Source organism: Lactuca virosa, chromosome 7 (genome assembly GCF_052849685.1).
Source record: "Lactuca virosa cultivar CGN04683 chromosome 7, Lactuca_virosa_CGN04683_v6, whole genome shotgun sequence".
Classification (NCBI taxonomy): domain Eukaryota; kingdom Viridiplantae; phylum Streptophyta; class Magnoliopsida; order Asterales; family Asteraceae; genus Lactuca; species Lactuca virosa.
Genome location: NC_136432.1, coordinates 185936126 through 186008214, shown reverse-complemented (window position 1 = coordinate 186008214; position 72089 = coordinate 185936126). Strand labels below are relative to the sequence as shown.

Sequence of the window (72089 nt, the reverse complement as noted above, 5' to 3'; positions counted from 1 at the left end):
TTAAGTTGCCATTTTATAGGCAACAACCTTATACCCCCCTTATAGACCGACTTCGTGAATGAGGCGTACTAGCGGTAAGACGACTTGATCTTATACATATATAAATATTATTAAACTTATAATATTATAAAGTATAAGGGTTGAATTTTAACTTTTAAAATTCTAGGGGTTGGAACTAAAGTTTTTAATATGACTTTACATGTTCCAAAACTTGAGGGCAAGTTTTGTAAACTTTCAAGACTTTTCATTTCTCATAACTTATGAGTTAATGGTTATTAAAAATGAAGACTCTTCATTTTTTGTAACCTATGTGTTCTTTTAATGGTTATTTATAAATGTGACTTTTGGTTATCCATAACTTAAGAACTAGTTATGGACTCCATTAAAACACATAAAGATCAAGAATTAATCTAATCAATTATTAGCACATAATTTCTATGATCTTCTAAACTCATATGTTTATGAATGTTCATATCAAAAAATTTCAAGAATCGTAAGTACATATACAAAACTTGAAATTTTGATACGAGCTTTTGAACAAAACTTCGATTTTCAAGTTTTTTTTTTTTTTTTTTTTTTTTTGCATCAAGTATCAAATAAACAAACCTGGCTCTGATACCACTGATGGGTTTTCAGCATTCTAACACTCCTATGGTGTACATGCAACCCTAGAAACCTTGGATCTATGTTTGACTAAGATACATGCAAATAATTATTTTTCCAAGGTTCTTATCCTAACTAGCATGGCATGGGGAACTTGAATCAAATAAAGCTAGTAGAATTACTTACCTTGTAGTTGTAGTTGATTGCTTGGAGTTTTAGAGCCTAGCACCAATAGTGTGGATGCCTCAAATGGAAATCACAAATCACCACAAACTTGGAACTTTGAGAGAATAGTAATCACCTTCTTGAAATCGGCCCTCTTACTTTACTCACCACAACTCATGTGATTTCAAGAACCAAAGCCTCCTTTATATAGTGTGGTGGATTAGGGTTACATTCATGTAAACCCTAATACCTATGTCTTTTCATTTCCATGAGATCCATGGGTTAAAGCTCCATGGAGTATCCATGGACTTTCCATGCAAGCCTAGCCCATTCCAAATAAGCATTAGCCCACACTATATAAATACAAGAGCCCATATTTAATTAGTCATACTTTTGATCTCTAAATTAATTCTAGATTAATTATAGATCAATACTAATTAAATAATATGATTTTATATTAATATATTAGGACTTATAATATATTAATAAATCATAACTTATACTATTCTCAAACGATTATCCATAAATTGTTCGGGTGAAGTGCAACCCAAATGGACCATGGCGGGTCGGGTCAAGTACATACCAAATATAGTTATGGACTTAGACAATATATCCAACAGCATATCCTCTAATGTCTGGATGGTCCGCTCGATCTGACCATCCGTCTGCGGGTGAAAGGCGGTGCTAAAATGCAGACGAGTACCCAGCTCGTCATGAAACTTCTTCCAAAACCTGGAAGTGAACCGCACATCCCTGTCTGAAATCACCAAAACTGGCACCCCGTGCCGCGCCACTACTTCCCTGATATAGATATCGGCCAACCTTTCGGCCGAAATACTTTCCTGAATCGGGATAAAATGGGCGCTCTTGGTCAATCGATCGACGATGAACCAAATCGAATCCACTCCTCGCGCGGTCCTGGGAAGCTTTGTGAAATCCATCGTAATGTCCTCCCATTTCCACAGCGGAATATCCAACGACTGCATCTTGCCGTGTGGCCTCTGGTGCTCGGCCTTGACCTTCCTGCAGGTCAAGCACTGCTCCACGTACCATGCTACATCCCGCTTCATGCAGGGCCACCAATAGTTAGGACGAAGATCTCTATACATCTTCGTTGCTCCGGGATGGATAGAAAATCTGGATTTGTGTGCCTCCTCCATCAGGATCTGGCGCATGCCTCCATGATAAGGGACCCACACCCTACGGTGAAGAGTCAATAACCCTCGGCTATCATAGTCGAAGGAGGAAACTTGCCCCACAATCCGCTCGCTCTTCCGATGTTCCTCCTTCATGGCCTCCTGCTGGGCCTCCCGAATCTGCTCCAACAGCGGAGTCACCACTGTCATCCTCAGACAGATATCCCTGATCGGCGCTGCCTTGGGGCTAAACGCGTCGGCCACCACATTGGCCTTCCCCGGGTGGTAGAGGATCTCACAGTCATAATCCTTTACCACATCAAGCCACCGACGCTGCCTCATATTCAGATTTGGCTGGTCCATGAGATACTTCAGGCTCTTGTGGTTCGTGTAAATCGTACAACGAAGCCCTTAAAAGGTAATGACGCCAAATCTTGAGGGCGAACACAACAGCCCCCAGCTCCAAATCATGCGTCGGGTAGTTCGCCTCGTGAGGATTCAGTTGCCTCGAAGCGTAAGCAATGACATGCCCCCTCTGCATCAATACTACGCCCAAACCCGAGATGGACGTATCACAGTACACGACGAAATCCTCCATGCCCTCTGGCAGGGCTAAGATTGGCGCCTCACACAATCTCTGTCTCAGTGTCTCGAATGCGGCCTGCTGCTCAGGCCCCCAGCGAAAGACCACGGCTTTCCTCGTCAGCCTGGTCAGGGGCACGGCTATCTTGGAGAAGTCCTGAATGAATCTCCGATAGTAGCCTGCCAATCCCAGAAAGCTCCGAATCTCAGATGGAGACCTCGGAACCTCCCATCTCATCACGACCTCCACATTGGTCGGATCTACCGAAATCCCGTTCTGGTTGACAAGGTGCCCAAGAAACTGCACCTCGCGCAACCAGAACTCACACTTGGAGAACTTAGCGTACAAGCTCTCCCTCCTCAAAGTCTCCAAAACCTCTCGTAGATGCTCCTCATGCTGCTCTCGCGTCTTGGAGTAAACCAAGATGTCATCAATAAACACTATCACAGACCGGTCTAACATCGGTCTACACACGCGGTTCATGAGGTCCATGAACGCGGCAGGAGCATTGGTGAGCCCGAAAGGCATCACCACAAACTCATAGTGGCCATAGCGCGTCCGGAACGCAGTCTTCTGTACATCCTCCTCTCTGACCCTCATCTGATGATACCCTGATCGCAAATCAATCTTGGAGAACCAAGATGCTCCCTGTAGCTGGTCAAAGAGGTCATCAATCATCGGGAGTGGGTAACGGTTCTTCACCGTTACCTTATTCAGCTCCCGATAATCTATACACATCCGATGCGACCCATCCTTCTTCTTCACAAACAGAATCGGGGCTCCCCAGGGAGAACTACTCGGTCTAATGAATCCCTTGTCTAACAGCTCCTGCAGCTGTGTAGACAACTCCTGCATCTCAGGAGGAGCCAACCGACACGGTGCCTTGGCTACCGGAGCCGCACCAGGGACTAGGTCGATCCTGAACTCCACCTGTCGCTCCGGAGGTATTCGAGGCAACTCCTCGGGGAATATGTCCGCAAACTCTCGTACTACGGGCACATCGCCCACCGTCGCCCTACCCGCCTCCCGGGTATCCATAACATAGGCGACATAACCTGCGCAACCCTGCTGGAGGTATCGCCTAGCCCTCGCTGCTGAACATAAAGCTGGTCCTTGCTGTGGCCCTTCGCCCTAAACCACCAGCTCTCCCCCACTAGGGGTCCTAATCCGTACTGACTGCTACGCGCAGTCAATCACTGCCCCATTGGGGCTCAGCCAATCCATACAAATAATAACCTTGTTACCCCGCAAAGGTATGGGAACCAAGTCCACCAGGTAACGTTCCTCGAACAGCCTCAAAACACAATCCCGGTAGACCTCTGACGCTCGTACCGACCGGTCGTCCGCAATCTCGACCTCTAGAGGGCAATCCAACATGCCCGAAGACTCCAGAAACTTCTTGCTAAGCGCAAGAGAGACAAACGATCGGGTAGCACCTGAATCAAACAATACCTAAACTGGAATACCGTTCACATGGAACGATCCTAACCAGAGCGCATACATAACATATCAACATCACAGCGGCATATCATAAAAGCATAAACAAGAAGTCATACCCGTCACCACATCGGGTGCAGCGCGTGCCTCCTCGGCTGTCAGCTGAAACGCTCGGCTCCGAACCACTGGAGCCTCCAACTTGGCCTTCCGGCCATCCACAACCCGTGTTGTCGCTGGAGTCGGCGCCACTGCCGGCGCCGCTGCTGCTGTCAATCTAGGGCAATTGGCCTTTTTATGGCCCTTCTGATTGCAATGAAAGCAAATCAGGTCTGATATCTGAATCGCAGGAGTAGGGGCAGTGCAATCTCTGCCAAAATGCCTAACCTTGCCACACTTATAGCAGCCTGAACCCGGCCCAGTGCGACAAGCTCCCTCGTGTGACCGACCGCATTTCCCACAACGGTCCCGCCCTGACTGGCCTTTCGGCCTACCATCGGATCCCTTGGGCTTCTTCCCCGAAGCCCCCATCGCCAGCCCCTCCGCTGCCTTCCTCTTCCGGATGTGCTCCAGATCAATCTCCCTCTCCCTAGCCCTGACAATCATGGAATCCAGGGTAGGGCAAGCTGAGAAACTGACATGCTCCCGGATGTCATCTCGTAACATATCATGGTAGCGGGTCCTCCTCATGTCCTCATCACCCGCATACTGGGGCACCAGCAATGCCCTCTCCCGGAACTTGGCGGTGATCTCCGCCACAGTCTCCGTAGTCTGTCTCATGTCCAAGAACTCCCTGGCCAGCTGCTGAAGCTCCACAGCTAGCGCAAACTCCGCCCTGAACCGGGTCACAAAATCCGGCCATGTCATAGCCTCAACAGCCGAGGCTCCCAGAGAGTCACCAACCGACTCCCACCAATCTCTGGCCCTGTCTCTCAAGCATCCTGCTGCATACCTCACCTTCGACCCCTCGGGGCAGAAGCTAGTCAACTGTGCAGACTCAATGTCTGCAATCCATCGTCTGACAACAATGGGGTCCTTCGCCCCATGGAAATCCGGCGCACCGCTCCTTCGGAAGTCCTTGAAGGACAGTGTGCGCGATCCTGACTGGCTGGCCGCCATGTCACTCCTGAATGCCCTGAGGCGATCCTCCATCAACTCAATGATCCCTTCCTTGATCGACCCGAAGATAACCGGCGTCGCATCAAGGATACCCCTCGTGATCTCGGACGCGATGAACTTGCGTAACCCATCATCCACATGCTCGGATCCTGCACCCGAGCCCGATCCTGACCCAGATCCTGAACCTCCTGCTCCATGTCGCGTGACCACCATTCTGAAAATAAACGTACGAATGTCAGGGTCATATATACTCTCGGAGGTCTCGCACACTTTCCAAGTTTCCAGGTTCCATCTAGGCCCTCCTTGATTCGAGTACGGGTCCTCTGCTTTCAGTAGTACGGGCCCATACTACCTTCTATCTACCCGTACTTTCATCAATGATTGCTTCGACTTCACCAAGTCTCTTTTGCCGATACCCTTTCCACTGACCTCATCCTAGGCTTTCCTAGGGCACTCTCCGACCTACCCTCCGCCATCAGCTGCACTAGGAGTCCCCACCACTTCCCCCTAACTAACTTGCGGATACTGTTACATATCTGTTCCTTAGCTAGTTGGAGGTGGCCAGAACCCCCATAGCACAAAGCATGCAGCATTCGTGCATTGGGTAACCAAATCAGGCATAACCTACACAGGCCATCCTACTGCTGACTAAACAGTCCTAGCATACAACTCATACAACAAGCATATAAGGCATCCTCCTAGATCCTTAGCCCTAACTAGCATGCAATTCTCAGAATCATATATCAGGCACACAAGGCATCCTCCTAGATCCTTAGTCCTATTCTAGCATGCAGTTTTCTGAATCAAAACCATATAGCATAACATATCAAGTATGGGTATCTTGGGGAAAACTTACTTGAGCCCGGCCGGTCGCATGCATCACACACTTCGTCTTTCTTAAAATCCTTCCATTTAGATTTTAGAAAACCATTTTTCCTTGTAAAAACCTTTTAGCCCCTCAGTTTGAGTCCAGACACCCCCGAGGGTGTGTCCGAATCCCTCAAACCAGGGCTCTGATACCAACTTGTAACATCCCAATTTTCAGGTCCAAAAATTTCTTTTTAATTAGCCGACTCATAAAAACATTCATAAGAAAATACTGTGAAAACACATCATCTCATAAAACTATGTATCATATCTGAAAACCCAAGCCATAAAATAATAACATATCAGAGTACAATCCCAGAAAGCTCCATGCGAAAATCATGTGTGTGTGTATGTGTGATGCGATGCTACGCCGCCGGCTCCTTCCCCTTAGACGAAGAGGTACCTGAAACCAAAACCGAAACTGTACGCACAAAGCTTAGTGAGTTCCCCCATCATACCACATACCATACAATATCCTCGGTATCTTTCAACCGGTAATCATCGTCAGTATCTTTCAACCGGTAATCACCATCGGTATCTTTCAACCGGTAATCATCATCGGTATCTTTCAACCGGTAACCATCATCGGTATCTTTCAACCGGTAACCATCATCGATATCTTTCAACCGGTAACTGTCATCGGTATCTTTCAACCGGTAACTGGGGACTATTCCACCCCCTACCACTAGCATACAACAACAAGATATAAGCATACAGTCAGGCATATCCGGGTACTGACCTACCCTTCGGTCCTAAGGACCGCTATCAGGGAAACCAATCCCTATCATACACGTAACATATCATACAAATAAAACTCATGACCCAAGCATGTAACCAGACCAAGATAATTATCACAAAGACAATCATCTTCTAAATACTCCTCTTTGGTGGGCCGGCATTGTGGCCTTAGACCCACCCCTACTGGAAGGTAACTCACCTCGTACGGGAAGCTGCTGATAACCTGTGCGGGAAACCTCCGTCCACTGCTGCTCCGGAAATCCTCCGGCTACAACCCCCACAAAACACTCAGTTAGAAACGGATATCTACTCTTAGGGTAAAATGACCATTTTACCCCCAACCAAGTCCAAGTCAAATTCAACTTCCAGTTGACCCGACTCGCCGAGTTGGGCCGTCAACTTGTCGAGTCCCTTCCCTTTACTCGTCCTTATCCACGACTCGACTCGTCGAGTTTGGCAACGACTCGACGAGTTCCCCTTCCTTACGAACATCAATGAACCTTCATCCGACTCATCGAGTCGTATGAACACTCGTCGAGTTCACCTTCAACTGATGAACAAGTCCTGACTTCGACTCGCCGAGTTGTATGAACAACTCGTCGAGTTCATCTTCAAACATAAGGAGATTGCCTTGGACTCGCCGAGTCTGTTCTAGCACTCGTCGAGTCCCATGAACTCCAGGTCTACAATTAAGTCCAATGCGTTGGGTCACTCTTTCTGTCCTGCTACAACCCTTCTAACACCCAATTGAGTCCTTTTGACCCTCAACATATATGGGACTCAAAGCCTTGGACTCGTCGAGTCCCAACAACGGACTCGCCGAGTCGATAACATCCACACCCTAAATCCTCGATTTCAGATGTACAACACTTGACCAAATGATAGATCCAAGCCCCTAAGCTCGATCTAGCACGTAAAGTTACGAACTTTACGTGCATGCATGGAACTTTTGAGCCAAAAAGGCTCTAAAATGGCTCTAGAGTTGCATGGGGCCTTCCTTGGGTACAAAAGCCTCATATTAGGGTTTTGTCCAGTCAGAGCCTACTCGTCGTGTCCGGGACCCGACTCGACGAGTCCATCACTTAAATCCCGCGCCTCATCCCGCTTCTACTCGGCGAGTTGGTCCTTCAACTCGCCGAGTCCAAGGCCAAAAATGCAAAATACTTAAATAAAAATACATACCAAGAACCAGGTGCTACAAAGGACAACTGACTATGTCTTAATCCATACTCTCGGATTAATGACAGTTGACTATGTCCAATCCATACTCCCGGACTAAGGACAATGACTATGTCTAATCCATGCTCTCGGATCAATGACATATACTAAAGTTCTATTCTCTGTGTATAACTCACTCGTACTCGTAAGAAAAATACTACCCAATATTGCTCATAATTAATTTAGGTTTACTCTTTATCCTAAATCATCATATATAATCAGGTATGTTCTTTAACACGTATTTCAGGCAACATCAATTAACTCGCACATAAACATATAATTAATGCTTCAATCAATACTTGTATTAAAATCATGTTCATGAAAGGGACTATGCACTCACTTGATAAGGTGGTGACTCGGTACTCGGACAGTGCTTCGTTTACTTTAAAATAATTTCCTTCGACGAAACCTAGTATTATTACCACTACATTTTAGTCTAATATTTACCGTGACTAATTATTATTAGTCTTATTATTATTATTATATAAGCGTTTAAACAATACTTTCCAACCACTATGTACAGACAGAGCCAGACATAAAACACCGGGGGGCAGGACCATTTTGGCATATAGCACTTCTGAAATCCAACAACCCTATGCGGCCCTTTAAACCAGATTCCCCGTACCACGAGTAGTTAAAAAGATATTATAACGACACTTATATAAGTCATAATAATAGCTCAAATATTTATTATAAGTTCATAATAACAATACTAATTTTAAATATAAGTTATATTAAAATAGGTAAGCATAACTTACTTACAAGGGGGTTTTAGCTAGGAGTCGGGCTCTGCAGGGGCAGAACTTCGTCGCTGAATCTTTCTAAGAAAGATTCGTGCAGCGCTTCAGCGCTCACCTTACTATGCTAAAACTACAGAAAGAGAAGTCGAATCACGAGGGACCGAAATGCTCGGGGGATAAGAAGAGAAAGACTCTTGAATCAAGAGAATGGTGCAAGAAATATGAGAGCCCAAGCCTCTTATTTATAGTAATTGAATTTACAAAAACTACCCTCCATAATTACTTAATGACCTTATAGTTATATAAACGACTAAACACCCCTTCATAATACTATTTTAAATAGATTTAACGATATTTGTACTAAACTAATGTCGAAAGTACTCAACACTAGTCTTATAATAACCGCATCGTCGATACCTTTCTAATGATATATACATTTGGATATATATATGTGTACGTATATATGATTAATACGTAAATATGCTATTATAATTTGTAACTCATTCATACGAACTCCATTTTTGACGTTCTTTATATCCACGCGTTGGTATTTACGAGTACTACAACTTTCATTTAGACGCCGTCAGCTAATTCTCATTCTATCTCAGATTTACAAAACTGTATCAAATTTATCGCGTTTGAAGAGTAGGGACCAAGTTTCGTCCATATCTTTAACATACGAGCTGTACTCTCGACATTCTTTATATCCACGCGTAGGTAAAAACAAGATCTAAAACTTTCATTTAGACTCCATCGGCTAATTCTCGACCGATCTTAAATTTAACAGTAGGAATAGATTATACTGTTAAATGTCCGCATAAAATTCATAACTTCTACATAAGGACTCCGTTTTCGTCTGTCTTTTTACCGTTGAGTTCCTATTAATGAGATCTTCAACTCTCATTTAGGTCGTGTAAGCCAAAAACCGCTCGAACTAAAATTCGAGTTTCGGGTCGTGCACTGTTATGCCAAATCTTAGAAAATTCATAACTTCCTCATACGAAGTCAGATTTGGGCGTTCTTTTTTTGTATGTTCTCGTTTTAATGTATAATACAGATTTTGTTTAGATCAATAAGGCTAAAAAGTCTTCTACCGTAAATTCACTATTTATGTCTCCCGGTGCCGTGCCGGTTTTGCCGTAAAACTTCGACGGGCCATAACTTATTCGTTATAACTCGGATTTCGGCGTTCTTTATATGTACGGAACCCTTGTAAAATATACTACAACTTGGTTAAGATTAATCCTTATAAATAATCCTCCATCAAAAACTCATTTTTTATGCTTATCATTTCTAAATTGACTAGCCTGGATCTGCGGGCGTTACAATTATCTCCCCCTTAGGATGATTACGTCCCGGAATCATCAACGAAACAGGACTCACATGATGACTCCATATGTTATCTCTTCATCCTAAGTAATAACCGTAACTTTGATGTTTCTTCGAACGAGTATCTAACTCTAAGACTTCCTGACTGCAGGCGGTGCCCGATCTTGGACCCGCTCCCTATCTCACGTTGGACTCCAATTTATGATCTTCAAGTCACAATCTCGATCCTTACTGGAGACTCCTTCTTCTTCTTGACAAACTTAAGAATAAATTCTTTGATTTCTATAATAGATTGATGTGCCTCGTTCTAATGACCTCTCGTCGTATGTTGCAACACTTAGACTCAGGTCTCTTAGAGTCAAATTCCAGAACAGACTATACCTTCCTTCATGTTCTAATGTGATTTAATCACATCGTAGCACGTAGCACTTCTAACTAGAAGTTTCTTACTTTAACAACGATCACAATCGCTTTGACTATCTTTTACTTCAATCTTCTGGCTTAAGTCGGATGCTACATCAAACTTGGCTCTCTGAACCACGTAACATACTCATCTTAGTCGGACTCGATATGATATGACCTCTCGGGTCAGAATAATAATCATCTTCTCAATCATTACCGAAACAATGGTAACGACATACTCGAATAAAACGAAGTCAATTACTAGCTCCTTAGTAACCTTGTGACTTTCCCTAATCCAAGTGTGAGTCCTGTGCTTCCGGTAGTATAGGCCTCTACTGCCATTCACACCTACTCATACTCGTCCCAAGTATTGTCTCGCAGCTTTCCAAGTTACTATCACAAAAACAATTTTAACACATAAAAATGTGTCTAATCAATCATAAAATTTTCCCTAGACTCTACTATGACTTCTTCCATGCGTATCTTCAATCATCAATTCTACTTCAATTCGGTTGGTGATGGAAATGTCAGACGATGGAATAACTTCATGGATTATACCAAAAATCTTTCTTTATGCAAATCGAAAGTTTACTTCTCCCGTACTAGATGTATTATTTATTAGATGCATTCTAAAGGCAAGATACCACTCTTATGATATCTTCCGATAAGTACCATTCAGTATCGTAAGCCTTCTCATTTCCTCCATTTACTCAATTCGCTACAAGTCTTCACCATGATGTTCTGTACACCAAAACAATCGTTTGGTGTATTGAGACAAGAATAAAGATAGAGGAAGGTTTAGACGCGTATTCCTCCTTATTACCTCGAAAAATTATATGTAAGTTCTAATATCGTAATTAAACGTTTAGAAATCTGAACACATAAAATTTGCAGATCCGGTCGGCAACAGACCATAGATCCGATCAAACGATAGCATAAAACATCACAAATTATTAAGCACATAAAAGCATCTTAGGCATCTTCCTTAATTAAGCTAGTGCTTATGTCTATTCAGGCGTACTTCCTAAAATATATTAGACACACTCCTCACGATCATCGTTTAGCATTCTAAGTTTAAGTCTAGATATTTACCAAAATTGTATGGTTTTAAAAATATTTACCAATTTTATACAAAATCAAAATTAAAAGGTAAAATAAAAAAGAAGGAAAATTGAATTATTAGGGTAATTACATATTTCGTTTTGTTCACATTTGGATAAAAAAAATTTATTACATATCTAGGTAACAAATTTGTTAGAAATGTTCACATATGACCATTATGACCGATTATAACTTGCTACAGTCGGTCATAATGGTCATATGTAAACACTTGATAAGAGAAATTACTCAGATGTGAACAAAACGAAAAGATAATTACCTTGATAAGTCATATTTCCTTTAATTATTTATCGTGTTCTCAATTATACCAAATTTTAGTCTTTAACCTTATAGTTATCATTGACTTAGAAATATGATATTAAAAAGTCAAAATTCAAATTTCACTCTAAAATTTGTTTTAACTAAAATCATGTCAATAGAAAATATGAGTCCAGAAACCTTACTCAAGTCTCCATCATTTCTCTTATCTTCGTTATATTTTGATAGAAAGATAAGTTTTTAATGTAGTTCCCATGGTCAACTTAGAATGCCGCAGAATATATCCAATTATATGAATTATTTGCAGAAGAAAAAGAATATACTCAATAATATGAATGATTTATAGAAGAAATAGAAAAATAAAAGTAAAAAATAAAATATAAAAGATCTTTTCTTTATGGATTGCACCAAAAATCCACCACCCAACCAGCTAAGAATTTCGCCAAATCTCCAAAAAAGGAAAAAGAAAATAATGTTAAACTAAGAAGGTCGGTCTTAAATTCACATGTAGCTGATCCCGAACGCTGCAAATTGTGGTGGGGCAGTAATCAGTTCATGGTCCCATCACTCTTTCTATAATGAATAGGGCCCTAATCAATATCATAAAAGTTAGGAATTTCATTTTCATGAGTCTTTTATCTTCTAATTTGGCTTTTTCCTGCTGATACTTAAGTATTGTGTCTCTGAAGATTATGGGTTTGAAGAGGTGTTTATGGAGGAGATAAAGAAATAATCAACCAGAATTTTTCTTTTGTTTTGGCAAGAGGGAATATAGTTCTTTATTGACCCTTATCTTGTTTTCTGCTTAAAGATGCTGCCTTTCTCTAGAAGAGAATCGAAACCTGCGGTGAGCTGTTCTTTTTCTTGATTTTTTCTGGGTATCCCACCTTTTTTCCTTATGAATTTGATATATACTGTTTGATACCAAATGGGATTTTAATCTTTTTGACTCTTTTTGGGGTTTATGTTCTTGAATTATTAGGTTGAAAGGTTGAAACTTTGTTGTAATTCCCATGGGTTGATTGATTCAAGGATCTTGATTCTTTAGAGTTCGCATAAAGAGGGAAATTGAAAGAAAAGAATTGTGAAAAATGTCATCTAGATCGACAAGCAGAACCCATTGTTCGAGGAGCAGTTCTTCACGATTGAAACGCGATGCTCGTGTGGTTTCACAAACCCCAATTGACGCAAAGCTTCATGGCGACTTCGAAGAATCCGAAAGACAGTTTGACTACTCTACTTCCATTGACGTCAACGCATCAACTTCAACCAGCAATGTCCCTTCATCGACTGTATCAGCTTACCTTCAGAAAATGCAAAGAGGAAGTCAAATTCAGCCTTTCGGATGCATGATTGCAGTCGATGAACAAACCTTAAGCGTGTTAGCCTACAGTGAAAACGCCCTCGAGATGTTGGATTTAGCTCCACATGCAGTTCCAAACATCGAACAACAAGAAGCTTTAACTTTTGGAACAGATGTCCGTACCCTCTTTAGATCTTCAAGCGCATCCGCTCTTCAAAAAGCAGCGAACTTTCCAGAAATTAATCTTCTCAATCCTATATTAGTTCATTGCAGGAGTTCAGGTAAGCCGTTTTATGCAATTTTACATAGAAACGATGTGGGATTGATCATAGATTTGGAGCCTGTGAATCCCGCTGATGTCCCTGTAACAGCTGCTGGAGCTTTAAAGTCTTATAAGCTTGCAGCTAAAGCGATTTCAAGATTACAATCTTTACAAAGTGGGAATATATCCCGAATGTGTGATGTTTTGGTTCGTGAAGTGAGTGAGTTGACTGGGTATGACCGGGTTATGGTTTACAAATTTCATGAAGATGAACATGGTGAAGTTATTGCAGAGTGTCGAAAGCCTGATCTTGAACCTTATCTTGGGTTACATTATCCTGCAACTGATATCCCTCAAGCTTCAAGATTTCTTTTTATGAAAAACAAAGTTAGAATGATTTGTGATTGTTTAGCTCAATCTGTGAAAGTGGTTCAAACCAAGAATTTACCTCAGCCTTTGAGTCTTTCAGGGTCTGCTTTGAGAGCTCCTCATGGATGCCATTCACAATACATGGCAAACATGGGGTCCATTGCATCTCTTGTGATGTCTGTCACCATTAGTGATGGTGATTATGATGATGAAGAAGATGATGAGAACGAATCCGAAAGTGGGATAAATCAGCAAAAAGAAGAAAAGGGAAAAAGATTATGGGGTTTAGTTGTTTGTCATCATTCAACTGCTCGATTCGTCCCATTCCCTTTGAGGTACGCGTGTGAGTTTTTGATTCAAGTTTTCGGTGTTCAAATAAACAAAGAAGTCGAATTAGCTGCTCAATTACAAGAAAAACACATCTTGAAGACACAAACTGTACTTTGTGACATGCTTCTAAGAGAAGCACCAATTGGAATCATGACACAATCGCCTAATGTCATGGATCTTGTTACATGTGATGGTGCTGCTCTTTACTACAAAAACAAGTTTTGGCTTCTTGGAATCACCCCTAAAGAATCACAAATTAAAGATATAGCACATTGGCTTCTTCAAGAACATGAAGGGGGGACAGGGTTAAGTACAGATAGTCTCATGGATGCTGGATACCCGAATGCTTTAGTCTTAGGAAAAGCGGTTTGTGGAATGGCTGCTATCAAGATTACTTCAAAAGATTTTCTTTTTTGGTTTCGATCACATACTGCAAAAGAAGTGAAATGGGGTGGAGCAAAACACTATCCGGATGATAAAGATGATGGAAGAAAAATGCATCCGAGGTCATCATTCAAGGCATTTTTGGAAGTTGTCAAGAATAGGAGTTCACCATGGGAAGATGTGGAAATGGATGCCATTCATTCTTTACAATTGATTTTGAGAGGATCTTTACAAGATGATGAGGACAAGGGTGGTGATGATAATGATGATGATGATGATAATGATAAGAAGATTGTGAGTGTTCCAACCGTTGGATCGAGCATACAAAGGGTTGATGAACTGCGTGTTGTGACTAATGAAATGGTTAGGTTGATTGAAACCGCTTCGGTTCCTATATTTTCGGTTGATGGGTATGGAAATATTAGCGGGTGGAATGATAAAATAGGCGAAATTACCGGATTGCCATTGGACCAAGTAGTTGGTGTCCCATTGGTCAACTTGGTTGTCAATGATTCGATTGATAAAGTCAAAGTCATGCTTTCATCCGCCTTACATGGTAACCTTCTTTGTTCCTACTTTTAGTAATTTGTTTCTTTAATTAAGATTAGTACTTACATAACTATTCTAAATAATTCAATTGTTAAAGTAATGTTTGTCATTACCCAAATCTAAGTATTCATTTCTCAACAATTTAATGGAACATTTATGGTATTTGATTGTAGGCATCGAGGAGAAAAATCTTGAAATCAAACTAAAATGTTTCGGTAGCCAAGAAAAAAATGACCATATTACCCTCGTTACAAACGCGTGTTGTAGCCGCGATTTGAATGAAGTGATAGTTGCGGTATGCTTTGTGGGACAAGATTTAACGGCTCAAAAGTTAATCACGGACAAATACACAAAAATGAAAGGCGATTATTCTAGTATTATCCGTAGCCCGTGTCCACTTATTCCACCAATTTTCATGATGGATGAATATGGTAAATGTTCCGAATGGAATGAAGCAATGCAAAAAATTACGGGGTTACGGAGGGAAGAAGCATACAATCGTATGCTTATTGGTGAAGTTTTCACCGTTGGTAGTTTCGGATGTCGGGTCAAAGGCGAAGATTCTTTGACCCGACTCAGAATACTGCTAAACGAGGTGATTTCGGGGTTGGATGCGGATAAATTGATGTTCGGTTTTTTTGATCAAAATGGTAAGTATGTTGAAGCGTTACTTTCGGCTAACAAAAGGGTTGATAAAGATGGAAAAATTACGGGGGTTTTGGGGTTTTTACATGTAACAAGCCCCGAGCTTCAACATGCCATGATGGTGCAACGAAGGTCCACACAAGCTGCTTTGAATAGTCTTACAAAGGTGACCTACTTGCGCCATGAACTCAAGAGTAGTTTAAATGGGATCAAATGTATTGAGGATTTGATGGAATCATCGGAGTTGGGTAGAGAGCAAAGACATATTTTGCGTAAGAGCCATTTGTGTAGAGAACAATTAGCACAAATTGTCGATGATGCGGATATCGAAAGCATTGAAGAATGGTATGCTTTTTAAAATTTTATTTTACGGTTATGTTTTTTATGTTCGCAGACAATTTTCTGCAAAAAGGTTATTCTTCCAGCAAAGCAAATCCTGAGCTGGCCCACACCATCATGTCCCTAGAACATTAGGTGACAACAGCCTGGTAGGTGGATGGTACAAGAACCACCTAACAGACAGTTGTCACCTTGTCCTTTGGACATTAGGTGACAACTGTCTGTTAGGTGGTTGGTACAAGAGCCACCTAACAGACAGTAGTCACCTCAATGGGGACCGGTTGGTGGGGTGGTATATACTATAATAATATATACCTTTTTTTGGTACCTTTTTGTCTTTTATGGGTCAATTTGTGTGAATGATCTTTAATGTGTTGTTGTGATGTGTTTTCAGTTATACGGAGATGAAATGTGCGGAGTTTAAACTTGGTGAGTCTTTAGAGGTGGTTTTAAATCAAATCACAAGTTTGAGCCGAGAGAGGAAAGTGGAGGTGGTTTATGATGCACCCGATCAAGTGTTGTCTTTGTGTGTATTTGGTGATAATTTGAGGCTTCAACAAGTTCTTGCGGATTTCTTGTCAAATGCTGTCAACTTCACTCCTGCATTTGAAGGATCTTCGGTTGTGTTTCATGTAACTCACAAGATGGAACACATAGGAGCCAAGATTCAAGTCGCCCATCTTGAATTCAGGTGATTAATCTGTTAAATTATCTTAAATTATTATTCACAATCTGTTAACACAAAGAGTGTTTGTGAAATGACAGAATTACCCATCCGGCACCGGGGATCCCAGAGAAGTTGGTTCAGGATATGTTTCTCCATAACCGAAGTGTCTCAAGAGAAGGGCTTGGACTTTACATTAGCCAAAAGCTTGTTAAGATCATGAATGGAACTGTGCAGTATCTTAGGGAGGCTGAGAAAGCTTCTTTCATAGTTATGATTGAGCTTCCAATAGCACCCTCATTGACATCTGACAACAAACGATCAAAAAGAGTCGTATAACCAAAATGGGAAAGTTTGATTGGTGGAGTTTGTGTAATCTGCTTCGTTTTTGTACAGAAAAAAAGGGATGGTGATGAAGAGTTACATACAAAACCTTGAGGAGCTTCAAATTTGTCGAATTTGTTGTATCAAGAGATTTTGAATGATGTTTATGATGATGTACTATAGTCTTGTAATCCATTCTTTATAATTTTGTTTTTGTACATGATGATTACCTGGATCATCGCTTCAATCTCAGTCTCATTAATACCTGAAATGAATCGGTTAGCTGTAGTACATGTGGAATTTTTAATTTTTATAATTTTCTAAATCTATTTTTCTTTGTCAATACTTAGTTATTTATTTATTTAGTGATTAGTGAGTGATGGATTGTTAAATCGGAGTAGTTAAGAATAAGATGGTTGATGAAAATGAAAATTTAATTGGTAGGATTGGGTAAGTGAGAGAATGTTGATTGTTACTTGTAATTAACTAAGAGCATCACAATGCATGGTGAATGGACGAGAGAAAAAGATGAGTTGACTTTGAACGTTGGTTTAAAGAATTGTGGGGATTGTGACATGGATTTGGATTGAATGAACATTGAAGTAAATGCCGGTGGGGATCGTGACATGGATTTGGATTGAATGATACCATTGAACCGGGATGAATGGAAATGACAAAAATGGCCCCATGATTTTTATGAATTATAAAAAATAATCAATATTTTGTTGTTTAAAATTTTGATCATTTGGTACGAAATGGGTAATTATCATTATTGAACCACTATATCTCGGAACATGGTTTCAGATTATCTCAAAGATTTCAACGAGACAAAGTATGGATTCACAATGAGAGGAGATGGTGAACCATCTGAGTTTAAACTTTAAGGTCTATGTTCTATATATCAGAATAACCAATAGAATGAAACTAATGAAAGATACACACAAAAATCAGGTTCATGGAAGAAAAAAAAAACACATGTTACAATTGTTTGCTTTACTTCGTTTGTGCAATACAACTTCACTGGGACGCTGCTCAATCATCTTACTGAACTGATTTTACATTTCAAAATTTTCTCATGTACTAACTGTTAGGTGGCCATTCATAATACCTCTCAAATTAACCATAATTTTCTTCCTTATTTGGAAAATATGGGAATCCAAAAAAATGTCTGCATGAGGTTTTATCAGTCCAAGAAACTAAAACCTAACTTGAATACAACATGTGCATCTACAAAAGGGTTAATAATGTGTCGCATACGTAATTTGGGGAGCTTGTCTACAATCCGGACCGTTCCGGATTCCACGGACAAGAAAAAAAAAGTTATTTTAGAATTTCAAAAACAAATCTAAAATCCGATGTATAATTCTGGAATTTTGAGTAAGTGTTTCGTTTGTTACTCAAACGTGACAAAACTTTAAAGAGAGAGATACAATAAAAGGACTTGAAATTTTATGACATTTGATTAAAAAACGGTAATAGTAGACTTCGAAATAACCATTTTAGACATGAGTCAAGAGAATTATTTGAAATATTTTTGGTTCAGATGAAAAAAATACACATCAATTGTTTTTAAATGAGACTACACATTAGAGTTGATGGGTACCATTCGCCTCTCCTGTGTGTTGTATGTTGCCACGTATTGTTAATAACTTTTTCTTGAACTTATGATGGAATCTTGACTTTCCTATTGATTGTTTTTACCATGGTTTTAAATAGCGTTAAGCGTGAATTTGCGATAATGTCAAGCCAAGTTTTTACGAGTCGTAGCAAACCACGTCGTTTGTAAGGCGTAACTTAAGACAACAAATTTGTATATATATATATATATATATATATATATATATATATATATATATATATATATATATATATATATATATGATTGAGATCGGTTGAGAACTCAAAGTTTCCCGCAAACTAAAAGTAGAGCGTTGGATCAAAAGTAATTCGTTAACGACATGATCGTCATCTTACCAATCTCATTTAATGTTTAATTTTTTCTGTTATTTAATATATTAATATAAATGTCTAAAAATTTATATCATAAATCAAATTTTCAGATTTTTCTAAAAATAGTATTTTTCGTTTTTTTTAAATGCAGATTTTTTAATTTTTTTATAGAAAACATGTATTTTCGAAAAAAAAATTGAAAAAAATAATTTTTTTTTTTAAAAACCGCATTTTTTTAAAGAGAACTGCATTTTTTTCAAAAAAAACTGCAAGTTTTTTAAAGAAAATTACATTTTTTTTCAAAAAAAACTGCATTTAAAAAAAAAAAACTTTAGATGCATATATGCATATTTTTTCAAATGCATATATTCATATTTTTTATACTATAATATTCGTAAGTAGATCATAAAAAAAAACTCATTTTATTAACAATCTATAAACACAATATAATAAGTATTTTATTCGATACAAAAAAATATTAAAAACAAAAAAATGTACAAAATTTCAAAGCGTTTTATGTCTGCGTGTCAATATTTCCATATTTTTCTTCAATTTATCATCTTCACCTCTTCAATATTCACCACAATTTCTTCCAAATCTACAAATAAATTTTAAAAAAAATTGATTGATACAAAAACACTCACAAAAATACATATGTGATTAACATATGAATCACAGACGATTCACGTATGAATTACATATGATGTATATGTGAATTACATGTGAATCTCATGTAATTCATATGTGAATTACATGTGATTTACGTGTGAATCACATGTAATTCATATGTGAATTACATGTGAATCACATGTAATTCATATGTCATTCATATGTGAATTACATATGAATCACATTTAATTCATATATGAATTACATGTTGTCACACCCCCAAACCAGACGGCGGAAACGTCCGAGGGCTCGCGTGACTTAAATTGAAATATCATCACAATGAATATATATGAAACATAACACAAGCATCACCAACCATTACATAGTACAACTGACATTGTTTACATCAAGTACAAGGTTTACATTACATGATTCCAAAATATAAAGTGTTTGGTGATTAGCAACTACGAAAGAAACTTTCAACACACTGGATGCTTCCTTGTCTAACAATTACCTGAGAATACAAGTTATTTTGAAAACGGTCAACATATATAATGTTGGTGAGTTCATAAGTGTGTTTGATGTAAAGCAGTTTATGTCATTTGTAAAACCCAGAAAATCCGATATTTTCTGTATTAAAACTTTTCTTGAAAATGTGGTGATGATCCTGTAAGTATATGCGTGAATGATTTCAAACGTGAATAAATGTGAAGTTTTGCAATATATTGTTTTTTTTTTGAAAGTACAATTGAGTAAGATTGGTTTCCCCGGAAAACCCGATGTTTTCCGATAAAATTTATGATCGTTTTGCATTATTGAATCGTTACATCGAATGAATATGATTTCCTTTGATTAATGATATCGGATGTCTACGTGAGTCGTTATAACCATGCATGATAATGACTAATTCGTCTGTCTTGGTATTCTAAAGAACACCGAAATTTGATCTTAAGACTTTGTCACCCTAGACTGGCCGAGTCTAACTGTAGCGAACAGCTTAGGTGTGGGGGAGTCACCCCCGTATAGATCTATACACAAACTCTCGCTCTCCCTCCAGGAGACTTTGATTACAACTACAAACTACGACCAACACTTATTGGTGTCACCCGTTATTACTCACTCAATCCACATGAATTTGATTAACCTTGATTAATGATCGGATTTTAGTTTACTTGAAGAGAATGTAAGCCTAACAGACGAGGAGAAGAGGACTACTAGGCCCTACTAATTTCGTATGTTACTTAAGGCTGTCGGGTATACGAAAAGCGCGTTGGCCCATTTCGCATATGATTTATTTGGACCTTACTAGTAATGCTAATGGGCCATTGAGGCTCAATAGCATGTAAACACCATTGAGGGTCCCTTAAGCATGTAATTGGGTCACAGGAGGCCCAATAACATGTATTATTTATGTTGGGCCCAAAAGTCATGTTAATGAGTCACGAAGGCCCAATAAGCATGATTAGAATCTCTCAAGCCCAACCATTTGAATGATTACTTGTTTTGTATTGTATTAATGTTGCGAGTTTGTTTAATCGATATGTCGTATAAGTCACGAATTTGTTTTATAACGATTTATAGATTTATAAAAAGAGTTATTTTTTCTATTTACAACCCATAAGTTATAAAGTTTTGTATATTTTGACCCAATTATTATTATTATCAACATAATTGACCAAAAATACTAGTTTGACCTATTCAGCCCCTTATTTTGTAAAGTTGGCAATTTTTGCCCTTTTTATAAAAAAAATGACATGTTAGGTCCTTGAACTATTTTTCTTGACATCTTTGACCCAAACACTTATTTAAATAATGTTTTAAGCCCAAAAGTAAATTTTAGAAAGTTTCAACCACTTTAGTTAAAAGATTTGCATTTTAATCCACCTTTTTCGCAATTTTTACACTTTTTACCCAAAATCCAAAATCTTTGCATTTTCAATCCTTTTTAACAAATAAGATCATTTTTAGATTTATTTACTTTTCAGCCCCTTAAAACCATATTTTTCGCAACTTTGGGCCTATGGGCCGAAAAGCCCAAAATTTAGCCCAATAAGCTACAAATTTCGTTTTTAGTCCTTTGAAAAACATAATGTTCATAGAAACTTCCATTTTAACTGTTTTGACATTTTGAACCTTGTAAATACCGTAAATGACAACTTTTTGTTTATTTGACAAAAATAGTCCAATAATAAGTTTTATGTTGTAGTGTGTTATTTTGAAGCTTGTATAATAGTTTATCTTGACATGTTAAGTGAAATATGACCTAGATCACACATTTTTCCTTCTTGAACTATAGATCTCGAAATATCTTTCATTTTAGCACATATTTACCACAAAAACACAAGAAATCACACATAACATACAAATACACATAGATCTTCACATTTTTCTTGCATTCTCCCCCATAAACATATGAAAACCGAAAATAGAGGGGTATGAACTCACCTTGCTTTGATGTTTTCGATTTGAAGAAAGAAATGGAAGAGTTTGATCCTAGCAAGCCTTCTTGGGTGGATCTCGAACTTAGAATTTTCTAGGATGATGATCATGAGTTTGTGTGAGTTTAGAGGAGATTTTTGATGAAATAAAGAGACTAGATTATGGATCCAAGCATCAACTTACCTAAGATGATGATTCTTGTGGAAGAACCTTCTTGAAATGTTCCAAGATCTCGAAAATTTGAATGGAGAAGAGGATGTGCTTGAGGGTGTTTGGGATGAGAGTTTGAAGATGTGTGTGTGTGTGTTTGGTGATCCTCGGCCGAGAGTAGAAGAAGGAGAAGAGAGATAGGGTGAGGTGACCATTATAGATGCATGTTGGTCCATGCATGGGTACATGTTGTGCAATAAGGAGGTGACACCTCCCAAAGTCAACCCTCCCCATTTTTACATCTTTCCTTTTTTTTACTTGGGCCGAGAGAGAGAGAAGGAAGAGAATGGCTTGGGCCTTTTGTGCTTGAGTCCATAATATGAGGCCCAATTTGATGGTTTTCGGCCCATTGGGCCTTTAGAGTAGTTCGTGGCCCAAATCCTGCATAAAAGAATGGGTTTGAGTCTATTAATGTTATTTGGATTTGTTATGGCCCAATAAGGCCCATTAAAGATAAACTAGTCCATTTTAGGCTTATAAGGCCCAAAAAGGTTATGTCTCATGAGAGTGAGCCCAATGAGAGCCCATTTAAGAGTTCTAAGCCCAAAATAGTCACATTGGAAGTTTATTGGCCCATTAGGCCCAATAAAGAAATCCTAGTCCATAATGGACTTAAACCGGGATTTCTAGGGTTTTCAACTTTACTTGATGAATCTAAGTTTGAATGTGCTTCCATAGGTTGTATTTCAAGCATAACATGAATTAGGGTTTATGAGTTTACAGTAGATAATGTTTACAAGAGTACAAAATTTCCTAGCTAGAATGCTAGTTGTGACATCATCCCCCCGTTAGAGGGAATTTCGTCCCGAAATTCTTTTTGAAGCTAGATTTGAGAAAGCGAGAATAGGTGAGGGTACTTTTGCTTCATCTGGTCTTCGCGTTCCCATGTGAATTCCATTCCACGTTTCGCGTTCCACCGAACCTTCACTATTGGAATGCGGCTTTGCTTAGTACGCTTCACCTCCCTGTCCATGATTTCAACTTGTTCCTCGATGAACAGGAGATTCTCGTTGATTTTGATTTCTTCCAATGGAATGACGAGAGTTTCGTCGGATAAACACTTCTTCAAATTGGAAACATGAAACAAGGGGTGTACACTACTGAGTTCGGTAGGTAGTTGCAGTTTATAAGCCACTGGACCAATTCGAGCAAGAATCTCGAATGGTCCAATGTACCGTGGGTTTAGTTTTCCCCGTTTCCCAAAACGGATCACCCCTTTCCAGGGGGAGACCTTTAACAACACCCGATCCCCGACTTGAAATTCCAAGGGCTTTCGCCGTTTATCGGCGTAGCTCTTCTGTCGGTCGCGTGATGCTTGAAGTCGAGCTTTGATTTGAACTATTTTCTCTGTCGTTTCGCGTATGATTTATGGTCCTGTTAATGCATTGCTTGGTATCTACCCTCTTGCCAGTTGATTGTCGCCTACCTCTGTCCAACACAACGGTGATCTACATTTACAACCATATAATGCTTCGAAAGGAGCAACTTTGATGCTTGTGTGATAACTGTTGTTGTATGAAAACTCAATTAAAGGTAAGTGGGTATCCCATGACTTTCCAAATTCTATCACACATGCTCGAAGCATATCCTCAAGCGTTTGAATGGTTCGCTCACTTTGACCATCCGTCTGTGGGTGGTAAGCAGTGCTCATGTCGAGTTGTGTCCCCATGGCCTTCTGTAGCGATTGCCAAAAGCGTGAAGTGAACCTACTATCTCGATCTGAGATGATAGGTATTGGTACTCCATGGAGTCTCATAATTTCCTTGATGTAGATTCTTGTTAGTCGCTCCATCTTATATATCTCCTTTATTGGCAGGAAATGGGCGGATTTTGTCAACCTGTCGACTATTACCCATATGGTATCCAATCCATCTGTTGTCTTGGGTAATTTGGTCACAATGTCCATAGTAATCCTTTCCCATTTCCACTCGGGTATTACCGGCTGTTGTAATAGTCCCGATGGCTTTTGATACTCTACCTTCACTTTAGCACAAGTGAGGCATTTGCTAACGTAAGTGGCAATCTCTGCCTTCATGTTAGGCCACCAATAACGTTGCTTGACATCCTGGTACATTTTATCTGACCCTAGATGGATGGAGTATCGTGTCTTATGAGATTCATTCATGACTACTTCTCTGAATCCTCCAAGTTTAGGGACCCAAATTCGGTTCATGAAATAGTATGTTCCATCCTCCTTGACTTCGAAGTTCTTTTCCATTCCACGTAACGCTTCGCTCATTCTGTTTTCTGTCTTCATGGCGTCGAATTGGGCTGCTTTGATTTGTGAGGACAGATGGGATTGGATGGTTATTGAAAGAGTCTTCACACGACGATTGGAGTATTCTTTCCGACTCAAGGCATCAGCTACCACGTTAGCCTTACCTGGGTGGTACTTGATTTCACACTCATAATCGTTTAGCAGCTCAACCCATCTTCGCTGCCTCATGTTTAACTCCTTTTGATTTAAAATGTGCTGGAGACTCTTGTGGTCGGTGAAAACGGTGCACTTGGTACCATAAAGGTAGTGCCTCCAAATTTTCAAGGCGAAGACCACAGCTCCCAATTCGAGATCATGGGTGGTATAATTCACCTCATGTGTTTTTAGTTGTCGCGATGCATAAGCTATCACCTTACCACGCTGCATGATTACACAACCTAAACCCTGATTCGAAGCATCGCAGTAAACTACGAAGTCCTCTGTTCCCTCTGGTAGTGAGAGTACTGGTGCACTACAGAGAGCCCGCTTCAGAGTTCAGAAGGCAATCTCCTGCTTTTCTGTCCATTCAAATGGTACACCCTTCTGTGTAAGCATGGTAAGTGGCTTGGCTGTTTTGGAGAAGTTCTGAATGAATCTCCTGTAATAGCCTGCGAGACCTAAAAATTGACGAATTTCTGTGGGTGTCGCTGGGACTGCCCATCCTTCAATGGCTTTGATCTTAGAAGGGTCCACATGTATCCCTTCTTGGCTGACAACATGACCTAAAAAGTTTACGCTACGGAGCCAGAACTCACATTTAGAGAGTTTTGCGTATAACTTTTCAGTTCGAAGGGTTTCCAAGATTTGCCGGAGATGTCGGCCATGCTCCTCTTCGCTTCGAGAATAGACTAGAATATCGTCGATGAAAACGATGACAAAGTTGTCGAGGAATGGTCGGCAGACTCGATTCAGTAGGTCCATGAATGCGGCAGGGGCATTCGTTAGACCGAAGGGCATTACAACGAATTCATAATGTCCATAGCGGGTTTGGAAAGCGGTTTTGGGAATATCCTCTTCCCGTACCTTGAGCTGGTGGTAGCCGGACCGTAGATCTATCTTAGAGAACTAATTTGCTCCCTGGAGCTGGTCGAACAGGTCGTCGATTCGTGGAAGTGGGTAGCGATTTTTGATAGTGAGCTTATTCAGCTCTCTATAATCGATACACATCCTAAAGGATCCGTCCTTCTTCTTAACGAAAAGGACCGGAGCTCCCCAGGGTGAGAAGCTAGGTCGAACGAATCCTTTACTCAAGAGCTCGCTGAGTTGGCTTGACAGTTCTTGCATCTCTGCAGGAGCCAACCTATAGGGTGATTTGGCCATTGGCGTAGCTCCCGGTACCAGGTCAATTCGGAACTCGACTTGTCTTTCTGGGGGTATCCCCGGAAGATCTTCGGGAAAGACGTCCGGGAAGTCGCAAGCCACTGGGATGTCTCGAATATTGACCTCTTCCTTGGACTTATCCACTATGTGTGCCAGAAACGCCAAGTTCTTTTTTTGTAGATACTTTTGTGCCTTAATGCACGAGATAAGACGAAGGTTCGTATTGGGTTTGTCTCCGTATATAATTAGGGTTTCGTGATTAGGGAGATGAAGGCGAACGACCTTCTCGCGACACAAAATTTCGGCATGATGGGGGCTCAACCAGTCCATGCCGATAATCACATCAAAACTCCTAATAGTTACAGGCATCAAGTTTATTTGAAAGGTATGCTGATTTAAAGTTAGGGTACATCCTACATAGATTTCCCCGGCTGATTCTGTTTTCCCATTAGCCATTTCCACCGTAAAGGTTTCATTAAGCTTTTGGGGTTGTTGTTTTAGAAAGTGTTTGAATTTGTTACTCACAAAGCTTCGCTCTGCCCCGGTATCAAACAGGATGCATGCATATGAGTGGTTAAGGAGAAACGTATCGGTGACGACAACGGGATCCTGAACCACTTCTCCTTGCCCCATAGTCAGCACTCTTCCTGCTGCTCCTGTTGCCTGGGTGTTCGCATTGGGACAATTTCGTCTGAAATGCCCAGTTTTCCCGCACCCATAACAGGTATAACTGGCTCCATCCTTGGTGTTGTTGTTGTTGTTTTTGTTGTTGTTGTTGTTGTTGTTGTGCATCTGGTTTTGTGGAAACTGGGTCCTACAATATTTTGCTGTATGGCCCTTCCGGTTGCATCTTGTGCACATCATCTCTCTGCATTCCCCGAGGTGATGGTAGTTACATTTGTTACACTTGGGAAGATTCCCCGTGTACTGCTTCGGAGTATTTGGCGTGGATGAGGCTAGAGCATGTGGTGCTGGGGTAGCTTGGGTTGCTGCGTGGACAGTCACTGTCTGTTGCTTCTTAGATGATTCTGAGTTCTGTTTACCTCTTCTCTTGTTACTCTTTCCTTTCTTATTCTCTTCTTCCTTCTTAACATCCGCTTCCACGATCTTAACACTCTTCTTGTTGCCATGATCATACAGTTTCTTGGCCAATCTTTTGGCGCTATCAAATGTCTCAGGGTTTGCCGCAATGACATTCCCTTGGATAGGTGCAGTCAATCCCCAGATGAACCTCTCAATCTTTTTCCCTTCTGAGGTGATCATACCCGGACACAGAAGGGATAGCTCGCTAAACTTGGATATGTATGCTTCGATGTTGGAGTTCTGAACTGTCAAGTTCCACAATTCTTGTTCCATCTTTTGTATCTCGCCCCTAGCGCAGTACTCTGCCAACATCATTTCCTTCAGTTCTTCCCAGGGCATCGCGTTTGCCACTGGAAGGGTCATGGCTTCAATGTGACCATTCCACCATGAAAGAGCTTGATCAACAAAGGTACATGCTGCGAACTTGACCTTGCACCCATCTGGACACTCGCAAATTTCAAAGACGGATTCGATTTTCTCAATCCACCTCTTTAGGGTTATGACGCCTCCCGTTCCATTAAAGGTTCATGGCTTGGCGTTGGTGAAGTCTTTGTAAGAGCATGTTTTGGTAGGTCCTTGATTTATTCCGTTGTTTGAACTTCCAGCTCCCTGCCCGTTTCCTCCGCCATTGTTCCCCTGGTGGATTTGCGCCATGGCTGTTGTGACCGCAGCAGATACAGCGGCTTGAAACGCGGCTGAGTTGACTTCCGGTGGTGTCGGTGGTTGGGTATTTCCGCGGTTTGGTCTCTGAGGCATCTTGCTGTTACGGGACAGAAAGATGTTGAGTATGTATTGTTTTTAAGTTGAGAATTTCGTGAATCGATTTTTGTATCTAATTGTTCCTATAAATTCACACCAAACAATAATAGTATAAAACACATAGCAGGTGACAACATCACCATAAAACACATAATATTTTTCACTAATAATATCCGTAATTTGATACATGAAAATTTGCTCGAAAGAGCATACATAGAGGTACAAAGTTTGACAGCATAACGACTCTATGAGTAGTGTAATCACTTAAACATGGAGTCGGTAGTACATAATATAGCGAACATAGAGAACATAGCACTAGTAGGGAAGTCTACTGGTCCGAAGTGCTCTGAGATGCGTCGGGTGGTGGGGCTGATAATGTGGATGCGCCCTGAAGACGCGCCACCTGACGTTCTGTGACTCGTAGTCGATCCTCCCACATCACTTGACGTACCTGAAAGTTATGGATTACCTCTTGAGTTTCTCGCTCCGCCCGGGCCACTGCGGCTCGCATCTGATTCAGTTGCTCGGCCGTGTCCTGGGCCAGGTCGCCAGTGTTCCGTAATCGTCTCACCATGACAGGAAGTGCTCGGTCAGCCGGTCCTCCCTCCCTCAAGTCATAGAACTGGCGAGCCATGCCAAACGGGGTTCGCTGTCCATGTTGTCTGCTCCATCTCCAAATGTCGATACCCCAGGGAGGGGTAGGGCCGTTAGGGCCCATCCGGTGAGCTGGCACCCTTACTGGGTATGGGGGTTGATGAATACAGACTCAGTGTCCGAATCATCGCTGCTGTCGCCACCCGACTCTTCCTCTTCCATGTCTGCCACAGGTTCTGCAGGTCCTTCTTCGATTTCCTCTTCCGGTTCCTCTTCTTCCATGGGATCCTCTTCAGGCTCCTCGTCGGATTCCTCTAGCCATCCGTTATTTCCCTGGTTGGGGAAATACGGATCTCCAGGGAGATGGAACCCAACCATACTATCTGCAAGAGGGGGGGGGGGTATATGTAAAGAGGTATATAAATAAGCTATTATTAATCCTGAAATATTTTTAGTTGTTAAAAAAAATTGGGTTGATGCATTCTTCTTGATTAACAATAGGGTATGCCTTGGGTTTACTGACCATCGCGATCGTTCCAGGGCATGTCTACATTCATCCCTAACACAACTGTGAACAGTCCTGGCTTAATCGAGATGTCAGGTTCTCCCAATCATTTTATTCGATTTGTTATTGTGTTCATTTTTCTAAGTCGCACAAATAAGAGTGTTTATTAGTATATTTTATTTGTTTTGTTCAGAGTTATTTAGTCCCTCTATAGGTTTATAGTTGCATATCAATGTGTGGTTAGATATGCTAGTTCACTATAAACAGAGCTCTGATACCAACCTGTCACACCCCCGAACCAGACGTCAGAAACGTCCGAGGGCTCGCGTGACTTAAATTGAAATATCATCACAATTAATATATATGAAACATAACACATGCATCACCAACCATTACATAGTACAACTGGCATTGTTTACATCAAGTACAAGGTTTACATTACATGATTCCAAAATATAAAGTGTTTGGTGATTAGCAACTACGAAAGAAACTTTCAACACACTGGATGCTTCCTTGTCTAACGATTACCTGAGAATACAAGTTATTTTGAAAACGGTCAACATATATAATGTTGGTGAGTTCATAAGTGTGTTTGATGTAAAACAGTTTATGTCATTTGTAAAACCCAGAAAATCCGATATTTTATGTATTAAAACTTTTCTTGAAAATGTGGTGATGATCCTGTAAGTATATGCGTGAATGATTTCAAACGTGAATAAATGTGAAGTTTTGCATTATAGTTTTTTTTTTGAAAGTACAATTGAGTAAGATTGGTTTCCCCGGAAAACCCGATGTTTTCCGATAAAATTTATGATCGTTTTGCATTATTGAATCGTTACATCGAATGAATATGATTTCCCTTGATTAATGATATCAGATTTCTATGTGAGTCGTTATAACCATGCATGATAATGACTAATTCGTCTGTCTTGGTATTCTAAAGAACACCAAAATTTGATCTTAAGACTTTGTCACCCTAGACTGGCCGAGTCTAACTGTAGCGAACAGCTTAGGTGTGGGGGAGTCACCCCCGTATAGATCTATACACAAACTCTCGCTCTCCCTCCAGGAGACTTTGATTACAACTACAGACTACGACCGACACTTATTGGTGTCACCCGTTATTACTCACTCAATCCACATGAATTTGATTAACCTTGATTAATGATCGGATTTTAGTTTACTTGAAGAGAAGGTAAGCCTAACAGACGAGGAGAAGAGGACTACTAGGCCCTACTAATTTCGTATGTTACTTAAGGCTGTCGGGTATACGAAAAGCGCGTTGGCCCATTTCGCATATGATTTATTTGGACCTTACTAGTAATGCTAATGGGCCACTGAGGCCCAATAGCATGTAAAAACCATTGAGGGTCCCTTAAGCATGTAATTGGGTCACAGGAGGCCCAATAACATGTATTATTTATGTTGGGCCCAAAAGTTATGTTAATGAGTCACGAAGGCCCAATAAGCATGATTAGAATCTCTCAAGCCCAACCATTTGAATGATTACTTGTTTTGTATTGTATTAATGTTGCGAGTTTGTTTAATCGATATGTCGTATAAGTCACGAATTTGTTTTATAACGATTTATAGATTTATAAAAATAGTTAATTTACAACCCATAAGTTATAAAGTTTTGTATATTTTGACCCAATTATTATTATTATCAACATAATTGACCAAAAATACTAGTTTGACCTATTCAGCCCCTTATTTTGTAAAGTTGGCAATTTTTGCCCTTTTTATAAAAAAAATGACATGTTAGGTCCTTGAACTATTTTTCTTGACATCTTTGACCCAAACACTTATTTAAATAATGTTTTAAGCCCAAAAGTAAATTTTAGAAAGTTTCAACCACTTTAGTTAAAATATTTGCATTTTAATCCACCTTTTTCGCATTTTTTACACTTTTTACCCAAAATCCAAAATCTTTGCATTTTCAATCCTTTTTAACAAATAAGATCATTTTAAACCCCAGAAATAGATTTATTTACTTTTCTACCCCTTGTTTTGAGAAATTTACCATTTCAGCCCCTTAAACCATATTTTTCGCAACTTTGGGCTTATGGGCCGAAAAGCCCAAAATTTAGCCCAATAAGCTACAAATTTCGTTTTTAGTCCTTTGAAAAACATAATGTTCATAGAAACTTCCATTTTAACTGTTTTGACATTTTGAATCTTCTAAATACCGTAAATGACAACTTTTTCCCAAACTTTTTGTTTATTTGACAAAAATAGTCCAATAATAAGTTTTATGTTGTAGTGTGTTATTTTGAAGCTTGTATAATAGTTTATCTTGACATGTTAAGTGAAATATGACCTAGATCACATATTTTTCCTTCTTGAACTATAGATCTCGAAATATCTTTCATTTTAGCACATATTTACCACAAAAACACAAGAAATCACACATAACATACAAATACACATAGATCTTCACATTTTTCTTGCATTCTCCCCCATAAACATATGAAAACCGAAAATAGAAGGGTATGAACTCACCTTGATTTGATGTTTTCGATTTGAAGAAAGAAATGGAAGAGTTTGATCCTAGCAAGCCTTCTTGGGTGGATCTCGAACTTAGAGTTTTCTAGGATGATGATCATGAGTTTGTGTGAGTTTAGAGGAGATTTTTGATGAAATAAAGAGACTAGATTATGGATCCAAGCATCAACTTACCTAAGATGATGATTCTTGTGGAAAAACCTTCTTGAAATGTTCCAAGATCTCGAAAATTTGAATGGAGAAGAGGATGTGCTTGAGAGTGTTTGGGATGAGAGTTTGAAGATGTGTGTGTGTGTTTGGTGATCCTCGGCCGAGAGTAGAAGAAGGAGAAGAGAGAGAGGGTGAGGTGAACATTATAGATGCATGTTGGTCCATGCATGGGTACATGTTGTGCAATAAGGAGGTGGCACCTCCCAAAGTCAACCCTCCCCATTTTTACATCTTTCCTTTTTTTTTACTTGGGCCGAGAGAGAGAGAAGGAAGAGAATGGCTTGGGCCTTTTGTGCTTGAGTCCATAATATGAGGCCCAATTTGATGGTTTTCGGCCCATTGGGCCTTTAGAGTAGTTCACGGCCCAAATGTTGTATAAAAGAATGGGTTTGAGTCTATTAATGTTATTTGGATTTGTTATGGCCTAATAAGGCCCAATAAAGATAAACTAGTCCATTTTAGGCTTATAAGGCCCAAAAAGGTTAAGTCTCATGAGAGTGAGCCCAATGAGAGCCCATTTAAGAGTTCTAAGCCCAAAATAGTCACATTGGAAGTTTATTGGCCCATTAGGCCCAATAAAGAAATCCTAGTCCATAATGGACTTAAACCGGGATTTCTAGGGTTTTCAACTTTACTTGATGAATCTAAGTTTGAATGTGCTTCCATAGGTTGTATTTCAAGCGTAACATGAATTAGGGTTTACGAGTTTACAGTAGATAATGTTTACAAGAGTACAAAATTTCCTAGATAGAATGCTAGTTGTGACACATGTGAATTACATGTGAATTATATGTGATTTACATGTGAATTACATGTGATTTACATGTGAATCACATGTAATTCATATGTGAATTACATATGATTTACATGTGAATCACATGTAATTCATATGTGATTTACATGTATTTCATATGTGAATTACATGTGATTTACATGTGAATTAGATGTAATTCATATGTGAATTACATGTGATTTATATGTGAATCACATGATTAAAACTAGGTAATTTTGTGAATTTATATTGAAACTAGGGAAAAGCTTACTTTACAGGCCTGATTTGGTGTATCCAGTTTTTAGGTTCATGATTTGCAATGTATTCAGTTTGTGGTAATACACTCATTCCAGGTGAATCTTCCGACAGTGCCCTTTAAAACACATATACATGTTTGTTGGTCTCTGCAGGTGTATATCATTTTTCCACCTTTAGTTATATCATTTCAAAATATACTTTGTTGGTCTCTGCAGGTGTACAAGGAGGAGGTACGGAAATTACAATATGATGCAAGGGTGGCTGAAAACTAAAAGTCAAAAAGAGTTGACCAGATTTACCATTTCCGATTTTCCACTTTATAAGATCCAGAACCAGTTTTAATATTGACAGTTGTATGTGTTCAATCTCTGAGTGAATGAGGTTAACAAACAATGATAACATCACAGATGATACTTCAGGTATGAATTTCAAACCGAGCTCTGCCTGCATAGTTATTAACCTCCTTGACATGTCAAATATGCATTCTTCTCCACCACAATATTTGTGAATATTTGTATACAGTGAAAACACCATGTCTAAAAGTTCTGCTTCACATACTTACTTGAATAATTTATTCATGGTGCACAAATTTAACATCAAAAATATCTATAAAATTACTATCTGATAAAATAATTGCACATATAAATAGATTATAGTGTGTAGATATTAATTGAATCTAGCAAAGACTAACTAAAGCAAATCTTACACATTAACAGTTAGCTTAAATAAACATAGCATCCAAACCTAAGTCTTCTCTGTAGACGCACAGTTAACAACAATTGAAACTTGAAAACAGAGTAATCAAAATCAAAGCTCAAATCAGAATCAGAACACCAAAATGGAGGCAAATGAAATTAAATTTTAAACCCGTTTAACAACAATAAGCTCTCCAGAATCGAGATTCATGCCCATATACACTTGACCAAAAGCCCTGCACCCAATCAATTCACCCTTACACAACCTGATAGAGGAACTTTCTCATCATTCTCTTTTACCACACGACAGAAATGAGGAAGTTCTGGAGAAAACTCTTCACTTGCGAATACATGAATGGATTCTGTCGACTAGGGTTTCGGGATCGCTGCCTTCGGGAGCACGAAAAATCAAAGATCGACGGACAAATCCTAGACCGTGGTGGTCGTTGACAGAGGTAGGGTGGGCGTTACAGGCGGAAGGAGGGAGATGATCGATGGAATTAGGGAGGACGTCAATGGAGTCGTTGAAGAATGGGGAGAAAGAACGAGCGATAGAAAGAGACTAGGATCTGATATGTTTATTTGGGCTAATTTCTAAATCCCCTGAATGCCCTTATGTTATATTATTAAGATACCCTCCCGTGTTTTTATTCCCATTTATTTACAAAAGTGCCATAAACAATCTTAGCTCTTACTTTTTTTAATCTGACGGTCCACTTTTAGTTCTCGGGTTCTCGGGAAATTATGAGTTCTCAAATGATTCTTCCTCTCTCTCTCTCTCTCTCTATATATATATATATATATATATATATATATATATATATATATATATATATATATATTATTGTTATTCATTTTTATATACATATATGACTTAAAACGATATTTTAATGTGACGTCAAATACAAACTTCAAAACCATGGCACGTTTTGTAGAATCTTGGTTTTTACGGCTCCTATAGACTTGGTCTTTTTTGTTGTGACTCATTTTGCAGGTCTCAGATCAATATGCTCAAAAGATTGATTATATCATGTTTATATCTTATAACTTAGATTTCATATACTTTCTTTGTGTGTTCATCTTTTCTGCATGCACCAATCACATATGTTAGAGGTTATCTTTGTGACACAGTTGCCCTACTCCTTGTGGATGCATGACTATCACCTTTCCCAATTTTAATGGGATTTCGAGGGTCTATTGTTGTTGATCGATGCAGAATAAACCATTCCGAACAATTGTCGTTGATCAATGCAGAATAACTCGAACAAAATGGTCATTATCACGAAAGATAGAAAACTTAGGTCATTTTTGTTAGAAAAAATTGCAAAAATGGTCCCTGTGGTATGCATTTTTTCTAAGGTTTAGTAAAAACCTTGACTTTTTTGGCTTCATGGTCATTTTGAGCTAGTTTTGTTGCGGATTTGGTCTCTCAGTAAACCAAAATGACTGTAATACCCTTGGGGTATTTATTTTTTATTTTTCTTTCATTTTTTAATCTAATACTTATTTATTAATTTAAACAATACAAAAAAAGAGGGCCTCTCTCTCTCATCAGTTAAGAAAAAACCCATCCCTCCATCGGTTTCTTCTTCCCAATGGGTTAAAAATAATTGCCTTCTTCCTACAAATTTGATTCTGATAATTCAATCAACAATTTCAGTAAACGCTTTCTCCACATTCGTATCTCTCAAAGCAGATGTCTCAATAAAATACAAAGATTCTTTCTCAGCAAATGACTTCCAGACCTCCGTCAAAAAGTAACATCGTAGACTTGGAGTGCGCTGGTTGCACCACGGTAGTAGGCGTTTGTAACGCCCTGTCCCGAATCGTTTCCTATTTTGGGGTGGTGACCAAAGATCGGGTATTATTGGGCTTAGGACTTTTGAGGAAATGAGATTTGGACCCATTTGGATGTGGGTGACGTAATTTAGATGATTCGGGTGTTCGGTTTGTGTTTTGGAGCCAATTAGTATTTTGGTAAAGAGTCAGCTCGGGCTTTTATGGAAATTGGATTTTTGTTTAGGAAATTTGAAGGAAAATATGAGTTGATAAAAGCGTAGAGCTTCTCGTTACCTTTTCATGGATATAAGGATCGTCGAAATTGGATTTATAATGAAGAAGTTATGGATTTCGGAGGATTATAGGGTTTAAGGATAACCCTAGTATGCAGGGCGTACATAGGGAGTACACAGGGTGTACTAGTGCAAAGTTCAGTACGCGGGGAGTATACTGGTGTACGCTTAGCGTACTAAGAAGGATTGATCGCGAGACCGAGTCCTCGTACGCTGGGCGTACGAGGATTACGTTGGGCGTACGAGGGTTTAATGAAACCCTAGTTTTGAGATGTTGCACGCTATTTAAGTTCGATAAGTCCCTAGGGTTGGCCTCTTTACCAGCCTGCATACCTCCTAAACCCTAAATTTAGACCCTTAGCCTCCATTGTTGTGTCTTTGAGCTCTTAAGGAGAAGTTGGTGCTTATTTTGCTCATTTTGAAGAGATTGAAGAAGATTGAAGGTGCATGGCTTAGTGTGAGGCTTAGAGATCCAGAATCATCACTCATTTTGCAAGTCTTTTGAGGTATCAAGTTCATACCTTGTCTTCTCCTTGATTAGATCTCTTCATGTCATGGTTTTTATGTTTTTGGGTCCCTTTTGGGTTAGTTTGATGAGTAAAGTAGGTTGTGGGGTTTATCCTTTTAGATATGGTCCTATTATGAGTTTCTTAAGCTTAAAGGTGCAAGCTTTATGGTGCATATGGTCTTATGCATGCATTAAGTCATCTATTAAGTCCTTTTGAGCTTTAAGAGCTTCATTAAGCCATGCATGCACATAAAGTTGGCAATTTTATGTGATTAACCACCTAAAGGAAGTCAAATATGAGCTTGGGTCGTGGTCTTAATCAATTAAGATCTTAAATGGGAAAGTTGGCCAAGTTGGTGAGTACGTGGGGCATTAGGTCTCTTTTATTAGGGGCTTCGGTTTTGGGCTAGGCCACGTTGGAAATTATTTGTCTTGGTGAGTACGCGGGGCATTATCTGTCTTGGGCCACGTTAGGCCATCAGAATTCAAGTGTTTTTGGACTAAGAATATTTTTGGACCTTGGTTTAACGCCCATAAAAGGGTTTGGGCCCGATTTGGAAAATTGTTCTATATTTGGGCCGTGGGTGTTTATTTGGAATTTGGGCCTAGGCTTTGGGCCAAGTGGGGAAAAGGGTGAAGAGGTCTTTTACCCTAATTTGGACTCTTAGTGTGAGTCGAGACCCAATTATTAATTTGATGTTAACTGATAGCGTGAGATTTTTTTAGCGGATCTGTAGTCAGAGATTATCTGTGGGTTTTAGCTGCCTGAGGTGACTTTTCTCATCAATGGGTCAAACACACCAATGCCGACCCATTACTTGTTATGTGGAATGATAGTTGTCTTTGTGATACTTGCTTGGAAGACCTCAGGGGTAGCCCGTGACATTTGTATGAAAGACCATGGGGGTAGCTCATGACACTTGGATGTCAGGCCATTGGGGCAGCCTGTGACATTTCAAGGAAAGATCATATGGGTAGCCCATGACACTTAGATGTCAGACCATGGGGGTAGCCCATGACATTTCAGGGAAAAGACCATGGAGGTAACCCATGACAAATATATGTATGATATGTGGTATTTTGGGGAACTCACTATGTTTTGTGCTTATGGTTTTCAGTTTATGTTTCTGGTACTTCGATTTTCAAATGAAAGAGCTCGGGATAATTGCAGTGCATACACACACCTCGTTCCGTATTTTCTTGACTTACTCTGATATGATGTGATGATTGATACATTTGTTTTACCTGGATTTTTATGATGGTGTTTCTGGAATACTGATTTTATTAATTTAAAAATGAAATTTTTAGGTCTTATTTTTGGGACGTTATAGAGTCTGTGATGGATCAAACTTTCTTGTAGCCGGAAGTATCCCTGATTTAAAACATGATGAGCTTTCCGTCAATGTGGAGGGTTTTGGTGGCGAACTCAACTCTGATAGTGAAGAGTTGTGCTGTGTTGGGGTTTATCAAAAGGAAAGAGAAAAGTTTTGGGGCTCAATTCGTTTTTTATTTTTATTGTTAGAGCTGAAGGGGAGATGGAGGATTTGTGAGATCATGTGATTTCATATCGAGGCGGTGGGAGGGGAGGGATTTTTAGGGATGCAGACATCTAAACCACAAATCGTTCCGAAACATTGCAAATCATCGGAGGTTAAAACTCGTTCATCACTACCCTCATATTCCACAAACAACAATTTTCCTCGATTTTAACCTCTTCAGATCAAGCACTCTTGTTAACCCACCAACATCACAATCTTCTTGCGTTCATCCGAGGTGAAATGAAAGCACCATCAAAACATCAACTCTTTCATTCGAATAGAAATCAATATGAATTCATTGTCACACTCCTTCCAAATCAACACACTGCCATCAAAGATCTAGCATCGATTCATCATCTCTAATTTGTTGTGATTTGATATCGTTGATGATTATATTATACAGATTAGCTCCGACCTTTAGTACAACCACCTCCAAAAAAAATAAATAAATAAATAAAAGGATGAGATCTTGGTTATCTCCGCCTATAATGTAAAATATATGATTTTGTTTTCCCTTTTCGTACTTGAATAATTTGATATTTGTTTTTATCTGGAGCGCTATTTGTTTTTATCTGGAGTGTTGTAGATGGAGCTAGGTGGTTGTTGGTCATACAAGGGGGTGGTAGGTTGTAACTAATTGCCGCACATATGTGTGTGTGAGAGACTCTTATTTTTTGTATTGTTTAAATAAATAAATAAGTATTAGATTAAAAAAATGAAAGAAAAATAAAAAAATAAATGCCCTAAGGGTATTACAGTTATAGAGGGACCAAATTCACAACAAAAACTAGTTTAAAAAGACCACAAAACCAAAAAAATCAAAATTTGAACTAAACCTGACGAAAAAATACATGCCACAGGACCACTTTTGTAGTTTTGCCTTTTTGTTAACAATCTCATTCCTAATAATTACTTTGGTTAATATCCCTATATCTTTTTATAATTTATAACTCAAAAGATCAAGACTTTGATAAGCACAAGATAGTAAACAAAACTTTATTCCATTTCAAGAAACGAAAATAACACGTATGTCATAATACAAATCACAAAAAATAACTAATAATTTTAGCTTCATACAACAAAATATTTGATTAATCATACCGTTGACAACAAATTCAATACTACTTTTTGATCCTCAAATGATACATTTTAGCAAAATCCAAACACAATTGATGATCTCTTTTATCCCCCCACCCACCCCACCCTCTAAATCCAGCTTGATACCCTTCTTGATTACGAAAAACATGAACACCCCACTCTGGTTTAACATTCACCACCTTATCAATCTCTTCAACCTCAATATTCACCACACCATTATCAACACAAGCAGCTTGTTCCCCTTGACCTTGATGCAACCCACATTTCCCAAAATGAACCGCACTTGCCCGGGGCCCACGCATAGAGTAAACCGGACCACCAAAAGAAGGATAAACAGTCACCCACATTGTTATATCCCAATTATAATCATCAAAAAAACAAAACTCTTTAGCTTTTCTATGTATTCTCCTCCAAACTGTTCGATTAAATGTGTACCCAATGTTCCCCATTCTTTCTGCTATCAAAGTATCCCACCCTTCACCTCTTGACTTCACATTACTTGGAGCAAGATTCGCCGCATAACAATCGGGACATTTTGAGGATTTCAAATCTGTAAGCATCTTCAAATTTCTATAAGCATTTGGGAAAATGAAATGATCTTCTTCTATGAAAAGAATATCACCCGAATGATTGATTGTCTCTTGAAGACCATCCCATATGGTGTTCATCATCCACCACCAATGGTGTTTTAAAGACACAATCTTTGGTGACCTGTGATTCCCGTATTGATCAGTAGTTCCTTCACAGTTTTTGGCTATGGGGTCGTCTTTTTCTTTGCAATCATTAGGGGATACACCAGGGAAATAGTTGGGGAAAATATGAGGTGAAAAAGGAGCGAAGACTTGTTTGACTTGACAAAATTTGATACCTTCGATAATCTTGTTCATTTCTTCGAAGTATCCATCGTGGCTTACGATTAATAAAGTTTCATTGATGCCTGACACATGAGAAAGGCTGTCGACAACTAATTTGAGATATTGGGGACGATTGTGAACGTAGAGAACGATTATGATACGATCTTTGGCAAGATTTGGATACAAATCGATGTTTCTTGGGGGTAATTGGTTCTTCTTCTCCAACATTTTTGATAAATAATTATGTTTGGGAAGCTTGATCGACTCGATCGAACCAGAGATGTTATAGATTACTCCACTAGTAACATCGATTTCAACTGTGTTTTCTTGATATAACCCACTGTTTGAATAATTCATCGCAACGAGGAAGAATAGCAAAAGAACCCCGGTTATAGTTAAGGATATTACAAAAAGGAAGCGACGAACAGCTCCATCTCTTATACGGGGTTTCTTGTAAGAAGCCATGGCTCTATCGATATAATTTCTAGACATTTTCACAAACAGTTATCGGACATGATACGAGATCTAACAGTAACCTAAGAAACCCATCTGTTTCTAACCTAACAAAATTGAAAATTGAAAGTAGCCCGATACAGTAGACAGTTAATGAGAAAAAGGGTGAGCGTTAAGAACCTCAAATCACGTTCTCCGGCGACTGCTGCTACTCAAATCGTAAAACCCAGAAAGGATGAACTAGGGTTTATGCTTGAAATTCGCGTAGTTTGAGATCAGGGAAATGGGTTTTGCGTGTTACTCAGAATCTGAATAAAGAATATGATGATAGTAGGAGATCATTGGTCGAACCGGTGTATGATCAAGAATCGTGGAAGATGGAGGGAGGTCAATGGCGGAGTCGTTGAATACTCGACAGTGGAATGAAGAATAGTAAAGATTAAGCAAGAGAATAGTTAAGTGGAACAGAATTATTGAGAGAAACAAAATCAAAACTTTGGAATAACCGGAGAAAGGGATGAGGCATTGATGAATTGATAGGTTGTAAAAGAGTAGATGGTAATCAAATGTTCGGAAACTTCAAGAACCGGTTAAATGGAGGACTCAAGATTCAAAGTCATTATGTGCCGATGTTGATCGTATTGTATACAAAGTAAACGGTCAATGCTAGTGTAATGGATATATTTTAATTTAAGAAAATATTTTTTATTCGTAACTCATTCACAAGTTATAACGTCTCTTTATTAAGAATTTTTCTTTTTACTGCTTTTAGTATTTTATACTTTATGGCGTATTATTTTTCATATTAAATTAGGGGCGACATGACATAAAAGAAATTGTGACTCAAACTAAAATTTAAATTCATGTTCATGTCAAGTCTAAAAAACACAACGTCGTGTCGTATCGTGTTTGTATTTAAATTTCGATACGAAATTGACACGATTTAGCATTTGTTTGTCGTTTTTTTTCGTTTTTGTCGTGTTATATACGATTAAATATTAATTAAATAAACTATTTTTTAATTTATGTTATATTTGTCGTGTCGTGTTTGTCGTTTTTTAATTGGTTTGTTTTCGTGTTACTGAAAAGAACATAACACCGTGTCGTGTTGTGATCGTGTTAAATAAAACATTGTCGTGTCGTGTTGTGTCAGACAAAAACACGACACGATGACCCGATATGCCAAAAGTATTATGGAATATATCGAGTACTTGTTTTAATGAAATTTCAATATAACATCTTTGATGAATGTAACAAAATTTGGTCCCTCACGTTACTTTATGATCCCTTATTTTCTATTAGACAGTTTAGGCCCATATTTTTTTATTTTATTTAGACAAAATTTCACAAATGGTTTTGCCCCCGATATAGTTTATATGGAACATTTTTTTGCGTGAATGGTCTCTTTGAAGCAAATCTTACACACCAATGGTTCTTAAATGGAAAACTTCACATGCAAATGGTCTTTATGACTAACTTTGTTAAAATTTGTTGTTAAGTCCATATATAATTAAATTTTCACCCTTATTTCCAACTTCCTTCAATCTCCAACTTAGCACACTACCATCATCATCCCCCACACCTCTCTTGTCGTTACCAGCACCTACTCCAACCACTGTCTGCCACGACCACCACCTACTCCCACCGTTGTCCACTTCCACCACCATCGTCAGCTCCAATTTGCAAAAGAAAAACCCATTTGTGGTCTTTAGAAATCAATTCAAAACCATCATCATCCAACAAAAGTGCAACCCCTTTCTCCCTTGATTTGATTAACATATGTACAAAATAAAAGAAATTGTGATAGGCCCTTCGCCTGTAACATCCCAAAAATCACGGCTAAAAATTTCATTTTTAAAACGTTACTTAAACCACAATTGCCAATCCATAATATAATTCTTAACATAAAATCAGAGTGTTAATTCAAAACATGTTCTTATTATCAGAGTAAAACATCCAAGGCTGACTATCTATGGTGTGTGTCATGCGATCATCCCGAGCTCTTCCCTCCGTTACCGGAAGTACCTGAAACCAAAACTAAAAACTGTAAGCACGAAGCTTAGTGAGTTCCCCAACCTACCACATACCATCCACATAATCGCATACTGCAAATACTGGGCCTCGCCCACTACCTCGAGCCCCGCCTGCTCCAGGCCCCGCCTGGCTTCGAGCCCCGCTCGGTGTACAAATCTGTTTCTCTTAGGCCCTGCCTGTCTCTGGGCCCGCCCGCTAACATATATTAACATACAATCATATCATAACACACAAATTGAACATATACTACTGGATTCTTGTTCTAAGGCCTCGTCTATCTTGGGCCCCACCCCTGTCCTGCTACTGATGAGTCATGGAACCCCGTCCACACTCCTACTGATAGTGAGATACGGGCCCAACCCACACTCACTCCCTTCCTACCTTGGGCCTCGCCCCTGCTCTGCTGCTAATGAGATATGAAACACCGTCCACACTCTGCTATTGGTGAGATACGGGACCTCGCCCACACTCACCTCCCTACCAGGCACATACAAGTATCACACAGACAACAGGTATACTCTATCATGCAAACCATTCCTTGGGCACTCGCCCGACATTGGACCTTGGTACTGAATATCATGCTAGCAAACAGTGCCTAGGGCTAACCCCCGGGTCTTCCTACTCACAACTACATGGGCCGGCATTGTGGCCGTAGACCCATTCACACAAAGGGAAACTCACATCCTACTGCTGAAGCTGACCCACGAAAGCACAATCCCGAATTACTGATCTAAACTCCACACCTAAAGCCATCAATGAACCATTGACATAAATATCCAAATTACCATAATACCCTTGAAGTCAATCTGTCAAAGTCAAACTCCTGGCCAAAGTCAACCTTCCTGATTGACTCTACTCGCCAAGTCAACCCATAGACTCGCCGATTTCTTAAACTCATAAACTCTCATAATACGACTCAACTCGCTGAGTCACCCCAAGACTCGTCGAGTTCAACAATCTCTGAGTCCCATCCTGTCCAACTCACTGAGTCACCACTCAACTCACTAATCTGTGCCTTAACCAGAAGAGGTTGGGGGGTCTGCGACCTGACTCGTCGAGTTCAAGAACAGACTCGCCGAGTCCACGACAATCTTCAACAGACTCGCCGAGTCCACGGCAATCTTCAACAGACTCGCCGAGTTGTTCTTCCAACTCGTCGAGTCCCTGCCCATCATCATACAACTCGCCGAGTCCACCCATGTGACTCTCCGAGTCTCTTCAGTCCTTAATCCATATAGTGGCTTTTCGAGCCATGCAGGGGCTCCAACCCATAGATCCACTCTTCTAAAGTCTAACCCCCACGTAAAGTTGCAAACTTTACGTGAAACCAAGGAGCTAAAGGCCCAAAACACTCTAGGGCTAGGGTTTAAGACAAAGGGGCTTCACCAACAATTCATTGACTGCTGCTTTAAGACATTCTGGACCATCACAACCCTAGATCTGAAGTAGCAACCTCAGATCTAAGCCCCAAACCCGAAATAGATCTCAATTTTACCAAAATAGCCCTAAAATCTCATTCAAGAATAGATCTAGATGCAAAAAGGGTGAAGGTAACAGCTTATTACCTCCAAGATGACCTCCCACTGAAGAGTAATCCAAATCTCTGTAAATCCCCTTGATCCAAGCTTCTTGATCTTCAAGATCTCTTCACAAAAACCACTTATCTAAGCTCCCAAGGACTCTCACTCACGATTTAGGGTTTCTGGATCTCAAAAGGATGGTAAAGAGGCTGAGGGAGGGATATGATGTTCTTTATATAGGGTGCAAACCCTAAGATTAGGGTTTTTTCTTGCCCAGACCAGACTCGCCGAGTCCACTTGCCGACTCGCCGAGTCGGTCACTTACTCTATGACCCGGATCCCGCTCCGACTCGTTGAGTTCTTCCCTGGACTCGACGAGTCGACTCCTTGACTTAGAGTTTTTCCTTTCTTTTCTTGGTCTTTCTGATTCTGGGTGTTACAACTCTCCCCCACTTAAACTAAACTTCGTCCTCGAAGTTCTCTACGGCCAATCGTCCTGCAATCTGCTTTCAACACCCTGCTTGAAAAATCTAACACCCGCTGACTACTTCCGCTGGCCTTCCGCCCGGTCATGCATACCAACCCTAATCCTTGTAATAGCAATCCTCCACCGTCCAGAGAACACATCCTGTTTCGTTGGTAATCTTTCCAGTACTCCCCGAGCACCCATACTGAACCCCTTAGGGGTTCACTCCCCTTTGACTTGCGCGTTTTCTGGCCTTCCCAAGGCTACTTCCCATAACTAACCACTTCCCCTACCACTGTGAAGGACATACCCTTCACGATATCCAATACTCCAGCCACTCCCAGTGCTGGTTACGGCTGCCGTACACACTAAATACTTCTTACTACTTACAATATAATGTTGAGTACCCATCCCAGCGAATGGTTCAGGTAATCCTTCGAGTAAAGGATTCATCCATGCAACGGTTAAGACTCAAACGAGAGCTGCGCAACATGGTCAAACCCTTCCCTCTGAGATTATCCAACCCTGCTGTGAGAGGCGCAACACCCTTAGTCAAATATCTGCCTTACCCCATAGTCCTTCTATCATCACTGGCACTAGCTGAAAGTTATGTTGTCCCTTATCCGCCTTCCGGATGCACTGAGACCACCCCAGGTCCCAACTAATCTGTCCATCACTGGATTACCGAACTCCCACCGGTCACTACACCCAACACAATCTCCTAGCCGCTCCCAGCGACTTCCGAAGAAACTTCGGCTATCTATTACTGCTCTATCTACTCTGCCACTCTGGCGCTACAGGTCCTGGGATCCTCGATCCCCTGCCCTGACCCTACGGTCCCTAGCAGGTCCCACCTGTGCTGCTAAAATCTCACGAGCCTCGCCCACGAGTCTCACCCGACTATACTACTGAGCAACCCTGCTCCTAGGTTTCACCCATGTTGCTACTATAATACGGGCCTCGCCCACGGGTCTCACCCAACTGTATCCTGGAGCAGCCTCTCCCAAGGTCTCACCTCTTTAGGGCTACGAAGGTCCACTCCATACTAATCTCAACGAACTACCCTTTCCTGATCCCCACCTTGATCACTAAGAGATAAGGGCCTCGCCCAAACTCCGCTAACTAGGAGATACGGGCCTCCGCCCATTCTCCGCTAACTAAGCTGCTAGAGAATGCTACGGCTTACCCGCAGTCTTACATCACTTCCGCCACTAACTTGCTGTTGGGAAAAATGTTGCGGCTCCCCCGCCGCTCTACCATGCTCTACATGTTGTCTCTGCCACTGACTACTAACACGAAAGCATCCCATGCTAACTGTTCTCAAAATCTTCATTCCGACTCACTCAAGTCCTACAGGCGATCCTCCAACCTGAATTCCCAACCAGTTACTAACCATCTCGATTACATGAACTAACTGTTGGGAAGTTTTGTTAGGTTTTGAGCATTCTAACACTCCTATGGTGTACATGCAACCCTATAAACCTTGGATCTATGTTTTCTCTATTATACATGCAAATATTAACTATTCCAAGGTTTCATCCTAACTAGCATATTATGAAGCACCTATACTACAAAGTTCTAGTTAGATGACATACCTTTTGATGTAGCTTGATGTCTTCAAGCTTTAAGAGCTTAGCCCCAATAGTGTGGAAGCCTCAAATGGAATCACAAATCACCAAAACACCTTGGAAGAACTTGAGAGAATATGTATGCACACTAAAATCGGCCCACTCTTATTTTCACACACTTGTACCAATTTTGTGAGCCAAGGACCCCTTTATATATTATGGAGGATTAGGGTTACATCCATGTAAACCCTAATACCCATGACCTTTCATTTACATAGGATCCATGGGCTAAAAGCTCCATGGACCATCCATGAAAGCTTAGCCCAACCTAAATGAACTTGGCTCATTCCATATATATAAGGGTCCATATTTAATTAGTTCTTTTTGATCACTTAATTAATTCTAAATTAATTCTTGATCAATACTAATTAAATAATATGATTCCATATTAATATATTAGAACTTATAATATATTAATATAAATCATAAATATACTATTCTCAAAAGACTGTCCATATAAATTGTACCGGTGAAGTGCAACCCAAATGGACCATGCCGGGTCGGGTCAAGTACATACCAAATATAGTTATGGACTTAGACATTAATCCAACAGTCTCCCACTTGGATAAGTCTAAAACTATTATTGAGTATGACTTCAAAACCTAACTGGCAATCGTAGCTCTTAAAGCCGATGTCGAACTCTGACCTTGTCAATGACTTGTCCATTAGATAAGGGATCATATATTCCTCCATTCCAGATATCATATGGACTGAGACATGGATTATAATCATTCTCTCTGTCCATTTGTTGTTTCCCGATTTTCGATTTATGATGACTGACTGATTGAACAAATCAAATCAGTCCTGGCTTGGCCAAGCACTCACATGTGTCATCGCTAAATCATCGAGGGGCCCACATATATCGCTTTTATCCCGAAGGTAAAAGGAATGGATAAACTTCAACCCATATGGCTTGTTCTACTACTTGTTGAATCATACACAAAGGCACGTTTTATAACATCGAGTTACCAAATGCGTTTTCGTGCAATCAATGTATAACCAACTCATAGTAACAACTCATATCTCTAGGTTTGAAGAATATAAGATATTATCGGCTCATGATCACTCGTGATAAAATCCATGAAGTGATTCAAATGAGCGCGGGTTGAATCCAATACTCAGAACTTATGAGCACTCATGAGTGTTGTAGCACCACTTTGTCCACCAACTTGGACCTCTACAAACCAACCCATGACAGTCTTGATTCATATCTACTTCCAACATATGACCGACTGTGGATGGTTTGAATAACTTAATCATTCAGGAAGAGCGACTTAGTTATTCTGGAAGTCAAAACATGCAAAGTGAAACACAAGAATAAATGAATCAAATATGGTATCAAACCTTATGAATATAAATAAACACTTTTATTTATCACCATACTGATTACTCATTATTCATTGTTTTGGTTTTATCAACTTTATACTTGAATTAAAAACACTAGTTGTCCCATGCTCCAAGCATGTACACTATGTTTTTCTTAAACAATAGCTTTGCCATACACCAAGTATGCACTCTATGTTTGTCTATGATCCTTACTTTGTGAAATAAACCAATTGAACATAATTTCAATGATTCTAATTTCACACTCCCAAATCCTTATCGAAAAATGTGAGAATTTCAAATTCCTATCATTTATCGAAATCTGTTTAGATTTTAAACTTATATGCACTGACCCTCCTGTAATGAATATGTACAAAGTCACAAAGACTTGTCAACAGTCATTATAAGGTATTCCAATGGAGATCAACTCCATGGAAACTAAGTCTCATATTCAAAGTACATTGCTTTGGACATGCTTCTTGCATTAAGTTTTCTAATCTTACACAGATAACTTCCACCTATGGAGACAACTCCATATTCTCATTTTGACTATCACTTCTGAATAAGAGATGCCTCTTTTCAGAATATGTCAATATGGTCCTTCCAAAATTAGCACTATACTTCCAACTGTCCCTGAGCAACCAATCTTTGGTAAACCTCAGATTGTCCTCGACAATTGCTTAATCATTTTAGTCATATCCAATTCTAGACCTTTTCCCTTCTTAATGCCTCTGGGCATTTGGAAAAATTTAGAAATGACAAATATTATAGCACATGCAATCAATCCTGTACTCAAAGCAAATGGTACACGATTCATGATGTCTCACATAAAGACATGATTCTAGACCAGTCTTTTGCTACAATATTTTTATTTGCCATGTTTTCAAAATTTGACTATGAAGAGGGATGTCGTAATCATAATCGAATTTTAAGAACGCAATATATAGAATTTCCTTAAGTTGAACCAATCCAACATGAAATTCATATATATATTCTTGACTAAAGATGATTAAGGTCTCAATCTAAGCCTTTAGAACTGAAATGAAGTATATCCTCTCCCTTAATTATAGCAAAACAACTTTTTCAATCCCTGCAGCCTCACGAATTGAAACTTTTGTTTTCTATAATTAACATTGCTAACTTGCAACACTAATAATAATTATCATGCTGCCACTAACATGATGATTATTAGCATAACACTTATGCTCCCACTAGCTTTGACATGTACTCAGAAATCAGCTGGACTTCTAGAAATCAATACTTTATTCACTTTCTTACCAAAGTTCAGATTTCTGATACGAGATGCTTTGATAAAACTTTATCAAAATCATACACCTTTCCTTAGATAGCATGCATGTGTGTCTAAACAATTTCAGAACTATGAAAAGGGATGCCGTAATCATAGTCTCAATTGTTTAGACCTTTTGCCATCTGCTTCAAATCTACTTGGTGGAAGTGTTTCCTCACCATCATTTTCATGAATCGGAGAGAAACCTTATGACCCTTAGATTTTATGGTGTATGTGTTCTTATCCATGTGAATCGTCAAAACCATAGTCACAAGACAAGGATAATGACAAATCCAAACTCATATGGACTGAACTTATGCAATCTTAACTTCTTGCCACCTGGCAGTACAGGGCCTGCCATTGCTTCCAAGTTGTTATGCAACCAATTGAGAACTTTCAGAACTCCTATGCAAAGCCAACTTTAACTGGAATGGGCACAGAATATGTCAACATGATAGGTTATAAACCTCAAGTCGTGTGCTAGTGAAGAACCTCAGGTTTTATTCTTGATTAGTTCTTGAAATTCTTTTTAGGATCTTTAAGACTCCCACTGTCCTCTTGACATATAAGACTATCTTGCCAAATATTCAAGAGATAGTACGGATTCTTTATCAAGACAAACACTTCACACAATTGGCCTTAGTTGGTCTTTGTTTTATCCAAAACATCACAACTTACCAATTTCAAATGTACAAGAGTAGGACACTTTTACTCTTACATTTGACAAGTGTTTTAAACCTTTCTTTAAGATATGTCACTCAAGTTACAATCTTGGAGTATGACTCTAAGAATTGTTTTGGAACGAAGTATGACTCATCTTCCTGATCTAACCATTTCAACAATTCATGACTCCTCTTCTTAGTCATAAGAATGCACTAAGATGACCTTTAGAGGACTAATTGTGATATGATTTCTAAATCATTAAGATGATCACAAACATGATACTAAAGTACTCTCCCATCTTTTCAGATTTGAGAAACTTTTATCTTTCTGCCTAATTTGATTCTTCCCATTCGTTCTGCCATACATTGAGACTTTTCCCATGTTTCAGAATTATACTTAACCATGTAAGTATAACCATATTTACTAAACTTTAGTAAATCAAATAGTCTTAACGAGCTTTTTGGTGGACATGACCAGTGCACAAGAATGTGTACTCGATCCCTTTAGTCCTTCACTTGACTCACACATCCATGTGAACAAGTAATTAGTCTTGATTTTCCAATGCTTGAAAGTTCTCATTCATCATACTATTCAACTTGCATGATTCCAAGTTTCGGTCCAATTGAAACTTGGGCGATGAGGAACTTTCCTGATTTGGTAAATTTAGACACTACCACAAATGAAAGAATCAAATCCATTTTCCAATATTGCTGTCAGTGGAATCATATAAGCAACAATTTTCCACAAATGTCATTGTAAGGATACTTCAAATAAATAAAATTAAACAATTTTCTTTTATTTTAAAACTTTGCGGAAAAACTTATCCTTACAATCCACATGGAAAATTGTTGTTATCTATTCCTTAGCAATATATCATAACTTCTTAAGCAACTGCTCAAAATTCTGATGCGATCGAAATCCACCTTCGCGATCAGAATCAGCATATACTTCCTTTAAGATTTCTCTCTATTCTTTGATTCTTAAAACATCAACATGTGACCCAGTCACATCATGTAATGAGGATCTCAGAATAGAACTTAACAGAGTTAGATAATGGGCTCTACCTGATGTAGAGTCAAACTTATTGACTTTAACATCCTTAGGTAAATTTGGCAGCTTTGCAATCAACGCCCCTTCCTTTGGCAAAATAAACATATGGATCCTTTGGTAATGGGACTATCTCAGACTTAGCCTTTCTCTTTACCATTTGGTCAACCGGGTTGACTATGGCCAATCCCTTTCCATTGGGAAGAGAATTCTTTTTCTGGATTTCCAGTGTCACCATTGTCACTGTCCATAAAGTTTTTGGGAAGTTGATCTTCTAATCAAATTTGCTTTACTATCGTTCCAAATCATTGCTGATTCAGCAACACCAAGCAAATAGATATGATCATTAAGGTTCATGTCATAGTCTGTTTCATAGTAGTCCCAAAGGAACTCACTATGTGACTTAGAAAGTGATTGAACATCCAACTTTCTCAAGACTTTGACACCCAACTCTCCCGGCTTGTCAATATGTGACTTCATCTCTAAGATGTGATCACACATAGACCTTGCTTGCCATTAGGGCTTGAGTGACCTTGAACTTGTGGGTTAGGGAGAATAATTGGAGGAGGTGGAGGAAGAGAAGTATGACTTCCATGAGCCAAACTCGGGAAGTCATATTCATTAGGAAAGCTTGGTTTGGGAAGATCATTGTTGTCTAAACCAGACATCAACAATGGGAGAAATTCACGTAAAGTTGATTTAAGTCCTTAATATAACACCCAATATGATATATTAAGGCTAGGACGCAACAAACTATTTTATAACTTGGAAGAGGGATGCCGTAATCCAAGCTATAAAATATTTGAAGGTAGGTGAATGACGATTCACCAATTTCCACCAAGATAAACGAAATGTATTATTAGGTTTTAATTGGTTTTGAAACTCGTAGATTCTTTTGAGATTCATTGAACTTTTCAATGGCATGTTTCAATCTCGAGTGTGCCCTTCAGGTTTTGTGACTGGGATGCCGAGGATCACAAAACAAGGTGTGAAGTAACCATGCAAATATAATTGGTACCCTTAATATTTACCCCTCAATGGATGTGCCGGTTAACCACACACGCTCCAACGATACTATGATAAACATTAAGTTACCCTTTGCCTACCTTGTTAAGTCCATGTTAGTGTGCCGGTTAACCACACACGCTCCACTAACAGCTTAAACAAAGTGCAAAGTGTAATTTCATGGATTAGCACCTTATTCACATTTTCCTAAGTAACTAAGATTGGGTATTAATAACAGTTTAGTTACTTAGTATTTATCATTAATACTTTTAATGAAGGGAGAACTATAGTCCTTGTCCTACCCGTTCGGCTAACGACCCTCCACCGGTCAAGGAAGCGGTGGGTGAGAGTGGACACCCATTAAACTGCCATTTTATAGGCAGTAACCTTATACCCCCCTTATAGACCGGCTTCGTGAATGAGGCCTACTAATGGTAAGACGACTTTACTCTTATACATATATATATAAATATTATTAACTTATAATATTATAAAGTATAAGGGTTGAATTTTAACTTTTAAAATTCTAAGGGCTTAACTTGGAATTAAAATATTCATAAGTGAAAACTTTACAAATTCCAAAACTTGAGGGCAAGTTTTGAAACTATTCAAAACTTTTCATTTCATAACTTATGAGTTTAATTAAGGTTTAATGAAAAAAAAATTCAAGTTCCATAACTTGAGGACAAGTTATGGAAGACATTAAATCATTTAATGATGTCATTAAAAATAGTGACTCTTCTATTTTCATAACCTATGAGACTTAATGACACTTTAAAAAGAAAAACTCTTCACTTTCCATAACTTGAGGACAAGTTATGGAGTTCATAAAAACCATTAAGATCAAATATTCCAATTAACACAATAATCAAATAATTTTTCTATGATCTAGATTAAACTCATAAGTAAAGATAATTCACATCAACAATTTTCAAGAAATTAGATAATCATATAAACTAATACAAATCTTGAAACTTTGACAATTATCCTTTGAAGACTCTTGGAATTCATAACCTAAAGAGTTAATAAATGAGACATTTCACATCTATAACTTATGGAAGTTTCAAAACTCTTAAGATCATAACTTCAAAAAAACTTTTGAGTTTCAAAATTTTATGACAAAATTTGTAACTCCTTAAAACCATTTAGATCAAACTTTTAAAACAAAAAAAATAAAATAATCATATCATTCTATCTTTTAATAAATTGACCTAATTCAACTCTTGTAGTAAAGTGACTCAAATTTTATAAATAATTAGTTTTTCATAAAATCAAGTAATTATCATAAAATTTGACAAACTTCATGTTTTTTTTTTCTTTTTTTTTCTTTCAACTTGAAAAAAAAATACATTTGCATCAATATAACAGAAAACAACCCACGTCTCTGATACCACTGTTAGGTTTTGAGCATTCTAACACTCCTATGATGTACATGCAACCCTATAAACCTTGGATCTATGTTTTCTCTATTATACATGCAAATATTAACTATTCCAAGGTTTCATCCTAACTAGCATATTATGAAGCACCTATACTACAAAGTTCTAGTTAGATGACATACCTTTTGATGTAGCTTGATGTCTTCAAGCTTTAAGAGCTTAGCCCCAATAGTGTGGAAGCCTCAAATGGAATCACAAATCACCAAAACACCTTGGAAGAACTTGAGAGAATATGTATGCACACTAAAATCGGTCCACTCTTATTTTCACACACTTGTACCAATTTTGTGAGCCAATGACCCCTTTATATATTATGGAGGATTAGAGTTACATCCATGTAAACCTAATACCCATGACCTTTCATTTACATAGGATCCATGGGCTAAAAGCTCCATGGACCATCCATGAAAGCTTAGCCCAACCTAAATGAACTTGGCCCATTCCATATATATAAGAGTCCATATTTAATTAGTTCTTTTTTATCACTTAATTAATTCTAAATTAATTCTTGATCAATACTAATTAAATAATATGATTCCATATTAATATATTAGAACTTATAATATATTAATATAAATCATAAATATACTATTCTCAAAAGACTATCCATATAAATTGTGCCGGTGAAGTGCAACCCAAATGGACCATGCCGGGTCGGGTCAAGTACATACCAAATATAGTTATGGACTTAGACATTAATCCAACAAGTTTGTCAAACTCCCAACCCTGAACTCCTCAATCCATCAATCGTTGTGCTACTTTCTTTCCTTCTCAGAGGCCGCGTACTCATTCTGGATCTGTGTGCTCTTACCCTTGTACACTCGGAGGGTTCTCCCCCACTTTGATCCTGCTTATACCTCACTGCTCAATGCTCGAGAAGAATTCCCAATCTTTTCTACCATTCCGCAATCAATCTGCTGAAAAACCCAAGCTTGCCACAGCTAGGGATCTAACCAATCCATCACTCAATAACACCTTCCTGAAGCTAGCGGGACACTACTGAGTTCCACATAAGCATGCTATAGTTACTGCATCCTAAGTAACCTGCTCCAATAGGGCACAACCCCTAACTACCATTTTAATATCCAAGGCATGCAGATGGCATTTAACTAAATCACAAGCAAGCCACACAATTCGGAGATACTTATACCAATAGCGATGCAGAACCATAACAATATAATCATGAATAAAAGTTAACAGAGAAATGAAAGACACACACCTGCAATGTCCGGCGCTGCTCACACCTCCATGGTAGTCATCTGAAAAGCCCTGCCTCCTACCGCAGGCGCCTCTGCTCGGCCCTGACGGCCGTCCGTGATCCTCAAAGTTGCAGGGGCAGGTGCTATCACCCGTCCTGCCGAAAACAAACTGGGACACTGGGCCTTCTTGTGGCCCCGCTGACTGCAATGAAAACATATCAGGTCTGAGCCCTGAGTAATGGTAGCTGTACAATCTCTGCTGTAATGGCCAGTCTGGCCGCACTTGAAGCAGCTTGAATCACCACCACTACCGCTCCTGCACGTACCCTCATGCATCCTGCCACACTTGCCACAGCGGCTGCGGCTCTAGAAATCCCTCGATCTCGAATCTAACCCCTTGGGTCTCTTGCCTGAAGCTGTGGCTACCTGAATCTCATCCGGTTTCCTCTTCCTCTCTAACTCCAAATCAATCTCTCTCTCTTTGGCACAAGCAATCATGTCCTCCAGTGTCTTGCAGCTGGACCTGCTCACAAACTGCCTGATGTCATCCCTCAACATCTCTTGATATCGGGCCTTCTTCATCTCCTCATCTGCGACATACTGCGGAACAAGAAGGGCCCTCTCCCTGAACTTGGCGGTGATCTCCGCCACAGTCTCAGTAGTCTGTGTCAAATCCTGAAACTTCCGTGCCAACTGCTGCACCTCAATAGTCGGTGAGAACTCAGCCCTGAACCTGGCCGAGAAATCACCCCATGTCATCGCGTCCAACGCGGCATCATCCCCCAAGGCATTACCAACCTCCTCCCACCAATCCCTCGCTCTGTCCTTCAGAAGACAGGAGGCGAGTCTGACCTTGTCCCCCTCGGGACACCGGCTCGTACGGAATGCATTGGCGACATCGGCCAACCACCTGCTGCTAGCAATGGGGTCCCTAGCCCCATGATAATCTGGTGCTCCGCAAGCTCTAAACTCTCGGAATGTCAAGGTACGCGCTCCCATCAAGGCCATCATCTCGATACGGAAGGCTCCCAGCCTCTCATCCAAGATCTCCAGTACACCCTCCTTGACCGTGCCAAAGATCACAGGAGTCTGATCTAGTTAGGCCTGTCAAAACATGCCACGACACGACAAGAATATACGACACGAAACGAAATTTGGACGAAATCGAAATTCGAATTCGTGTTCGTGTCGTGTTCGTGTTAGTAAAAAAAAACACGGCGTCGTGTCGTGTCGTGTTCGAGTTAAAAAATTGGCACGAAATTAGCACGAAATTGACACGAAAGTAACACGACTCAAACACGATTAAAAGCTCACATATAACACGACAATAAAACGAGTTTGACACAAGATACAACCGACTTACGCTTTTATTAAATAATATATTTGAAAATGTAAGTATAATTATTTTAAAGTATATATATATTTGTTTAAATGTTTAGAAGTGAAGCGTCTCTTTGGTTTAATAACTTTATAAAATTCCAAGAAAAGTTCCCTCGGCACTGGCAAAAATCAATTAAACGATTCACGATTTCACGTACGCCTCTTCAGTCTTTACTCTTCCGATTCATATTCCATCGGATCTTCAATCTCCATCCACGATTATATATTTGAGTAATTGCAGTGCAGATTATGGTTGCTCTGATACTATCTAGTATCGCCTCTACCATCTCTCCAATCCTCTACATTATCAATTAACATCGATTTCGAGCACGAACAGTAGAACACATCGACAGAACATAGCGACCGACCGATTTCTTCATCAAAACTATCTTGGCGATTTCTTTTGTTCTTCATCAATCATCACGGTAATGTTTTTCATCAATCAAAATTCCTTACTTTGTGTTCTTTTTTAGTCTAGCTTATCGATCATATAGCTATATTTTCTGATTTGCTGTCAAACCCTAATTCATCTCCTCTTATTATCTTTACTCATTAGTATAAGACATCAACAATGATTCCTTCTGTGTTTCTTTTGTTGCCTAATATGCTCTGATTTATTGTTACAAGGCATCAACAATTATTCCTTCTTTATATATCTTTCTGATTGCAGAATATATATGTTTTTCAAAATTCCTTGATGCGTGTTCTCTTTTCTGACTGCATAATGTATGGTGTATCGGTGTATGTATCATGTATGATTTGGTTTCTTGTTTTTATAACATGCTCTAATCATTTCGCTTACTTTGCAACAAATATAATTTACAACACCTTGGTTCATTAGCTTCACGACTTGTTCAGACAACATCTTAAGCTTTTTTGCAGCAGCAGAGGCTAATTCATTGGCATATGAGCTCTATTCTCTCAGCCTTTTGTTTTCACTTTCTAATTGCTCTTTTGACTCTATAATCTTGGCTACTTTCTGTTTGAGTTGTTCAATCTCAACTGCAGGTGCTTTAATTGTGGTATTTTCTGAAAGAAGTTGTTTCAAGGCTATGATTGTAATAATAATAAAAGTCCAAGTACAACTTGACTTTTACCTTTTCGTTTATTTCTCTTTCAAAAAAAAACATGTTGTAGTTATAATTGGTATTATATTTATTCTATGGCAAAATATGTCTCTATTACAAGCTTAGATTTCCTTTCCTATTTGTGACTTTATTTTATGGCTTCATGTTTTTCGAAAGTTAATGCTATGTGTTTAGATTTTTTTCTTATTTTTGACTTTATGGTAATATATTCGTTTATTTCTTACTTCACTGCAAAGTTTTTCGAAATTTACTGCTACGTGTTTACATTTCTTTCTTATTTCTGACTTGATAGACTACAAGAGTAGTTTTTCGAAATTTACTGCTATTTGTTTACATTTCTTGGCTACTTTGTCGTGTTTGTTATACAAGACTACAAGAGTAGTTGAATGCGTTTCTATTTTATCTTATAAAGTTGAGGACATTTAGTACAATATTATGTTTTTTTGTCGTGTTTGTCGTTTTAAGCATGTATTAATTTCAGGATATTGGTATTTTTTGTTATTTTATCGTATTGTCGTGTTTGTCGTTTTTTAAGCATGAATTGATTAAACAAAAGAAAATTTTGTGCTACTTTTGTTGTGTTGTCGTGTAAGTCGTGTTTGTCGGTTTTTTAATAGATTCGTGTTCGTGTTGGGGAAAAAAACACAACGTCGTGTCGTGTCGTTTTCGGGTTATGCAAAAAAAATTTGTGTCGTGTCGTGTTACGCAAATACACGAAACGACTGCCCGAATTGACAGGCCTAGATCTAGTATGCTGCGCGTAACCTCCGCTGATACAAACTCTCTCATACGCTCCTCGAGCTGCTCGGTCCCTGAACCTGAGCCTGATCCCTCTCCGACGCCTGACCCGCCCACTGGTCTCTCTCGCAGTGTCACCATGCTGAAAAGCATATCACATAACTATTAGAATACACATCACTGCTGAGGGATCGCACACACTCTACAAGTTCCCTGGTTTTGTCTTGGCCCCTCTTGAATCGAGTACGAATCCTCTGCTTCCAGTAGTACGGATCCATACTATCTTCCACATCTATCCGTACTTTCCTCAAGAGTTACCTCGACTCCATCAAGTCCCTTTCACTACTACTATTGCTCCCAACACTAACTCATCCTAGGTTTCGGGTATCTTCAGTTTTCAAGAAAAAAAGCTTCGTACAATGTGATCTTTGGGATTAGACTCTGGGATTAGACTCTGGGGAACTCACTAAGCTTCGTACTTACAGTTTACAGTTTTGGTTTCGGGTATCTTCAGTTTTCAAGAAAAAAAGCTCGGGACGATCGTAGCGCATTCACCCATATTATTCCGCATTATGTGATCTTTGGGATTAGACTCTGATATTTGTTCTAAATGAAATGTTTTCAATGTCTGGAACAAAGTTATTAAGTGTTTTCTTATATTAAAAATGAAATTTTTAGTCTTAAATTTTAGATGTTACAAGTTGGTATCAGAGCCTTGGTTTGAGGGATTCGGACATACTTCCGGGTGTGTCTGAACTCAAACTGAGGACTTGGTATGAAAGTTTTCAAAAGAGAATCATTTTTTTTTATAAAAAGGGTTTTAAAAGGAGAAAAAGGGGTAACACGTGCAATCGAACGAGCTCAAGTAAGTGGTTCCCAAAATACCAATACATGTTTGTTATGTGATATGATATGACTATGTGATTCACATGCTAGATTAGAGCTAAGGATCTAGGAAAGATGCCTTTGTATGTTTATATGAGCTTGTAGAATTGCATGCTAGAACTGATCAGCTAGTGGTAGGATAACATGTTTAGGTTATGCATGATTGTATGAGCCTTTGAATTACATCCTAGTATAGATTCCTGATAAGAGGATATAATGGCTTGTTTGGTTAGATTTTCCGTTTGTCTGAATGTTGCTTGCTTTGTGCTTTGTGGGACTTCGAGTGATGGGAGCTAGCTACTAAATGAATACATTAAGTCACATGTGACCAGGGTTGAATAATCTCAGAGTGCTGGATTTGATCCTATTGCGCAACTCTTGTTTAAGTCTAACCGTTGTAGGGACGAGTCCTTTACTCGAAGGATTATCCGAGCCTCGTCACATGTGATGGTATTCATGTAGTGGTTAACTGGCATTATGAGGAGTCTTTCAGTAGCTGAGGACTGGATGGGTTCAGGAACCTAGGAAAGCCTAGGATATGCTTCAGTGAGCCTAGCGGTGCGGTGTAGTGAGCTTTGGTGCTTTTATTAAGAAAGTGACTTAGAGGATTCGGGATGATTGCTGAGGTAAGTATGGATATGTGTGGAAGGTAGTATTGGGCCTGTACTACTGAAAGCACATGATCCATACTCGAATCGGTGAGAGTCTTGGAGAATCTAAGAAGCTTATGGGGGAAAGGACCCTTGGTCATGTTTTAACTTTTGCAATGTCGTATTTCAGTTGGAGATGAGCTCTCAGGGAGATGGTCCAGGTTCGGGTTCTGGCTCAGGTGCAGACGCTGAGCCGATTAGTGAGCAGTTGAGAGAGTTCATTTCATCAGAGATTTCTCGCTGTGTTTCAGAGATAGTGGATGAGCGCTTGGGCACATTTCGTACGGAGGTTATGGCTATCATTGGAGCTCGCACACTGACTTTCCGGGAGTTTCATGCTTGTGGAGCTCCTGCATTTCATGGGGAGAGGGATCCCATTGTCAGTAGGATGTGGTTAGCGGATATGACTAGTGCATTCAGGACGAGTTTCTGCCCCGAGGAGGCGAAGGTCAGATATGCTTCCTGCCTGTTGAAAGATCGGGCACGAGATTGGTGGGAAGATGTCGGTAGCGAGTTGGGAGATGATGTTGTCGATGCTATGTCATGGGACGACTTATCGACCAGGTTTCGAGCTGAGTTTGCACTGGAAATTGAGGTGCAACAGTTGGCGCGAGAGTTTCTGGATCTCCACCAAACTACAGAGACTGTGGCAGAGATCACTGCCAAGTTTCGGGAGAGGGCACTATTGGTACCGCAGTATGTAGCAGATGAGGAGATGATGAAAGTGAGGTATCATGACATGCTGCGGGATGACATCAGGAAGTTTGTGAGTATTTCAAGGTGCGAGAGCCTGAATGATATGATCTCTAGAGCCCGAGAGCGAGAGATTGATTTGGAGCACATTGAGAATAGGAAGTCAGATCAGGTGCATATTTTGGAGGGTCCCTGGAAGAGACCCAATACTTCTGACCAGCATGCGATAGGTCAGCAGGGATTGCCCTCAGGGGGCGAACCCATTGTGTTTTCACTGTGATCAGGTGGGCCACAAGAAGGCCAATTGCCCGACAATGAGGGGAGGAGCAGGGAGAGCGTCTGTTCCAGTTACTTTGGAGATTACTGATGGGCGAGAGGATAGGGCCTTGAAGTGACAGATGAGGGAGATCAGGATTCTTGCAGGCCATGTGGCAGGTATGTATCTTTTACTCAGTTCGGTTCTATTTGTACTTAGAGACTTTATTTCCCCGCATTGGTTGAGAGTAGTGTAGCTATGGGTTATCCCTATGCTTGTATTTGGATTATATTTTCAAGAAAAGTCATATGCCAATTGCATACCGGAGATTATTAGTAGTTAGAGTAAGGTCATTCTTCCTTTTGCTGGTTTGGAGGTGTTTAGTATTATTTTAGTGACGGTTGAGGTCGGTTCTGGAGCATTACGTGACGATCTGTGGCCAGGGTTCAGCAGGACGGTTATTCACCAAAGTCAGGATTCGGTGAGGTTCAGTCTTTGTGTTAGGGTTAGCTTTTGGAAGCATCAAGAGAAGCAGTCTATCGCTGAAGAAGTTGCTCAGAGCATCGGCTGATTGGACTTAAGGGTTGAGTGGGACATCAGGTTAAGCTTTTAGGGTCATTAGTATTGGTATTTCAGAAAGCGTTCATCTAGCCTCCAGTAATTGTGCGGTCTTTAGGGTGGGCTAGTAATGGATCACTAGCAAGACTAAGCGTTGGTTGTCAGTGTGTCTATCGTTTAAGGAAAGAAGAATGGTAATCCTCCAACGCTCGCGTGCCGTGAAGACTTAGTCGAATCTAAGTGGGGGAGAAACAATCATGTATACAGAAACAGGAGCGGTTTTAAAACTGGGATAAGTTTTGCATCCAGGTTAGGAAGAAAGGTGGCCCAAGCGGCTGTGTGGAATGAGGATAGTGTAAGTTGGAAGTTCGGAAAACTTCCCAACATTGAGGTCGTGTTCTCGTGATGATTGATAGCAGGTATTAAGAAATCAGGATGGGGATTTCAATCAGGACAGAAGTTCAGCTTGGGATATTAGATTGTGCATGTATACTCGATTATGGGTGTGTTCGGATTAGTAGTCAGCGAAAGACCATGGTCAGTGGTTGTGTTAGTATGGAAAGTGATATGAGACTGCGAGATAGCCGTAGTGTTCACTAGTAGCCAGTCAGCATGGAAAGTGTTGTAAGACTACGGGATAGTAGTAGCATTCACCAGTGGGCAGATAGCATGAGAAGTGTGGCAAGACTGCGGGGTGGCCCGTAGCATTAGTTAGCAGATAGCATAGAAGTGTTGTAAGACTATGGGGTGGCCCTTAGTGTTCACTAGTTGGCAGATAGAGTAGGAACGTTGTAAGACTGCGGGGTGGCCCGTAGCATTCGTATATTGGTATAGTAAGACTGCGGGTGGCCCGTAGCACTCTTCAGTTAGCCGTTAGTATATCGATATAGTAAGACTGCGGGGTGGCCCGTAGCATTCATTAGTGGCTAGTTAGTATGGGATCGTATGACTGCGGGGTGGCCCGTAGCATTCTCCGGTCCCTAATCGACAATAAGAATGTATCAGATGTGCGGTTCACTTGTGGATTACTTCAGGTGGTTTAGACCAGGGCAGGACAGCCCACACATATGTGAGTAGGCCACAATATGATTGGATTCGGGAAGCGGTATGTCATTGAAGACCAGGGGTGATGTAAGACTATAGCGGTTCTGGTAGCATTCACCCTTTTGTAGTAGATTCGGTGGCGACGGGTAGCCGGACGGGGTGATCGGGAGGATCAGCAGGAATAATGGAGCCATGAGTGGCAATGTGGATAGAGTAGTTTTAATATCCGAAGTTTCTTCGGAAGTCGCTGGGAGCGACTGAGAAAGTGTTCTTTAGTTCAGTAACCGGAGAGAGTCCGGTATTCCAGATAATAACAGATCAGTGGGGACCAGGGTGGTCTCGGTTCATCCGGAAAGCGGATAAGAGATAACAGGACCTTCAGACAGGTAGTGATAGGAGAACTCTGGTGTGGAGTAGCTAGTTGACCGGGAGATGCGAAGTCGTTCACGACAGGATTTAATTAATCTCATAGTAAGGGGTTTGACTCTGTTGCGCAGCTCTCGTTTGAGTCTAACCGTTGCAGGGACGAATCTTTTACTCGAAGGATTATTTGGTTACACGCTAAGTTGAGCGTTCAGCATATAGACATAGTAAGTGGAAGCATTCAGTGAGTAACGATGAAATGACCAGCACTGGGAGTGGCTGGGATTCAGTTACGACGGAGGATTTATCCTTCATAGAAAAAGAAAAGGGTTGTGTCGCTATTGTAAAGTTGCCTTGGGAAGGCCATCGACTGCGCAGGGTAATGGTTGGACCCTCAGGATGTCAAGTGTAGCGGTCCTTTCGGGGATCAGACCAAGCAGACAAAGTTGTGTGTTGTATAAGAATTGTTGCGGACATTCAGGTTAGTTCGGAGTGACTACAATGTCCCATGAGAAGCATCAGTTAGCCCGGGACAGATAGCGGAAGTCGGGGGCGTGATGCGTGAGAAGTATACGAGTTAGGTAACCGTAGCGGACTTCGAGGACGAAATCTAGTTTAAGTGGGGAAGAGTTGTAACACCCGGAATCTAGAAGATCAATGAAGGAAAGAAAACCCTAAATCAAGAAGGCTACTCGTCGAGTCACGAGAGGAACTCGATGAGTCACGAGAGGAACTCGACGAGTAGGAGCGGATTTTAAGTCGCAGGATAAGTGACCTACTCGACGAGTTGGCCTGGGTTTGGGAAACCCTAAATTCGGGACTTGGTACCATAAAAACCATTTGTGAAATTTTGTCTTTTATTTATGAATTTGGTCATTCACTTTTATTTTGTATTTTTTATAGTTTCTATTATGATTTTGATTATTCTATCATTTACTTTTCTTTATAGTTTAGAGCATCTTAAATGAAAGATCTATATGATGATCTATTATTTTTGCTTCCTCATTATGTAAATTTTGAGTTCTTAAATGGTTAAAAATTTTCATTAGTTTTTTTTTAATGAAAATTACATATTGATTTGTAGCCCCCGTTTTCCCGTCAACCAGTACATAACTTTAAAAAATAGTAATACAAAATAAAATTATATATATATATATATATATATATATATATATATATATAGAGAGAGAGAGAGAGAGAGAGAGAGAGAGAGAGAGAGAAAGAAAGTAAATAATAATAATAATAATAATAATAATAGTAAATTATGAAAATAAATCAATTTCCTTGAAATAAATAGAATATATAAGTTCAGGCTTCAATTAGTAATATTTTGAAAATTTTTTTTGTGGAGAAAATTGTTGTTAGGGTCGATCTTGGCAGCATGCAAAATCTTGAGGGACCAAATATACCATGTTGCCAAACTTGTGTCTTCTTCCACCGCATCGCAGACATATCTCATCCACATTTGGAACCTGCAAAACTTGATTTGCTTAAAAGTAACTTGATCCCCTACCTTTTTACACTTGGTTGGAGTGAGTGAGCATGTGCTAAAACATTGCCACGTCATATTTTTATGGACACCTAGGCATAATATGATGATATGGAGTGTTGATGTATTTAAAAGGTAAATATTTTTTCTTAAATCAAATAAATTTTTATTCAAATATTTATATAAATAAACTATAAAAGGGTACAAGTTGCTAAAGCTGGAGTTACAAACATTTGAAGCTTAAATAGTCAATTGGGGACCACCCGTCTTACTCTCTTCTTCTCTTTCCTCTCGCCAAGCAACTAGCGAGCCAATCGTAGCACATGGGTAGGGAGTGGTAGCGAGGGCTTAGAAGGGCGGGGGGTGGTGAGGCACTCCCTTGAGCCTTAGTCTCGTTCATAAGAAGCCAAATCACTTTTCTTTTTCCTTGGTACGAGAGAACAAAGTTGTGAAACTTGGAGTTCGTCGGCTAGGGTTTCTAAGAAGGAAACTTGATTTCAAATCAATCTCGACCAACTTAAGGTATTTCTCGAATTTTCTCGGTCCTTGTGGTCCATCTCAACATCTCCCTGCCATTGTGGTGTCCGAAGCTACCTCCGGCAGCCTCCAAAACCGTCGGAAAACCACCATTGCGGGATTTTCTATTTCGTATTCTTTTATGTCGAATTTGATGGGTTTTAATCCTTTTTAACACTTTCTTATGATGCTCCTTAACCACTTAAGCATGTGAGACAAAGTATAAGACATCTAGAACCAAGTTGATGGCTTCAAATGCCTTTCAAATCTTGTATGCTTCTCTATTTTAGGATTTTCTGTTTGTGACCGTTTTCTAGTTGTTTGCTAAGTTTCAGACCTTCAATCCTTTTCTAATTTGTATGGTAAACATCCTAGGAGTGTTAGAATTCATTTGGGAGCCTCAAAATCTTGATGTCATTTCTAGGTTACTTTGGCACTAAGGAACAAGTTCGTATCAATGAAAAAAATATTTGCCATCTCGTTATGCTCTCTGAGTTATATTTTGCCTGTTTATCGAGTTTTTAGGTCTAAATCGAATTCCGTTAGTTGTTAAGTGCTCAGATCTACTTTAGACTTTGCTTAAGGTCCCTAGGACTTGTACTTGACCTCCTTAACTAATTTGGTTTCATTTTGGTGCTTTGAACCAAGAAGCAATCCCCTTTTAATTGGGTTTTGTCCCGAATCTCACAAACTGAAAGAGTTCATTTTTGGGAAGGTTTTATCCCATAAAACTTGATTTTGGCTAAGTCTCAGTGACTGGTATGACAATTCATGTAGTGAGCTAGGCGGTCTAGGTACTACCTAGATCACTGTATGAATGTGAATTGTCATACCAGTCACTGAGGTGAGTTCTCATGAACTTACTTATTATATGGACCATGTTATTATGTTATGTGAAACCACAAAAAGCCTCTTAAGTGAGGGAAGTGGTTATGGATTGGAAAATTGGAGAAAAGCCTCACAAAAAGGGAATCCAATTGTTCAGTCTGGATGGCCATGTACGAATGGTCAACCATGCAAGGCCTCTTTGAGGAAGATGGTCTATGCATGTCAACTAGAGAAAATCCTCTTAAGTGAATGAATCTAGTTGTAACCAGTGATCAGAATGCTAGAATACGTATGTGTTTAGTTATATGTGATAAAATGTAAGTAATATGTGACTTATTACTTGAATTATGTGATATTATGTGTTATTATGTGTGTTTTGGTCAAAAATCGACTAAGTGGATATCAACCAAAGTGTATGAGAGGTTGTGGTGTTTAAGGCAATGCAGGTATCGAATGATAATCAAGGTGAGGCAAGAGAGTTACAAGGAAAGCCCTTGATCCTTTATAGGATCTCCAACATAAAACCTTGGTAGGTGATAATGACCACATGCCTTGTTGTGTTTTATTGATTTCAATTCAAGATTAGAGAGATAATGAAGATAAAAATGAGTACAATAGTCATGCTAGAGCTAATTGTATGTGTTGTGTGCTAAGTACATGTGTTATTTATAGTCTAATGCAAGTAACAAGAAGTCCGATAATTCCAGAATCAGCACATGAACGTTGTTTGACTTGGTATTCCAAGTCTTTTGCCTGGTCAAGATGAGTCTCCGTTGAGAATGAGTCTCACGTTGAATAGTTATGCACATGTGAGAAAGAGAGGAAAACATAACCGTTATAGGTGTTAGGAAATATTAGTAATAATAATCAAGATCTTGCGATATATTTTAAGGAACCAGAGGTTTTGGCAATATTAAGGATCTTGAATATGATTCTAGTATCCCGCCCCTAACAATTGCCCCCAAATTATACCTGCGAAATATTAATGTTAGTTTTCGGATATTTAGAGGTATAATTTAGAAAATAATGAATAAAAGAGATAAGAGATTTTAATTTTAAACCCTAATCGTATAGGATCTATCTGTTCGATAATAATCATCACACAGTCAAATCATACCCTCTCTCCTCTGTCACTAGGTTAAATAGGGTAAACTGTTGGGTTATGAGCATTCTAACACTCCTAAGTGTACATGCAACCCTAAATACCTTGGATCTATGTTTTCTCTATTATACATACAATTATGAACATTCAAGGTATTATCCTAATCTAGCATACAAAATAATAAATATAACAAGATAGAATACATACCTCTTTGATGTAGAATGTCTTCATGAAGCTTGAGTGCCTAGTGCCCCAAGTGTGACACCTCAAATGGTTCACACAACACCAAATACACTTGGAATAACTTGAGAGAAACTTGAACACTCCTTGAAATCGTCTAGCCCTCACACTCACACATTAGTGCACGATTTCTTGAGCCATGGGATTCTTTTATATGGTGGCTATTAGGGTTACACCATGTAACTCATAACTTTACCCATTCCTTATGCTCCATGGATTTTAACCTCCATGGAGTATCCATGGGTCACCCCATGGACTTAGTCCAACATAAGGAATCTTGGATCACAAGCCCACATATATAAGAATGAATGATTTAAACAATCAACCCATATATTTAATTAGTCTCCTTTTGATCACTTAATTAATTCCAAATTAATTCTTGATCAATACTAATTAAATAACCTTATTAATATATTAGAACTTATAATATATTAACCAACCTTAAGTGTTATTTCTCTCATTATAGTCTATCCAAATGCATGATGCCATGCAACCCAAATGGACCATGCCGGGTCGGGTCGGGTCAAGTCTTACCAATTATAGTTATGGACTTAGACATTAATCCAACAGTCTCCCACTTGGATAAGTTAAAACTATTATTGCGTATGACTTCAGGAACCGATCAGCAATTGTAGCTCTCAAAAGCTTCTGTCGAACTCTGACCTTGTCGATGAACTCTGACCTTTGTCAATGACTTGTCCATTAGATAAGGGATCATATATTCCTCCATTCTAGATATAATATGGACTGAGACATGGATTATCAATCATTCTCTATGTCCATTTGTTGTTTACCGATTTCCGATTCATGATGACTGACTGATTGAACAAATCAAATCAGTCCTGGCTTGGCCAAGCACTCACATGTATCATCTTTAAATCATCGAGGGGCCCACAAATATCGCTTTTATCCCAAAGGTAAAAGGAATGGATAAACTTCGACTCATATGGCTTGTTCTACTACTTGTTGAATCATACACAAAGGCACGTTTTATAACATCGAGTTACCAATGCGTTTTCGTGCAATCAATGTATAACCAACTCATAGTAACAACTCATATCTCTAGGTTTGAAGAATATAAGATATTATCGTCTCATGATCACTCGTGATAAAATCCATGAAGTGATTCAAATGAGCGCGGGTTGAATCCAATACTCAGAACTTATGAGCACTCATGAGTGTTGTAGCACCACTTTGTCCACCAACGTGGACCTCTACAAACCAACCCATGACAGTCTTGATTCATATCTACTTCCAACATATGACCGACTGTGGATGGTTTGAATAACTTAATCATTCAGGAAGAGCGACTTAGTTATTCTGGAAGTCAAAACATGCAAAGTGAAACACAAGAATAAATGAATCAAATATGGTATCAAACCCTATGAATATAAATAAACACTTTTATTTATCACCATACTGATTACTCATTATTCATTGTTTCGGTTTTATCAACTTTATACTTGAATTTAAAACAATAGTTGTCCCATGCTCCAAGCATGTACACTATGTTTTCTAAACACTAGTCATGCCATACACCAAGTATGTATACTATGTTTGTCTATGATCTTTACTTTGTAAAATAGATCAATTGAACATCACTCCAATGATCCTCTTTTCACAGTCCCAAATCCTTACTGCAAATGCAAGAATTCCAAATTCATGCCATTTACTGAAATCTGTTAGATTCTAAACTTATACGCATTGATCCTCTTAATGATTATGCACGAAGTCAGAAAGACTTGACAACAATCATTACAGAGCATTCCAAAGGAGATCAGCTCCTTGGAAACATCCTTCTTTCATTAAGTTTCCTAATCTTACACAGATTGAATAATTTCTAACTTTGAAACATTTCCATATTCCATTTTGACTATCACTTCTGAACAAGAGTTGCCTCCTTACAGATTATGTCAATATGGTCCTTCCAGAATTAACATTATACTTCCAACTGTCCTTGAGCAACCAATCTTTGGTAAACCTTAGATTGTCCTCGACTATTGCTTAATCATTTTAGTCATATCCAATTCTAGACCTTTTCCCTTCATAATGCCCCAGGCATTTGGAAAATTTTAGAAAGGATGAATATAGCATATGTAATCGATCCTATATCCGAAGCATATGGGACACGATTCATGATGTCTCACATAAAGACTAAACCAGTCTTTTGCTATAATATTTCCATTTCAATTTGCCAAGTTCTCAAAATTCAGATTATGAAAAGGGATGCCGTAATCATAATCGAATTTTAGAACGCAAATAATGGACCCATATATAGAATTTCCTTATGTTGAGCCATTCCAACATGAAATTCATATATATATCCTTGATTAAATACGATTAAAATCTCAATCTAAGCTTTTAGAATTGAAATGAAATATAATTTCCTCTCCCTTAATTATAGCAAAACAACTTTTTCAACCCCTGCAACCTCACGAATTGAAACTTTTGTTTTCTATAATTAACATTGCTAACTTGCAACCTTTGTCATAATTATCATGCTCCCACTAACATGGTGATTATTAGCATAACACTTATGCTCCCACTAGCTTTGACATGTACTCAGAAATCAGCTGACTTTCTTACCAAAGTTCAGATTTCTGATACTAGATTGTTTTGATAAAACTTTATCAAAATCATACACCTCTCTTAGATAGCTCACATGTGTGTCTAAACAATTTTAGAACTATGAAAAGGGATGCCGTAATCATAGTCTCAATTGTTTAGACCTTTGCTACTTCTCACAAGTCCATGTTAGTGTGCCGGTAAACCACACACGCTCCACTAACGACTTTGAGAATGCAAATATCACAATTGCTATCTAGCTAAAATCTACTTAGTGAAAGTGTTTCCTCACCATCATTTTCATGAATCGGAGAGAAACCTTATGACACTTAGATTTAATAGTGTATGTGTTCTTATCCATGTGAATTTGTCAAAACCATAATCACAAGACAAGGTTAGTGACAAATCCAAACTCATATTGATTAAACTTGTGCAATCTTAAATTCTTGCCATTTGGCAGCTCAGGTGCCTGTCATTGCTTCCAAGTAGTTGTGCAACCAATTGAGAACTCTCAGAACTCCTATGCAAAGCCAACTTGAATAGGCACAAAAATTTCAACACGATAGGTTATAAACCTCAAGTCGTGTGCTAGTGAAGGACTTTAGGTTTTATTCTTGATTAAGTCTTGAAATTTTCAAGAGCTTTAAGACTCCCACTGTCCTCTTGACATATAAGACTCCCTTGTCAAATATTCAAGAGATAGTGCGGATTCTTTATCAAGACTAAAACTTTACACAATTGGCCTAAGTTGGTCTCTGTTTTATCCAAAACATCACAACTTACCAATTTCAAATGTACAAGAGTAGATAACCTTTTACTCTTATATTTGACTAGTGTTAACAAACCCTCTTTAAGATATGTCACTCAAGTTACAATCTTGGAGTATGACTCTAAGAATTGTTTTGGAACGAAGTATGACTCATCTTTTTGATTTAACCATTTCAACAATTCATGACTCCTCTTCTTAGTCATAAGAATGCACTAAGATGACTTTAGAGGACCAATTGTGATATGGTATCTTAATCATTAAGATGATCATAAACATGATACTAAAGTACTCTCCCATCTTTTCAGATTTGAGAAACTTTTATCTTTCTGCCATACTTTGATTCTTCTTATTCGTTCTGTCTCACATTGAAACTTCTCCAATGCTACAGACTTATACTTAAACTTATAAGTATAACCATATTTATTGAACTTAAGTAAATCATGACGAATAGTCTTCTTGATCTTTTGTGGTGGACTTGACCAGTGCACAAGAATGTGTACTCGATCCCTTAGTCCTTTCCTTATTCACATAAGGAATTAGTCTTAATTTTCCAAGCTGAAAGTTCTCATTCATCATACTATACAACTTGCATGATTCCAAGTTTCGGTCCAATTGAACCTTGGGTGATGAGAATCTTTCCTTATTTGGTAATATTAGACACTACCACAACCGAAAGAATCAAATCCATTTTTCCAATATTGCTATCAATGGAATCTTATAAGCAACAACTTTTCACAAATGCCATTGTAAGGATACTTAAAATAAATAAAATCAAAACCTTTTTCTTTTATTTTAAAACTTTGCGGAAAAACTTATCCTTACAATCCATATGAAAACCTTGTTGTTATCTATTCCTAAGCAATATAAATATCATAACTCTTAAGTAATAGCCCAAAATTCTGATCACCGAACCATGCGATTGAAATCCATCTTCGCGATCAGAATCAGCATGTACTTAATAGAGTTAGACAATGGACTTTACCTGAAGTAGAGCCAAACTTATTGACTTTAACATCCTTAGGTAAATTTGGCAGCTTCGTAACCAATGCCCCTTCCTTTGGCAATAGTTACCTATGGACCCTTGATAATTGGACTATCTCAGACTTCGCCTCTCTCTTTACCATTGGGTCAACCGAGTTGACTATGGCCGATCCCTTTCCATTGGGAAGAGAGAGCTTTACTGGATATCCAATGTCATCATTGTCAATGTCCATAGCGTTTTAGGAAGTTGATCTTAGCAAATAGATAAGATCATTAAGGGTCTTGTCTTAGTCTGTTTCATAGGATTCCCAAAAGAACTCACTATGTGACTTAGAAAGTAGTTGAGCCACCAACTTTCTCAAGACTTTGACACCCAACTCTCCCAGCTTGTCAATATGTGACTACATCTCCAAGATGTGATCACACCTAGACCTTGCCTTGCCAATAGGGCTTGAGTGACCTTAAACTTTTTAGGAACTTGTGGGTTAGGGAGAATAATTGGAGGAGGTGAAAGAAGTATGATATCCATGGGACATCATCTTCATTTAGGGAAGCTTGTTTCAAGAGATTTGGGAAGATCATAAATGTCTAGACCAGACATCTTTTTGGGAGATATTCAAGATAGTTGATTTAAAGTCCTTAATATGACACCCAATATGAAATATTAAGGCTAGGACCCAACAAACTATTTTATAACTTAGAAGAGGGATGCCGTAATCCAAGCTATAAAATATTTGAAGGTAGGTGAATGACGATTCACCAATTTCCACCATAAAAAAAACGAAATAATTTATTAGGTTTTAATTGGATTTGAAAGTCCTAGATCTTTGAGATTCATTGAACTGTTCAAAGGCATGTTTCAATCTCGAGTGTGCCCTTCAGGTTTTGTGACTGGGATGCCGAGGATCACAAAACAAGGTGTGAATAACCATGCAAATATACTTGGTACCCTTAATATTTACCCCTTAATCAGTGTGCCGGTTAACCACACACGCTCCACCGATACTATGATAAATATTAAGTTACCCTTTGCCGACCTTGTTAAGTCCAGGTTAGTGTGCTGGTTAACCACACACGCTCCACTAACGACTTAAGCAAAGTGCAAAGTGTAATTTCATGGGTTAGCACCAAATTCACATTTTCCTAAGTAACTAAGATTGGGTATTAATAAGAGTTTAGTTACTTAGTATTTATCATTAATACTTTTAATGAAAGGAGAATTATAGTCCTTGTCCTACCCGTTCGGCTAACGACCCTCCACCAGTCAAGGAAGCGGTGGGTGAGAGTGGACACCCATTAAACTGCCATTTTATAGGCAGTAACCTTGTACCCCCCTTATAGACCGGCTTCGTGAATGAGGCCTACTAACGGTAATACTGACTTTACTCTTATACATATATATAAATATTATTAACTTATAATATTATAAAGTATAAGGGTTGAATTTTAACTTTTAAAATTCTAAGGGCTAACTTGGAATTAAAGTATTCATAAGTGAAAAACTTTTCAAATTCCAAAACTTGAGGGCAAGTTTTGAAACTATTCAAAACTAATTAATTCCATAACTTATGAGTTTAAAGTAGTTTTAATTAAAAAAAAACTCTTCAAGTTCCATAACTTGAGGACAAGTTATGGAAGACTTTAAACTAATTAATAAAAAAAATAACTTTTTTTTATTGTAACTTATGAAACTAATTAAGGTTTCATTTTTTTTTAATTTAATGAAGAGACTCTTGAACCTCCATAACTTGAGGACAAGTTATGGAGTCATAAACCATTTAATTAGAACTAGACTCTTCATTTTGTAACCTTTGCCAACTTTTATGAGTTTTATGATTCTTAAATGTGACTTTTCATATAACTTGAGGACAAGTTACAAAAACACACTTTGGAATCAACTCTTAGATTAAAATGGATTGAAAACAACTATTTCACACAACTTTTCTATTAATCTAAGAACCTCATAAGAACAAGATAATTCAAATCATCAATCTTCAAGAAATTAGCATGAACATACAAACTAATACAAATCTTGAAATTATGACAATTATCTTAGAAATTGGATTAGCATGAACATTACCACATCAAAAACAAGTTTATAAGTCCAAAAACATCTTAGGTTAATGTTCCTAGTCCAATTCCAGCCAAAACAATTGAATATATGCATCCAACTCGATTTTTCAGCTACTTTTGCAAGTATAACAAGAAAACAAGCCTAGTCTCTGATACCATTGTTGGGTTATGAGCATTCTAACACTCCTAAGTGTACATGCAACCCTAAATACCTTGGATCTATGTTTTCTCTATTATACATACAATTATGAACATCCAAGGTATTATCCTAATCTAGCATACAAAATAATAAATATAACAAGATAGAATACATACCTCTTTGATGTAGAATGTCTTCATGAAGCTTGAGTGCCTAGTGCCCCAAGTGTGACACCTCAAATGGTTCACACAACACCAAATACACTTGGAATAACTTGAGAGAAACTTGAACACTCCTTGAAATCGTCTAGCCCTCACACTCACACATTAGTGCACGATTTCTTGAGCCATGGGATTCTTTTATATGGTGGCTATTAGGGTTACACCATGTAACTCATAACTTTACCCATTCCTTATGCTCCGTGGATTTTAACCTCCATGGAGTATCCATGGGTCACCCCATGGACTTAGTCCAACATAAGGAATCTTGGATCACAAGCCCACATATATAAGAATGAATGATTTACACAATCAACCCATATATTTAATTAG

General features: G+C 39.0%; 2 protein-coding genes and 1 long non-coding RNA gene across 4 annotated transcripts; 2 read left to right on the top strand and 1 right to left on the bottom strand.

Moving 5' to 3' along the window:
* Positions 1 to 12175: 12175 nt before the first annotated feature.
* On the top strand, positions 12176 to 17223 carry PHYC (phytochrome C). 2 transcript variants are annotated; one of them, XM_079058492.1, is made up of 5 exons: positions 12176 to 12589; positions 12694 to 14915; positions 15082 to 15898; positions 16287 to 16583; positions 16658 to 17223. In XM_079058492.1, the coding sequence occupies exons 2-5, from the start codon at positions 12803 to 12805 to the stop codon at positions 16893 to 16895; spliced, it is 3465 nt and encodes a 1154-aa protein (XP_078914618.1). In that variant the 5' UTR covers positions 12176 to 12589; positions 12694 to 12802; the 3' UTR covers positions 16896 to 17223. The 2 variants fall into 2 exon arrangements, with proteins under 2 accessions (XP_078914618.1, XP_078914617.1); XM_079058491.1 differs by having other exon boundaries at positions 12177 to 12558.
* Positions 17224 to 38146: 20923 nt separating this feature from the next.
* Positions 38147 to 40194, bottom strand: LOC145125305 (beta-1,2-N-acetylglucosaminyltransferase II). Its single transcript, XM_079060777.1, has one exon. The coding sequence runs from the start codon at positions 39606 to 39608 to the stop codon at positions 38286 to 38288; it is 1323 nt and encodes a 440-aa protein (XP_078916903.1). The 5' UTR covers positions 39609 to 40194; the 3' UTR covers positions 38147 to 38285.
* A 14439-nt stretch (positions 40195 to 54633) lies between these two features.
* On the top strand, positions 54634 to 55748 carry LOC145125649 (uncharacterized). The gene is made up of 2 exons (XR_013716094.1): positions 54634 to 54715; positions 54803 to 55748. It is a non-coding gene; the product is annotated as an uncharacterized LOC145125649 (long non-coding RNA).
* Positions 55749 to 72089: the final 16341 nt, after the last annotated feature.

What these genes read in the sequence shown, in the direction of transcription:
- PHYC (XM_079058492.1), top strand. Translation starts at nt 12,803, where the DNA reads ATGTCATCTAGATCGACAAGCAGAACCCATTGTTCGAGGAGCAGTTCT. An exon ending in ATCGAAAGCATTGAAGAATG is followed by an intron (nt 15,899 to 16,286) that starts GTATGCTTTTTA and finishes ATGTGTTTTCAG; the next exon opens with TTATACGGAGATGAAATGTG. An exon ending in GTCGCCCATCTTGAATTCAG is followed by an intron (nt 16,584 to 16,657) that starts GTGATTAATCTG and finishes GTGAAATGACAG; the next exon opens with AATTACCCATCCGGCACCGG.
- LOC145125305 (XM_079060777.1), bottom strand. Translation starts at nt 39,608, where the DNA reads ATGTCTAGAAATTATATCGATAGAGCCATGGCTTCTTACAAGAAACCC.